Source organism: Triticum urartu, chromosome 2A (genome assembly GCF_056163025.1).
Source record: "Triticum urartu cultivar PI428250 chromosome 2A, HENAU_Tu73, whole genome shotgun sequence".
In the NCBI taxonomy this organism is placed as follows: domain Eukaryota; kingdom Viridiplantae; phylum Streptophyta; class Magnoliopsida; order Poales; family Poaceae; genus Triticum; species Triticum urartu.
The window spans coordinates 675,584,576-675,656,664 of record NC_141874.1 but is presented as its reverse complement, the minus strand read 5'-3'; the positions used below and the strand labels follow the sequence as shown (position 1 = coordinate 675,656,664).

Sequence of the window (72,089 nt, the reverse complement as noted above, 5' to 3'; positions counted from 1 at the left end):
CTGGGACCCAGCAGCTACATCTTCGCACGCTAGGCAGTGCATCCATATTACGGGCAAAAAAAATGATTCGCCCCCCTGACTGCTGGGACCCACCAGCTACATCTTCGCACGCAAGTAAGTGCCTGATAGTCGGGACCCACCCGGTCGAAGCGTACATAGCGTTGTCATTCTGGTCGCGAACGTGTACGTACATACTGGTCGATCGGTCTGTCTGCAGGCTGCAGCGATGAACCGTGGTCGTGTAAGGAAGGGCACGTGTGGTAGTAGAGGCGCGCACGTGTGGTAGTAGAGGCGCGCACGTAGCATGTATACGTACGTACATCGGCCAGGGTGCAAGAAAGTAAATACGGCCACGTACGTACATACGGGTGGGGTCTCGAACGCCTACTCGCGCATACATACGGCCGAGGCTCGTGTACATGGCTGTGGCTGGGTGGGAACGGAGAAACTGCGTCGTCGTCGTGTTCATGGGGAGGCAACGGAATGCGTCGTGTTCATGGGGAGGCAACGGAATGCGTCGTGTTCATCGGGAGCCAACGGAACGCGTGCTATTCATCGGGAGCCAACCGGCTTGGACGGAACAGGCGATGGAAATGAGGCCTGGCGTACCGCAGAATAGAGGAAACGACCTTGTGTTCGATCGTCCACAATGGAAACGGAATCCTGTTCATCTGGAGGGGTCTGGCGTACTGCAAAATGGAGGAAACGGACCTCCTACGGTCGAAACGGGGTCCTGTTGATCGGGAGGGGTGTGGCGTACCGCAAAATGGAGGAAACGAACTTCTGTTGGAGCGCTACGGTCGAAACGGGGGTCCTGTTCATTGGAGGGGTGTGGCGTACCGCAAAACGGGACTCCATGGGATACTGTTCATCTCCACCATTGACCTCCTCCAGCCTCCACGGGCTCCTGTTCATCCACCGTCGACCTCCTCCAGCCTCCACTTGCGACTGTTCATCTACGGCCTCCTGTTCATCCAGCCTCCACCGCACGCTCCTCCACCGGCTACTGTTCAACCAGCCCTCTCCACAGGGGTCCTGTTCAACCACCCCTCCACGGGCTACTATTCATCGAGCCCTCCACCGGCTACTGTTCAACCAGCCCTCCACAGGGTCCTGTTCATCCACCGGCTCGACCGATCGAGGTACTGTTCATTCAGCGGCAACGGCCTCTACTACCACGGGGTCCTGTTCATCCAACCCCCACCGGGAACTTTTCATCCAAACCCCCAACAACACTCACTGTTCATCTAGAGGCAACATCGATCGGCTTCAGTTAGCAGCAGTAGCGAAGGAATTGCTCGATCGGGTTCAGTTAACAGCAAGGGATCGATTGATCGCTCGGGTTCAGTAACGCGTAGTTTGTAGTGCAATCGCTCAGGTTCAGTTAGAGCCCAACGCCTCGCTCGGGTTCAGTTAGAGCGCAACGCCTCGCACACAAGCGCGTACGTACAAGAGAAATGCGCATCGCTCGGGCCCCGACCAACCACCGTGACCGGGAACTCCTCGATATTTTCTTCGCCATCGCTTCTAGCACGGTTTTTTTCGTCATGGACGGCCCAAAGAATGTCATGCAGCTGCGTCTCCGGCCCGCCCAGGACGAAAAGCCCATTTTTCTGTCATGATTTTTTGTCATAGAAGTAGGACCACACCACATCTATGATGATACCGGGTTTTGTCACAACTATCGTCATAGAAGTGTCATAAGTATGACAGAAATTTTTCTCGTTCGTCCCTAAATGCCATAGATGTGTCTTTTTTTGTAGTGCTACATGCTGACCGGTTCATCTATTGGACACTAAACTATTCAAAGATCTAGCATACATATTGGCATTCATTACTATGCAGATCAGATTTGCTTGCAAATAATCTTATCTTCCATCTCTAACGGATTTTCAACAACGGAGCTTTCTCCTGGTATATGCCTCAAGAAATAAAATTAAACAAATACTTTTCTGAACACAAACAAACTGAGATCAGAAAAAGAGAGGCATCATATAACAGTATCGATGTGCTTCAATATCGCTAAAAAATACATTTCATCGCTTGATTTGCCCAGCGGTGAAAGCCACTCAAGATACAAATATGTCTGAATCAACCAAATCGTAGCAATAATCCAGTTCAATGTAGGAATATACCTGCAGTTTTAGAAAAGAATGAAGCATCCAAATACAAATGACAATCTCAAACTATCCATATAAATGTTGTTGAAACACAGAATCCAGACATGGAAACCGCCTAGTCATAAAAAGAACTCAACACCTTACATGCGCAACCCTCCAAAAAAAGTACACAATAGCACAACATGGGAGTATAACTACTTCCATACTGGGATCATATTAGAACCATAGGAGGGAAAATATATACAATCCTTATTATGAAAAGAAAACTATTTCTAAAACCTCTCATAGCAATCTAACATTTTATTTTAAATATAATGAGTTATAATGTGTGGATCCACGCAACAATATCTCTCTCAGGTTACAACTATCAAATACTTGGGTTTCATATGAACGCTTGTTCAACATTTAGAAGGTAGTAGTAATAAAACAAAATACATCCTGGTTTGGGTCACATCATTGTGAAATAGGCTGGAAAACACAGAGGGAGCCCCTCATGGGTAGGTGATACTCTCTTACATGAGCTAGTGCTACTGGTTCTTGTCGCACCTTCCAATCTTGAGCATACGGAGGCAGCCTATGCCTCAAACTCACAACACAATGGTGTCAACACTCAACACCACCAGAGAGCCACAAACAAATAAAACTTTACTAATTTCACATTGCCCAAAGCACAAAAAAATTACTTGATGAATATAAGGCCAAACATAGACCTTTAATTTATTAAACAATAACTACACAAATTATTAAAAACACAATATAAATACCCTCTTCTATATGTAAATCGAAAAACAAATTGTGTGTTTATGTTGAAACTGAAATTGCATGCTCAATATTTATGAAACTGCATGCTCATTCACAACTCAATGAAACATACATATGTCTAGAGGTGATCTAGTAAAACAACACAAATCTTGATTAAGATGGGGGAGATTACTAACCTTGAGTGAAAATAATTGGCAGCCGCCCATGCAGTCAAATAACCAATCTGGATTAATGACCTACCTTAAAGAACAAAATGGAGGCAGTCAAAAAGGCCATCATAGCTATTTCAAAATAACCAAATATGAAGGAGAAGAAAAGAAAATCAACATATATGGCCTTCTGAATGAGGCAAGTACATCGATGAAGCCTCTGACCGAACATGTCACCTCCTAAAATTGTTCTATTCTTCTAGGCCAACAAGGTGCACAATCAGAACCATGATCATGTAGTATTTTTTTCTAAAATTAACAACAAAGAGAAACCAGTAGCTAGCAGGTGATTCACTAACATAGGATATGCACATGATAGATACATATATATCTACACGACAAATCATGAGACTAAGAGAACATGTTGGCTAGCTGGTATGCCTAACTTTTTTGAGTAAACATAGATCTACAGATCCTCTACCTTATTTTTGTCTGCTAAACCAACATAGAAGAGCAATAGGAGCTTACCCATGTTCTTCTTCCCAGCAGCTTCGGAGGACTGCATCTTTGCCCCTTGGGATCCAACCACCTTGCAAATGAACAGTCAGTATATCAAATCTCGAGCAGATGAACTGGTAAATACGCGCGAGAGAGGGGGGTGGGGGAAGCAAGGGCGCTCACCGCTGACTTCACACAGCGTATCAGAAACTGCTCACCTCAGATTGTCCTCTTCCCGGAGGTGCACGAACGCGAGGATGACGGTCTGGTGCTCCTCCAGCCGATGGCGCCACCTCCAGGCAGAGTCGCTCCTCCTCTCGGTGATGAAAATTCATGTGATGGAGAAGGGAGAGTGGAGCGGCTCCTGCCAGTGGGTGCTAGTGGAAGAGGCCAGAGTTGACCGGAGGCGGTGACCTCTCTCGTCAGGGCCGGCAGCAAGCCGCGCTCCTCCTGGTGAGCATCGGGAGGGCGGGGAGGAGGGGAAGCCGTGAGGGAGAGCGGGGGCGATGGTGTTGGAGAACGTAGTATTTCAAAAAAAATTGCCTATGATCACGCAAGATCTATCTAGGAGAAGCATAGCAACGAGCGGGGAGAGTGTGTCCACGTACCCTCTTAGACCGAAAGCGGAAGCGTTAAGTAGCGCGGTTGATGTAGTCGAACGTCTTCGCGATCCAACCGATCAAGTGCCGGATGCACGGCACCTCCGCGATCTGCACACGTTCAGCTCGATGACGTCCCTCGAACTCTAGATCCAGCTGAGGTTGAGGGAGAGTTCCGTCAGCACGATGGCGTGGTGACAGTGATGATGAAGTTACCGGTGCAGGGCTTCACCTAAGCACTACGACGATATGACCGAGGTGGAAAACTATGGAGGGGGCACCGCACACGGCTAAAGATAACCTTTGATGTGTTCTAGGGTGTTCCCTCCCCACGTATATAAAAGAGGGAGGGGAGGCCGGCCGGCCACAAGGGGTGCACCAAGGGGGAGGAATCCTACTCCTAGTAGGAGTAGGTTTCCCCTTTCCTAGTCCAACTAGGAGGAGAAGGAAGGAGAGGGAGAGGGAGAGGGAAAGAGGGGCCGCGCCCCCCTCCCCTAGTCCTATTCGGACTCCCCATGGGGGGGCACCTCCTGGTGCGGCCCTCTCTCTCCCCTAAAGGCCCACTAAGGCCCATGACTTCCCGGCGGGGTTCCGGTAACCCTCCCGCACTCCAGTTTTATCCGAAACTCTCCGGAACACTTCCGGTGTCCGAACAACATGGTCCAATATATCAATCTTTATGTCTCAACCATTTCGAGACTCCTCGTCATGTCCGTGATCTCATCCGGGACTTTGAACTACCTTCGGTACATCCAAACACATAAACTCATAATACCGATCGTCATCGAATGTTAAGCGTGCGGACCCTACGGGTTCTAGAACTATGTAGACATGATCAAGACTCATCTCTGGTCAATAACCAATAGCGGAACCTGGATGCTCATATTGGCTCCTACATATTCTACGAAGATATTTATCGGTCAAACCGCATAACAACATACGTTGTTCCCTTTGTCATCGATATGTTACTTGCCCGAGGTTCGATCGTCGGTATCCTTATACCTAGTTCAATATCGTTACCGGCAAGTCTCTTTACTCGTTCTGTAATGCATCATCCTGTAACTAACTCATTAGTTACATTGCTTGCAAGGCTTATAGTGATGTGCATTACCGAGAGGGCCCAGAGATACCTCTCTGACAATCGGAGTGACAAATCCTAATCTCGATCTATGCCAACTCAACAAACACCATCGGAGACACCTGTAGGGCATCTTTATAATCACCCAGTTACGTTGTGACGTTTGATAGAACACTAAGTGTTCCTCCAGTATTCGGGAGTTGCATAATCTCACAGTCATAGGAACATGTATAAGTCATGAAGAAAGCAATAGCAATAAACTAAACGATCATAGTGCTAAGCTAATGGATGGGTCATATCAATCACATCATTCTCTAATGATGTGATCCCATTCATCAAATGACAACTCATGTATATGTCTAGGAAACTTAACCATCTTTGATTAATGAGCTAGTCAAGTAGAGGCATACTAGTGGCACTCTGTTTGTCTATGTATTCACACATGTACTAAGTTTCCGGTTAATACAATTCAAGCATGAATAATAAACATTTATCATGAAATAAGGAAATATAAATAACAACTTTAGTATTGCCTCTAGGTCATATTTCCTTCAGATGGCGACGGAGAGGGAACGTAGTAATTTCAAAAAAATTCCTACGCACACGCAAGATCATGGTGATGCATAGCAACGAGAGGGAGAGTGTTGTCCATGTACCCTCGTAGACCGAAAGCGGAAGCGTTAGCACAACACGGTTGATGTAGTCGTACGTCTTCATGATCCGACCGATCAAGTACCGAACGCACGACACCTCCGAGTTCAACACACGTTCAGCCCGATGACATCCCTCGAACTCCGATCCAGCCGAGTGTTGAGGGAGAGTTTCATCAGCACGACGGCGTGGTGTCGATGTTGATGTTCTACCGACGTAGGGCTTCGCCTAAGCACTACTATAGTATTATCGAGGTGGACTATGGTGGAGGGGGGCACCGCACACGGCTAAAAGATCAAACAGATCAATTGTTGTATCTATGGGGTGCCCCATGCCCCGTATATAAAGGAGCAAGGGGGAGGCCGGCCGGCCCTCTATGGCGCGCCAGGAGGAGGAGTCCTCCTCCTAGTAGGAGTAGGACTCCCCTATTTCCTACTCCTACTAGGAGGGGGAAAGGAAGGGGGAGAGGGAGAAGGAAAGGGGGGCGCCGCCCCCCCTCACCTAGTCCAATTTGGACCAGAGGGGGAGGGGCGCGCGGCCTGCCCTAGGCCAGCCCTCTCTCTCCGCTAAGGCCCATAAGGCCCATTACTTCTCCCGGGGGGTTCCGGTAACCCTCCGGCACTCCGGTTTTCTCTGAAATCACCCGGAACACTTCCAGTGTCCGAATATAGTCATCCAATATATCAATCTTCATGTCTCGACCATTTCGAGACTCCTCGTCATGTCCGTGATCACATCAGGGACTCCGAACAGCCTTCGGTACATCAAAACATATAAACTCATAATATAACTGTCATCGTAAGTTAAGCGTGCGGACCCTACGGGTTCGAGAACTATGTAGACATGGCCGAGACACGTCTCCGGTCAATAACCAATAGCGGAACCTGGATTCTCATATTGGCTCCCACATATTCTACGAAGATCTTTATCGGTTAGACCGCATAACAACATACGTTGTTCCCTTTGTCATTGGTATGTTACTTGCCCGAGATTCGATCGTCGGTATCTCAATACCTAGTTCAATCTCATTACTGGCAAGTCTCTTTACTCATTCCGTAATACATCATCCCACAACTAACTCATTAGTTGCAATGCTTGCAAGGCTTAAGTGATGTGCATTACCGAGAGGGCCCAGAGATACCTCTTCGACAATCAGATTAACAAATCCTAATCTCGAAATACGCCAACCCAACAAGTACCTTCGGAGACACCTGTAGAGCACCTTTATAATCACCCATTTACGTCGTGATGTTTGGTAGCACACAAAGTGTTCCTCCAGTAAACGGGAGTTGCATAATCTCATAGTCATAGGAACATGTATAAGTCATGAAGAAAGCAATAGCAACATACTAAACGATCGTGTGCTAAGCTAACGGAATGGGTCGTGTCAATCACATCATTCTCCTAATGATGTGATCCCGTTAATCAAATGACAACTCATGTCTATGGTTAGGAAACATAACCATCTTCTATTAACGAGCTAGTCAAGTAGAGGCATACTAGTGATACTCTGTTTGTCTATGTATTCACACATGTATTATGTTTCCGGTTAATACAATTCTAGCATGTATAATAAACATTTATCATGATATAAGGAAATAAATAATAACTTTATTATTGCCTCTAGGGCATATTTCCTTCAGTCTCCCACTTGCACTAGAGTCAATAATCTAGATTACACTGTAATGATTCTAACACCCATGGAGCCTAGGTGCTGATCATGTTTTGCTCGTGGAAGAGGCTTAGTCAACGGGTCTGCAACATTCAGATCCGTATGTATCTTGCAAATTTCTATCTCTCCCACCTGGACTAAATCCCGGATGGAATTGAAGCGTCTCTTGATGTGCTTGGTTCTCTTGTGAAATCTAGATTCCTTCGCCAAGGCTATTGCTCCAGTATTGTCACAAAAGATTTTCATTGGACCCGATGCACTAGGTGTGACACCTAGATCGGATATGAACTCCTTAATCCAGACTCCTTCATTTGTTGCTTCCGAAGCAACTATGTACTCCGCTTCACATGTAGATCCCGCCACAACGCTTTGTTTAGAACTGCACCAACTGACAGCTCCACCGTTCAATGTAAAACACGTATCCGGTTTGCGATTTAGAATCGTCCGGATCAGTGTCAAAGCTTGCATCAACGTAACCGTTTATGATGAGCTCTTTGTCACCTCCATAAACGAGAAACATATCCTTAGTCCTTTTCAGGTACTTCAGGATGTTCTTGACCGATGTCCAGTGATCCACTCCTGGATTACTTTGGTACCTCCCTGCTAGACTTATAGCAAGGCACACATCAGGTCTGGTACACAGCATTGCATACATGATAGAGCCTATGGCTGAAGCATAGGGAACATCTTTCATTTTCTTTCTATCTTCTGCAGTGGTCGGGCATTGAGTCTTACTCAACTTCACACCTTGTAACACAGGCAAGAACCCTTTCTTTGCTTGATCCATTTTGAACTTCTTCAAAACTTTGTCAAGGTATGTGCTTTGTGAAAGTCCAATTAAGCGTTTTGATCTATCTCTATAGATCTTAATGCCTAATATGTAAGCAGCTTCACCGAGGTCTTTCATTGAAAAACTCTTATTCAAGTATCCCTTTATGCTATCCAGAAATTCTATATCATTTCCAATTAGTAATATGTCATCCACATATAATATCAGAAATGCTAAGAGCTCCCACTCACTTTCTTGTAAATACAGGCTTCTCCAAAAGTCTGTACAAAACCAAATGCTTTGATCACACTATCAAAGCGTTTATTCCAACTCCGAGAGGCTTGCACCAGTCCATAAATGGATCGCTGGAGCTTGCACACTTTGTTAGCTCCCTTTGGACCGACAAAACCTTTCGGTTGCATCATATACAAATCTTCTTCCAGAAATCCATTCAGGAATGCAGTTTTGACATCCATTTGACAAATTTCATAATCATAAAATGCGGCAATTGCTAACATGATTTGGACAGACTTAAGCATCGCTACGGGTGAGAAGGTCTCATCGTAGTCAATCCCTTGAACTTGTCGAAAACATTTCGCAACAAGTCGAGCTTTGTAGACAGTAATATTACCGTCAGCGTCAGTCTTCTTCTTGAAGATCCATTTATTCTCAATTGCTTGCCGATCATCAGGCAAGTCAACCAAAGTCCACACTTTGTTCTCATACATGGATCCCATCTCAGATTTCATGGCCTCAAGCCATTTTGGGGAATCTAGGCTCACCATCGCTTCTTCATAGTTCGTGGGTTCATCATGATCTAGTAGCATGACTTCCAGAACAGGATTACCGTACCACTCTGGTGCGGATCTTATTCTGGTTGATCTATGAGGTTCAGTAGCAACTTGATCTGAAGTTCCATGATCATCATCATTAACTTCCTGACTAATTGGTGTAGGTGTCACAGAAACCGGTTTCTGTGATGAACTACTCTCCAATAGAGGAGCAGGTACAGTTACCTCATCAAGTTCTACTTTCCTCCCACTCACTTCTTTCGAGAGAAACTCCTTCTCTAGAAAAACTCCAAATTTAGCAACAAAAGTCTTGCCTTCGGATCTGTGATAGGTGTACCCAACAGTCTCCTTTGGGTATCCTATGAAGACACATTTCTCCGATTTGGTTTGAGCTTATCAGGTTGAAGCTTTTTCACATAAGCATCGCAACCCCAAACTTTTAGAAATGACAACTTTGGTTTCTTGCCAAACCATAGTTCATAAGGCGTCGTCTCAACGGATTTCGATGGTGTCCTATTTAACGTAAATGCGGCCGTCTCTAGAGCATAACCCCAAAACGATAGCAGTAAATCAGTAAGAGACATCATAGATCGCACCATATCTAGTAAAGTACGATTACAACGTTTGGACACACCATTTTGCTGTGGTGTTCCGGGTTGCGTGAGTTGCGAAACTATTCCGCATTGTTTCAAATGTAGACCAAACTCGTAACTCAAATATTCTCCTCCACAATCCGATCGTAGAAACTTTATTTTCTTGTTACAATGATTTTCAACTTCACTCTGAAATTCTTTGAACTTTCCAAACGTTTCAGACTTATGCTTCATTAAGTCGATATACCCATATCTGCTTAAATCATCTCTGAAGGTGAGAAAATAACGATATCCGCCACGAGCCTCAACATTCATCGGACCACATACATCTGTATGTATGATTTCCAAAAAATCTGTTGCTCTCTCCATAGTACCGGAGAACGGTGTTTTGGTCATCTTGCCCATAAGGAACGGTTCGCAAGTACCAAGTGATTCATAATCAAGTGGTTCCAAAAGTCCATCAGTATGGAGTTTCTTCATGTGCTTTACACTGATATGACCTAAACGGCAATGCCACAAATAAGTTGCACTATCATTATCAACTCTGCATCTTTTGGCTTCAATATTATGAATATGTGTATCACTACTATCGAGATTCATCAAAAATAGACCACTCTTTGTCAATCACATCATTCTCCTAATGATGTGATCCCGTTAATCAAATGACAACTCATGTCTATGGTTAGGAAACATAACCATCTTCGATTAATGAGCTAGTCAAGTAGAGGCATACTAGTGACACTCTGTTTGCCTATGTATTCACACATGTATTATGTTTTCGGTTAATACAATTCTAGCATGAATAATAAACATTTATCATGATATAAGGAAATAAATAATAACTTTATTATTGCCTCTAGGGCATATTTCCTTCAGTGTGCAGGCGCGGGTTAGGTTTTGCAAAGGAGATTGAGAGAGGGAGAGGAAGAGGATGCGGGAGGAGCGACGTGTTGGGAATCATTTGCATGGAAAACAAAAAAAATTCTACGCACACGCAATGATCTATCCATGGAGATGCATAGCAACGAGGGGGAGAGTGTGTCCACGTACCCTCGTAGACCATAAGCGGAAGCGTTTCACAACGTGGTTGATTTATTCAAACTTTCTTCACGATCCAACCGATCTAGTACCGAACGTACGGCACCTCCGCGTTCTGCACACGTTTAGCTCGGTGATGTCCCTCGCCTTCTTGATCCAGCAAGACGTTGAGGTAGTAGATGAGTTCCATCAGCACGACGGCGTGGTGACGATGATGGTGAATTGATCTCTGCAGGGCTTCGCCTAAGCACTATGAAAATATGACCGGGGATGTAAACGGTGGAGGGGGATGCCGCACACGGCTAACAATTGATCTGGTGTGTGCTAGGGCGCCCCCCCCCCCCCCACATATATGTATAGGTGGGAGGGAGAGGGAAGGCTGCTAGGAGGCGCCCCAAGTAGGACGAATCCTACTTGGGGTCCTCCCCAAGTGCCCCCCCCCCATATTTAACCGAGGGAGAAGGAAAGAGGGGGAGAGGGAAGGAAGTGGGAATCCTAATCCACATTTTCCTTTCCCTTCTCCCCTTTGCTTCCCCTTCTTAGGCCAGCCCATATGGGGTGTGGCTGGGCGTTTCCCCTCTTGGCCCATAAGGCCCATATCTTTTCCCGGGGATGCCCGGAACCCCTTCTAGTGACCTGATAAGTACCCAGTACCCCAAATCACTTTCAGTGTCCGAATACCCTCGTCCTATATATCAATATTTACCTCTCGACCATTTCGAGACTCCTCGTCATGTCCATGATCTCATCCGGGACTCCAAACAACATTCGGTCACCAAATCACATAACTCATATAATACTATATCATCATCAAACATTAAGCGTGCAGACCCTACGGGTTCGAGAACTATGTAGACATGACCAAGACACCTATCTGGTCATAACCAATAGTGGAACCTGGATGCCCATATTGGCTCCTATATATTCTACGAAGATCTTTATCGGTCGAACCGTTATGACAACATAAGTAATTCCCTTTGTCCATTAGTTTGTTACTCGCCTGAGATTCGATCGTCGGTATCTTCATACCTAGTTCAATCTCGTTACCCGCAAGTCTCTTTACTCGTTCAGTAATACATCACCTCGTGACTAACTCCTTAGTTGTTTGCTTGCAAGCTTATGATGTGTATTACCGAGAGGGCCCAGAGATACCTCTCCGATACTCGAGGTGACAAATTCTAATCTCGGTCTATGCCAACTCAACAAACACCTTCAGAGATACCTGTAGAGCATCTTTATAATCACCCAGTTATGTTGTGACGTTTGATAGCACACGAGGCATTCCTCCGGTATCCGGGAGTTGCACAATCTCATTGTCGAAGGAATGTGTATTTGACATGAAGAAAGCAATAGCAATAAAACTGAACGATCATTATGTTAAGCTAACAGATGGGTCTTGTCCATCACATCATTCTCCTAATGATGTGATCCCATTATCAAATGACAACACATGTATATGGTTAGGAAACCTTAAACATCTTTGATCAACGAGCTAGTCTAGTAGAGGCTTACTAGGGACACAGTATTTGTTTATGTATTCACACCTGTATTTAAGTTTCCAATCAATACAATTCTAGCATGAATAATAAACCTTTATCATGAATAAGGAAATATAAAATAACAACTTTATTATTGCCTCTAGGGCATATTTCCTTCATGACGGTGGCTGGTTTTTTTCCGATCCAATCGCTCTCTCGCTTTTACACATGGAGCAGCCACCCAGAGATAGCCACGCAAGGGCAGTAACTTGAAATGTCGTGATTGCCCTTAGCGGCCACCCAGTTTTACCGGCGGTGGCACGACCCCCGTGCCCATATGAACCGGCACCGGCCGCGCAGGGCTCCGCTGTCACTGACAGTAACGGCCCACCCACCACGCGCCCCACCAGTCAGTGAGATAAGAAAAAACTAAAGTAAGAAAGAAGCATCACTATTCATTGGTGGTCACATCAACTCGATCCAACGGCCAAGATCATCCCATCAAAAAATCCGATGGGTAAAACTTCTTTGGACAGCTAATTGGACGGTCTGGAGAGCAAGAGCCCTGCACTAGTAGAAAACAGGGCTTTCGTCCAGGCCGGGTCAGCCCATTAGTCTCGGTTCAGTCCAGAACCGGGACCAATGGGGGCATTGGACCCGGTTCGTGAGCCTAGGGGGCCGGCCGGGCCACGTGGGCCGTTGGTCCCGGTTCATCTGGACCTTTTAGTCCCGGTTAGTGGGACGAACCGGGACCAATGGGCCTCGCTCCTGGCCCACCACCATTGGTCCCGGTTGGTGGCTTGAACCGGGACCAAAGGCTCCCCTTTAGTCCCGGTTCATGCCACCAACCGGGACCAATGAGGTGCTATATATACCCCCTCACGTAAGAGCAGAGCACACTGCTCTGTTTTTTTTCTGGCCGAGAGGGAGAGGGCTTGGTGGTGCTCTACCTCACCTCCTATGCACACAAGGTGTTCGATGGAATGCCCGAGCCACACTACTTAAGCTTTCACCTCTCCAAACTCGACCTCCCAGCTCCATTTTCCTCAATATTTGTCTAGATTTAGCGGTCCGTCACACCCCGTCCCCGTCTTCACCGCTGTCGATCACCCGCGCCGAGCTCATCGCCGGCACCACCGTGGTGAGCCTCTTGTTCTTATCTTCTTTCTGAAAGGAAAAATATTCTTACTTGTATGTTTACATAGATACTTGTATTATTTTCTTACTTTTATTATGGCATCTTATATAATGCGATGGTTTTGGTATCCGCCCCCATCGGCCCTCTTCCTGTCTATGATTCAGATGTGGTATATATATTATCTTTATAACTATTGGTTCATTTATTGTTTATGAAAATTATGCCGACCAACGTGACATAGATTTTATTTATGTAGGATGTATGTGAATCGGAAATGCCAACCGACAATACTGTCAAGAGGTTAAATTTAGTTGAAGAAGAGTACAATTTGTTGAAGGAAAAAATAAAAAAATTGAGGAGGAGAAGATGATATTGGAGTTGCATATCGCGGATGTCGTCGATGATCAGAAGATCAAGATGGATGCAATGCGCTTGAAGATTAGAAAGATTAGAAAATATGCCATTCATACCGAGGCTTGGTATCATTATGTCATTGGATCAATTGTTACCTTGGTTGCGATTATGATCGCATTTGTTTTCGCATTGAAATGTTTTACATAGTTTCAATGTATGGATTAATTAATTAGATGCTCTGGAGAGCTATATGTTGTTAGATGAGAACTATGTATGCACTTTGGTTTTAATGTGATGATGAACTTCTATTAATTTGGACACTTAATTATATATAATGCACGCAGATGAACCGGCAATGGATGTACGGTGACAGACACACCTCCGAGTACATTAAGGGCGTGCATGAGTTTCTCGATGCGGCTGAGGCAAACAAGCAGAATGGTTTTATATGTTGTCCATGCACTGAATGTGGGAATACGAGGTCTTACTCTAACCGGAAAATCCTTCACTCCCACCTGCTTTACAAGGGTTTCATGCCACACTATAATGTTTGGACGAGGCACGGAGAAATAGGGGTTATGATGGAAGACGGCGAAGAAGAAGAGTACGATGACAACTATGTGCCCCCTGAATACGGTGATGCTGCAACGGGGGGAGCTGGTGAAGATCAAGAGGAACCAGACGATGTGCCCAATGAAGCTGCAACGAGTGAAGCTGCTAAAGATCAAGTGGAACCAGACGATGTGCCCGATGATGATGATCACCGTCGGGTCATTGTCGATGCAAGGACGCAATGCAAAAGTCAAAAGGGGAAGCTTAAGTTCGATCGCATGTTAGAGGATCACAAAAAAGGGTTGTACCCCAATTGCGAATATGGCAACACAAAGCTCGGTACCGTACTGGAATTGCTGGAGTGGAAGGCAGAGAATGTTGTGGCTGACAAAGGATTTGAGAAGCTACTGAAAATATTGAAGAAGAAGCTTCCAAAGGATAACGAATTGCCCGACAGTACATACGCAACAAAGAAGGTCGTATGCCCTCTAGGATTGGAGGCGGAGAACATACATGCATGTCCTAATGACTGCATCCTCTACCGCGGTGCATACAAGGATCTGAACGCATGCCCGGTATGCGGTGCATTGCAGTATAAGATCAGACGAGATGACCCTGGTGATGTTGACAGCGAGCCCCCCAGGAAGAGGGTTCCTGCGAAGGTGATGTGGTATGCTCCTATAATACCACGGTTGAAACGTCTGTTCAGAAACGAAGAGCATGCCAAGTTCATGCGATGGCACAGTGAGAACCGGAAGAGAGATGGGAAGTTGAGAGCACCCGCTGACGGGTCGCAGTGGAGAAAAATCGAGAGAAAGTACTGGGATGAGTTTTCAAAGGACCCAAGGAATGTATGGTTTGCTTTAAGCGCGGATGGCATTAATCCTTTCGGGGAGCAGAGCAGCAATCACAGCACCTCACCCGTGACTCTATGTATGTATAACCTTCCTCCTTGGATGTGCATGAAGCGGAAGTTCTTTATGATGCCAGTTCGCATCCAACGCCCTAAGCAACCTGGCAACGACATTGATGTGTACCTAAGGCCATTAGTTGAAGAACTTTTACAGCTGTAGAATGGAAACGGTGTACGTACGTGGGATGAGCACAGACAGGAGGAATTTAACCTAAAGGCGTTGCTGTTCGTGACCATCAACGATTGGCCCGCTCTCAGTAACCTTTCAGGACAGACAAAAAAAGGATACCACGCATGCACGCACTGTTTAGATGACACTGAAAGTATATACCTGGACAAATGCAGGAAGAATGTGTACCTGGGCCATCGTCGATTTCTTCCGACCAACCATCAATGTCGAAAGAAAGGCAAGCATTTCAAAGGCGAGGAAGATCACCGGAAGAAGCCCGCCATGCGTATCGGTGATCATGTACTTGCTATGGTCAATGATTTACACGTAATCTTTGGAAAGGGTCCCGGCGGACTAGCTGTTCCGAATGACGCTGAGGGACACGCACCCATGTGGAATAAATCTATATCTTGGGACCTACCCTACTGGAAAGACCTAGAGGTCCGCTCTTCAATCGACGTGATGCACGTGACGAAGAACCTTTGCGTGAACCTGCTAGGCTTCTTGGGCGTGTATGGGAAAACAAAAGATACACCTGAGGCACGGGAGGACCTGCAACGTTTGCATGAAAAAGACGGCATGCCTCCGAAGCAGTATAAAGGTCCTGCCAGCTACGCTCTTACGAAAGAAGAGAAAGAAATCTTCTTTGAATGCCTGCTCAGTATGAAGGTCACGACTGGCTTCTCGTCGAATATAAAGGGAATAATAAATATGCCAGAGAAAAAGTTTCAGAACCTAAAGTCTCATGACTGCCACGTGATTATGACGCAACTGCTTCCGGTTGCATTGAGGGGGCTTCTACCGGAAATCATCCGATTAGCCATTGTGAAGCTATGTGCATTCCTCAATGCAATCTCTCAGAAGGTGATCGATCCAGAAATCGTACCAAGGCTAAGGAGTGATGTAGCGCAATGTCTTGTCAGTTTCGAGCTGGTGTTCCCACCATCCTTCTTCAATATCATGACGCACGTCCTAGTTCATCTAGTCGACGAGATTGTCATCCTGGGGCCCATATTTCTACACAATATGTTCCCCTTTGAGAGGTTCATGGGAGTCCTAAAGAAATATGTTCGTAACCGTGCTAGGCCAGAAGGAAGCATCTCCATGGGTCATCAAATAGAGGATGTTATCGGGTTTTGTGTTGACTTCATTCCTGGCCTTAAGAAGATAGGTCTCCCTAAATCACGGTATGAGGGGAGACTGGCTGGAAAAGGCACTCTTGGAAGTGACTCAATAATATGCAGGGACGGGTATTCTTGGTCTCAAGCACACTACACAGTTCTACAGAACTCTACCTTGGTGACCCCGTATGTCGATGAACACAAGAACAGTTTGCGCTCCAAACACCCGGAGCAGTGCGACGACTGGATTACATGTGAACACATCAGGACTTTCAGCAGTTGGTTGGAAACACATCTCAGAGGTGACAACACTGTTTGTGATGAGTTGTACTTGTTGTCCAGGGGACCATCTTTGACTGTATTGACTTACAAAGGATACGAGATAAATGGGAATACATTTTACACGATCGCCCAAGATCAAAAGAGCACCAACCAAAACAGCGGTGTCCACTTTGATGCAGCAACCGAGAGCGAAAAGAACACATATTATGGTTACATAGTGGACATATGGGAACTTGACTACATACATGATTTTAAGGTCCCTTTGTTTAAGTGCAAATGGGTCAATCTGTCAGGCGGCGGGGTACAGGTTGACCCACAGTACGGAATGACAACAGTGGATCTGAAAAATCTTGGGTACACTGACGAACCGTTCGTCCTAGCCAATGATGTGGCACAGGTTATCTATATGAAGGACATGTCTACCAAACCGAGAAAAAGAAAAGATAAGGAAGCGAATACATCATACGATGAGACAAAGCGCCACATAGTTCTTTCAGGAAAAAGGGACATCCTGGGAGTGGACGGCAAGACAGACATGTCTGAAGATTATGAAAAGTTTCATGAAATTCCTCCCTTCAATGTCAAGGCTGACCCAAGCATCCTGATAAACGATGAAGATTATCCATGGTTACGGTGCAATAAGCAAATGACACAAGCGAAGAAAAAGTGAATACTTTCTCCCGCAACTATTATGATGATACCATGCCAACTTTGTAACACACGAGTATGCTATGCCAACTTTTTCAGAGTTCATTTGAAAACTATGAATTTAGGTCGAATTTTCTCTATAGGTGCATCTATGTTCATTTTTTTAGTAAAGTTAATCACAAACTTGAGATTCACACAAATTTCAAAGAATTCAAATTTTAACTATTCAAATTTGAAAACTAATGGCACTAACAAAAAGTTTATAATTTTTCTAAAACTAATGGCACTAACAAAAAGTTTATAATTTTGCTGACCTAAAAGCAAAAAGAAATAAAAAAATAAAGCAAAAAACAAAATAAAATAAATAATGTAGAAAACAAAACAAAAAATCTGGAAAACAAAAAAATAGCAACAATAAGTATTTTTTGTAAATAGAAACAAAATAAAATAAATAAAGCAACAAAGAAAACAAAAAAACTAAAAAAGTGTTTTCAAATTTAAAAACTAATGGCACTAACAGAAAGTTTATAATTTTTCTAAAACTAAAAGCAAAAAGAATAAAAAATAAAGCAAAAAACAAAAGAAAATAAATAATGCAGAAAACAAAACAAAAAAACTAGAAAAAAATAGCAACAAGAAGTATTTTGTTGTAAGTAGAAACAAAATAAAATAAATAAAGCAACAAAGAAAACAAAAAAACTAAAAAGTGAAACTAATGGCACTAACAGAAAGTTCATAATTTTTCTAAAACTAAAAGCAAAAAAGAATTAAAATATAAAGCAAAAAACAAAAGAAAATAAATAATGCAGAAAACAAAACAAAAAACTGGAAAAAATAGCAACAATAAGTATTTTGTTGTAAGTAGAAACAAAATAAAATAAATAAAGCAACAAAGAAAAAAAGAGTGCCACCTACTGGGCCCCCACGGCCTGAATACGACTAGAAACCCTACCATGGGCCAGGATTCAGGCCCGCAGGAGGCCCAGTAGGCCCACAGGCACACAGCGCAGTTTTAGGCCCGAAAGCCTGCATTTGAGAGGAGCTCGAGAGGGAAGGCGCAGTAGCGCTTATAAACCACTCTCGAGCTCTCTCAGCTAGCGAGGTGGGACTAAAGTTTTGGCGCGGGGCAGCACAAGGCCTTTGGTCCCGGTTGGTGCCAGCAACCGGGACTAAAGGGGGCATTGGTCATGGTTCGTGGCACAAACCGTGACCAATGCCCCCCTTTAGTCCCGGTTGGTGCCACCAAACGGGACCAAAGGCCGCCGCTTCCCGCCCTTTGGCCTGCCGAAAAGAGGCCTTTGGTCACGGTTGGTGGCACCAACCGGGACTAAAGGGGGGCATTGGTCCCGGTTGGTGCCACCAACCGAGACCAATGCTCTTGGTATATAACCAGGACTTGTGAAAATTTCACTTCCCATCTCGCAGTTGCCGCCCCGACGACGCCGACGACATCGACGTCGCCAGGCTGCCCCGACGCCGCCCCCGCCGTCGCCCGCGCCCGTCGTTGCCATCGCCCGCACCCTCGCCGGCCGCCGCCCGCGCCCGTCGTCGCCGTCGCCCACGCCCGTCGTCGCCGTCGCCCGCGCCCTCGTCGCCCGCGCCCGTCGTCGCCGTCGCCCGCGCCCTCGCCGCCCCCGCCCTCGCCGCCCGCGCCCTCGCCGGCCGTCGCCCGCGCCCTGTGAGCACCGCGCGTCTACCGCCCCCGCCGTCGTGCATTTTTTTTAATTATACATGTTTTTTACATGTTTTTAGATTTTCATATATATATATATATGTATCTTTTAGATATATGTTTTTGTATGTATGTTCATATATGTTTTTTATGTATGTTCATATAGGTATATATGTATGTATTTTTTCAATTGTAATGATGTTTTAAAAATACATATATGCAAAAGTTAGATTTTTTTTTATTAGAAAATTTTTATCTATATATGTTCTCTGATTTAGTACATTTTAGGTTAGTTTCATCTTAAAAAAAGTTTTATATATTTAGGAAGAAGGAATAGAAGGAAGAAGAAGGAAGAAAATGTTTTATATATGAGGGTCGAGAGGGGGTCGAGAGGGGGTTGTCGAACATGAGAGGAAGAAAAGGATAAAAAAATGAGGAAGAAGAAGAAAAAAAAGGAGAAGAAAGAATAGAGGAGAAGAGGATAAAAAAAGAAGAGGAAAAAGAAAAAAAGAGGACAAGAAAGTATAGAGGAGTTCTTCTCCTCTATTCTTTCTTCTCCTCTTTTTTTTCTTCTTCTTCCTCTTTTTTTTATCGGGAACGAGGGTCGTCGAGGGTCGCCGAGGGGCCGAGGGTCGAGAGGGGGTCGACGGTCGTCGAGGGGTCGAGGGTCGAGAGGGGGTCTAGGGTCGCCGAGGGGTCGAGGGTCGTCGAACATGAGAGAAAGAACAGGATAAAAAAAGAAGAGGAAGAAGAAAAAAAGAGGAGAAGAAAGAATAGAGGAGATCTTCTCCTCTATTCTTTCTTCTCCTCTTTTTTTTCTTCTTCTTCCTGTTTTTTTATCGGGAACGAGGGTCGTCGAGGGTCGCCGAGGGGTCGAGGGTCGAGAGGGGGTCGACGGTCGCCGAGGGGTCGACGGTCGAGAGGGGGTCTAGGGTGGCCGAGGGGTCGAGGGTCGTCGAACATGAGAGGAAGAAGAGGATAAAAAAAGAAGAGGAAGAAGAAAAAAAAGAGGAGAAGAAAGAATAGAGGAGATCTATTCTTTCTTCTCCTCTTTTTTTTTCTTTTTCTTCCTCTTTTTTTATCGGGAACGAGGGTTGTCGAGGGTCGCCGAGCAGTAGAGGAAACCCTAAATAGCAAGTATCGTCGGTGTGAGATACATGTGGCCGTCGGTGTCGGACAGTACATCCACGTCCCACAAGTGACGCGGGCTTCGACACCCACGTCACTTGTGGGACGTGGATGTAGTGTCCGACACTGACGGCCACATGTATCTCACACCCACGATACTTGCTATTTATGGTTTCCTCTACCGTTCGGTGACCCTCGACGACCCTCGTTTCCGATAAAAAAAAGAGGAAGAAGAAGAAAAAAAAGAGGAGAAGAAAGATTTCTTCTTCTCTCTTTTTTCTTCTTCTTCCTCTTTATTTTATCGGGAACGAGGGTCGTCGAGGGTTAGGGTCGCCGAGCGGTAGAGGAAACCCTAAATAGCAAGTATCGTCGATGTGAGATACATGTGGCCGTCGGTGTCGGACACTACATCCACGTCCCACAAGTGACGCGGGCTTCGAAGCCCGCGTCACTTGTGGGACGTGGATGTAGTGTCCGACACCGACGGCCACATGTATCTCACATCGACGATACTTGCTATTTAGGGTTTCCTCTACCGCTCGGCGACCCTCGACGACCCTCATTCCCGATAAAAAAAAGAGGAAGAAGAAGAAAAAAAGAGGAGAAGAAAGAATAGAGGAGTTACTCCTCTATTCTTTCTTCTCCTCTTTTTTTTCTTCTTCTTCCTCTTTTTTTATCCTTGAAGCGTTGTCGAGGCCACCCCAAACCCTAGAGAAGCAGCGTCGAGGCCACCCCAAACCCTAGAGAAGCAGCATCGAGGCAACTAATTAATATTAGTTCTACGTTTGCCACTAATATATCCATCTGTCATGTTTGAATAATAATTGCCATGTTGTAAATATTTGTAGAAACTATGGACACCACCCGAGACGAAGTACAAGAAGAGTTGTTGGGGGACATAATCGCACGAGGAAGTGATGCCGTCTGCTCGTTGTTTCTCAACGACACCGATGGTCTGGAAGCAGCTGGCTATGATTATGATGGCTCCGGTGACCTAATGCCGGTGCAAGAAGGAGACCGTGAGGATGGCTCCGGTGACCCAATGCCGGTGCAAGAAGGAGACCGTGATGATGTCTCCGGTGACCGAACCGAGTCCGGCCAGGTATATATATTAGTTAAGCTTCTGCTGACTAGCTAATTGATGCATTCATTGTTTTGGTATGTACACATATTAATTAAGTCTTTGTTCTTTTTTCTAGCCCTCTGGATCGAGCACAACTTCGGTAAAGAGACAAGGCCCGAAGAAAAAGTTGAGCTCGGATGAAAAGTTTGAGATCATAGCAATCGCGCCCGACGGCCAACCGATTGAACCCCTCTGGACAAAGAGCGCATTTGTTGCTCAGTGCGGGGTTTTGGTTAGGGACAAGATCCCGATCAGCATCCAGCAATGGTTAAAGCCGGCTACAGAAGACCCTGAGGTGTCTTATGTCAATGATATGCAGAAAAATGATCTTTGGACTGAGCTGAAGTCAAATTTCACCCTACCGCCAGAGGATGATCCGGAGAAGCCAGTTAAAGAGCAATTAATCAAGTCTTTTGCTCTTAAGAGGATGGCAGAACTATTCAGGAGGTGGAAGAAAGAGCTGAATAAGTTTGTCGAAAATAAAGAGACACCAGAATTCAAGGGCAGATATGAGAAGATCAGAGATCACTGGCCCGCATTTGTGGCCCACAAGACATCGGAAAAGAGTAAGAAGATGTCGGCGACAAACAAGCAAAATGCTGCGAAGAAGAAGCATCACACGGGGTCAGGTGGCTACCTCGTAGCCCGGCCTAAGTGGGCCAAGACTGAGAATGATCTGGTTGATAAAGGGATCGAACCAGAGACAATTAACTGGCCAGACCGTTGCCAGACTTGGTTCTTCGGGGCTAGCGGAACCTTGGACCCTGTATCAGGGAAGTGCATTTGGACGAACGATCAAATGGACATACCAGTCAAGTAGCTTCAGCAGTATATTGAAGCAGCGCAGCAAGGGACGTTCTTTCCAGACAGAGAGAACGACGAGCTCACAATGGCCCTCAGGAATCCTGAGCACCCTGGACGGACACAAGGCACGCCAGCTCCATTTCGTGGAAGGTTGGGTTTCCGGACGCAGGCGGTTACAAATGCCAGGAGAGGAGGAAAAAAGTGCATCAGACCCAAATGCAGGCGCTGCAAGCAAGGGTACAAGCGATAGAGGAATGAGAAGCAAATCACAGCAAACGAACTGCCGAAGCTTCCCCCGAAGCTACCCCGCCATCTCAGCGGAGAAGCAGCGTGGCTTCCACCGAGCTGCTTCAGCCGGAGCATGTCTTGACGGCTCCTGCCAGCTATCCCATGGATGCTATCACGGAGCCTCAAAATTGCCACCTTATGACGCAATGGATGAATTGAAGGTCAAGGCGGCGGTTGGATCTGTTTATCCTACTGAACCCGGCGCAACTTTTCACTGCCGACCGATTCCAGAAGGATATGCTAGGGTGATGGTGGATGAAATAACGGAGGGATTTGAGGACCTCCAGCTTGACCACCCTACCGGTGAAGGGGAGACTAGGCTGGGTTCTGCTCTGAAGACTCCATGCCTATGGCGGAAGGAGCTCATCAACCTTTCGAACTGGACGCCTCCGCCTCCTCCTCCTCCTCCGGCAAGTCAGGGCACTCCGCCTCCTCCACCGCCTCCTCCTCCGGCGAGTCAGGGCACTCCGCCTCCTCCACCGCCTCCTCCTTCGGCGAGTGACGATCAGGGCACTCAGCCGGCTCCTTCTCCGGCGCGTGGCGGCACTCCGCCTCCTTCTTCAGCAAGGGCGGAAGAGACCTGCCGCCGCTCCGGCTGCTCCGGCACGTCGTACTCCTTCTCCTCTGCCTCGTAAGCAAGTAAAGAAGACAACGGCTCCGTCTGCTCTGCCGACGTCTAGCAGTATAGCCAGAGGCAGGAGGACATACAGATTCGGTCCTTCTCTGAAGACTCCAGAGAAGTTACCATACGAGAGGACCCCGAAGGAAAATGCCGAGATTGCGCGAGAAGAAGTGAGGAACTTCTTTGAAGGGGTGAAAGCAAAGAAACATCCACCTCCGGAGGAGAAGGTAGATCTGGTGAAAGCGAAGCGCACTCTGGCTGCCCTGACAAAACCACCCAAGTCTCCGCCGAAAGGAAGCTATGAGCGCATTATTGGAAAGGAATTTGTCAAAGCGGAGCAGTCGGGAAGTACTGTCAGTGATCAAAGGCTGAAAGAACGACGAGCTGGGAAACAAATTGCACAGCTCGGCGAACAAGCGAAGCAATCGTGCCCCCCGCTCAAGGTGCCTAGCGACATCGTCGCTAATGATCCGAGGATGGTGCCCGGTTATAGCAATCTAGAGATTACCTGCCCGATGATGTACATTATGATTTCATGGAGGTGCAGATACAAAGATACGAGTACGGGAAGACTCTCGTCAAAGATGAAAGATCTCTATCAACGATGATGCAAAGATTGCATGATTGGTACTTGAAAATCTGCAGAGAGTCTGGGGGGAGGAGTACTTTGTATGTGAGAGTTAAAAAGGAGCATGACCTCGTTGGAATTGATCTGTTGCCTATTCCATTTGAGGAGTTCTTTCAGTTTTTCAATCAATTGGCCCTCGATAAAGCAACGGTCACCTGCTACTGTCTGTAAGTAGTACTACTTCTGTCATTAAGTCTCTCTATATAGCTCAACTCTTTCATTGCATGTATTTATAATTATCCTCACTATATTATGCAGATTGAAGATCGCCGAATTGAAGAAAAGACAAGTCGGTGATATTGGGTTCATTAACACATATCTCATAGATGAAACTGAGGTTAAATTTCATCCCATAGATACCGAGGCCAACTTGCTACGATCGTTGGTAATAAATGAAAACAAAGATATAATACTCTTTCCTTACAACTTCAAGTGAGTGTTACTGTCTTGTGCGTATTCGGTTTCCCTTATATATTAGTCAAGGTTATAGTAATGTAATTGATGAGTTATGCATGCGTGTGTAGTTTCCACTATATTCTCCTAGAGATTAAGCTTGAGCAGGGACTAGTAACTGTCTTAGACTCAAGACGAAAAGATCTCCAGGACTATGCGGACATGACTCAAATGCTCGAGAAGTAAGTTAAATCGATCATTATCCACCACATCAGCAACTTTGTTCATTTCCTGATATATCAAGTAATTGTTTTCTTTGTCTGGCAGGGTTTGGAAAAAATTCACCAAAAAAGCTCCAGGACTCCCGAAGAAGCTGCAATTTAGACACCCGAAAGTAAGTACTATAGTAGCATGTTCCATGCATCTCCTATTGATTCAAGGCTAGTTTCATCAATACCATTTGGCATTCTTGCTTATCAATTTGATTGACCTCTATTTCTTGTAAAGTGGTTGTGGCAGGAACAAGGGAATAATTTCTGTGGATACTACATTTGCGAGTCCATCCGCCACACGACCTGTGAGCGGGGCTACATTGACGAACAATATGAAGTGCGTAAATAACAACATTCACAATTTTATTTTATTACCATCATTTGTGTTGAGTTTCATTCATTCATATATATATATGTATTGACCCCCTTCTTCAAATTAGATGTTTCGGAAGCGGGATGAACTCCTAGCACAAGCTCGCATGCGAGCAATTCAAGAGGAATTGGCGGCATTCTTTCTTGACCACGTGATCGCTGAAGACGGAGAATACTATGTGGATCATGAGTCCGTATGTTAGGAGATTATATTTGTAAGAGATAATTATTGTATATATGTAGCTGGTAGTGTCGGATAGATATACGAGAACTTTTTGTTCGACCAATCTCTCGGAGAAGGAGAGGTGGTCGATATCACTTCTCTCTGTATGCATATATGTTCATGACGATCTTCTGTTTCCTTCGTTTGCTTACTAGCTAGCTAGCGTGTCTAGTCCTCTCTATACGTATGTATAGTACGTAGCGTCGACCAAGCACGGACATAAGAGAGGACACTTCTCTCTATTAATTATAGCTAGCTAACACAATATATGAAACACCTAAATTAACCCCCCAAAACCCCCCAAACCCCCCCCCCCTTCAAAAAAAACAAAAACCCCAGCCACAGAAATGCTGACGCGTGGATGCCTATTGGTCCCGGTTGGTGCCACCAACCGGGACCAAAGGCCCTCCTGCCTGGGCTCCGCGCACAGGCCACGTGGAGGCCCATCTGTCCCAGTTCTGGATTGAACCGGGACTAAAGGGACAGGGCATTAGTACCGACCCTTTAGTCCCGGTTCAGGAACCGGGACAAAAGGCCCTTAGGAACCGGGACAACAGGCCCTTTTTCTACTAGTGCTGAGAAGGCTCCATACATGCTCACAATGCAATAATGGGATGGGATTCCCAACAAGAACGAACCACAGTAACATTCGTCGGGCCTATGTCAAGTTGAGCAGGGCCCTTTGAGTACGTGTCTAAAACCACTAATCATATCGCTGATACGGTAGTGAGGGTTTCTAGTGCCGCCGTCGCCACCGCCGTCTGAGAAATTTAGGTCCCCTCGCCTCCAGCTACCATCTTGGCGCTGAGAGGTGCGGGGGGACCTCTGATCTTTAAGACCTCTATGTTCTTCATCAACATCTACTAATTTTCATAGATTTGTGAGAATAAATTTACTCTCGTTCTTTTGGCAGGGCCATGAGGTTAGAGAGTCTTTTGTCCTCACGGATCCGATGAGTTTATGTTGTTATGTCAAGTTTTTTTGTTGGTTTGATTTTTTGTGGAGGTGAAATCTTTCATCGACACCATAGTGAAGATATAGTGATTCGACGGCCTGCACTTGTAGGGGACCATCCCCGGCCCAATTACGCTCATCCATCAAGGCTTCCTATCTTTTTAGATGGGCGAGTCAAGACATTTTCAAAAACCCTTATTGGTAAAATTTGTGCGAGTGAAACAGTGACAACATGCTCCAGTTTTGCAGCCTTTTTTACCGAAGTCTTTGGAGTATTTCTTCAAGCAGAGATTGATACCACGAAGAAGGTGTTTACAAGAGATTTCATTGTAACTCTTAACCATAGGAGTCATTTTGTATTTTCTTCGATCTTAGGTCCAAATCAGTGTACTACCGATCATTGTTATGAGTATGAATAAGTTATACATGTGTTTTCATTTAAAAAAAGTTATACATGTGTTTTAATTTTTATTTTATTTTAGCCTTGCCATTGTCACGTGACAGTCAAATCAGGTTTTGACTGAGCTAAAAAGCCCGAGAAACCGAATAAGTGACCCAATTTTGATAGTTGTGGCCCTAGAAAGGTACACGAATAAAAATAGTGAAATGTTTGCCTACGACACGCCGGCTGAGCGTTCGGCCGGTCACGTGCGCTTCATCGGATCTTAGAAAATCCTACGGCCGTGTTTACGCGTCAGCCCGCGTAGAGAGCACGGGCTGGTGGCCCCAACACTACACCCCCTCCCTTATCTGCTTGGGTTGTTTGTCTTCCACACATTTCTTCTCCAGCCTTTTATCTCCTTCCATCGAATGCCATTGTATTTCTTCCCCAACGAGCCACGGTACGGACCACACGCCATGAACAGGAGCTCGACCCCCTCCATTGCGCGTCGCTGCAACACGTCCTTCTGGTCGTTTGCTGCAACGAGCACCCATGGGTGAGAGCAAGAACTGTGATTGGAGGAGCTGCAACACGTGTCAGGGGAGCTGCGACATGGACGGCCACTAGTAGAAAAAGGGTCAAATGTGAGACACATTAGTCCCGGTTTGTAACAGAATCGGCACTAATGTGTCCATTAGTGCCGGTTCCAACGGCTAGGCGGGAGGAGCTCTTTAGTACCGGTTCATGGCGAACCTTTAGCACCGGTTCATGCCACGAACCGGTACTAAAGAAAGTGGTGGTAGGATGTTGTCAGAGTGGGGCCCCTCCAGCACCTTTAGTATCGGTTCATGGCACGAACTGGTACCAAAAGGTCGTCCTATATAAACCCTTCGTCCACCCGCACTCTGTTCTTCCCCCTTTCCCCTCTCCCTCTCCTCTGTTCTTCCCTTCTTCCTCTCGAGTTCATCACAAATTTTTCCCAAAATTTGTCAAGATTTGCAGGCCCCCATCCATTCAAATGATCACAAAGGTTAGCAACTTTGTCCTTTCATCTCTCATTGCTAGATTAGCTCTTGCATTGGTTTATATAGTGATTAATTGTGGGTTTTAGTAATTTGGGAGGAATTATATGTGGTAGTATTTGATTTATATGCAAATTGAGGTCAAAATAACACTTAGTTTGCATATGTAGGTGTGGTTTACTTAGTGCCTTCTAAATCTCCGTCGTAACCACCGTCGATCGCCCGCACCGTCCCGTCGCCGGCACCACCTTGTGGTGAGCCTCTTGTTCATGAAATTTTATATAAAAAATTGATGTTTGTGTGATTTGGATATATAGTTACTCGTATAATTATCTTACCCGTACGTTGTTTGTTATACATAGTGCCATGGTTTTGATATCTGTCCCCGTCGGCCCTCGTCCTTGTTATGATTCGGATGTGGTATATTCTCTTTTAAAACTATTTGTTGCATTTCGTGTTTATGACAAATTATGCCCATCAAGTTGACATAGATATTTTTATCTAGGAGGTATGTGAACCATAAATTCCAACCGACCCTATTGTCGAGAGGTTAAATTTAGTTGAAAGAGAAAACGAGTATTTGAAAGAAAAATTGAAAAGAATTGAGGGGGAGAAGATGGAATTGGAGTTGCATGTTGCCGATGTCATCGATGATCACAAGATCAAGATGGAGAAAATGCACTTGAAGATTAGAAAGATTAGAAAATATGCCATTGATAGTGAGGCTTGGTATCATTATGTTGTTGGATCAATTGTTACCTTAGTTGCGATCTTGATCGCATTTGTTGTTGCATTTAAATGCTTTAGCTAGAGAGTTATTTGTTTGTTGCACTTAAGTGTTGTATGAACTTTATGTATTGTATTAATTTGGTGTTTTCGGTGTTGTGTATTGAAGATGAGCCGACAATGGATGTACGATGACCGATGCTCTCCCGAGTTCATTAATGGCGTGCATACTTTTCTGCTTGCGGCTGAGGCAAACAAGCGGGCGGATGGTTTTATGCCTTGTCCATGTGCTGGCTGTAAGAATGGTCACAATTACTCTACGTCAAGAACCATTCACGTCCACCTGTTTGAGTCCGGTTTCATGCCCCACTATAATGTTTGGACCAAGCATGGAGAAAGAGGGGTTATGATGGAAGACAATGATGAAGAAGAGGACGACGACAGCTATCCTGGCCATGGGTTCCATGAATACGATGATACAACAATGGGGGAAGAAGTTGAGCCGGCAATGCAGGAAGAAGCTGAAGAAGAGGCATCAGATGAGCCCGTTGATGATCTAGGTCGGGCCATTGCCGATGCAAAGAGAAACTGTGCAAGTGATTTGGAGAAGAAGAAGTTGCGGCGCATGTTAGAGGATCACAAAAAATTGGTGTACTCGAATTGCGCAGGTGACAAGAAAAAGCTGGGCACCACACTGGAATTGCTGCAATGGAAGGCAGAGAATGATGTATCTGACAAGGGATTTGGAAAGTTGTTGGTAATGATAAAGAATATGCTTCCAAAGGACAATGAATTGCCCGAGAGTACGTACGAAGCAAAGAAGGTTGTCTGCCCTCTAGGGTTAGAGGTGCAGAAGATACATGCATGCCCTAATGATTGCATCCTCTACCGCGGTGAGTACGAGGATTTGAACGCTTGCCCGGTATGCGGTGCATTGCGCTATAAGATCAGCCGCGATGACCCTGGTGATGTCGAGGGCGAGCGCCCCAGGAAGAAGATTCCTGCCAAGGTGATGTGGTATGCTCCTATAATACCATGGTTGAATGGTTTGTTCCAAAACAAAGAGTATGCCAAGGCGATGCGATGGCACAGAGAAGACCGTAAGAAAGACGGAAAGTTGAGAGTACCCGCTGACGGGTCGCAGTGGAGAAAAATCGAAAGAAAGTACGGGAAGGAGTTTGTAGATGACACAAGGAATGTATGGTTTGGTCTAAGCGCAGATGGCATTAATCCTTTTGGGGAGTAGAGCAGCAACCATAACACCTGGCCTGTGACTCTATGTTTGTATAACCTTCCTCCTTGGTTGTGCATGAAACGGAAGTTCATTATGATGCCAGTGCTCATCCAAGGCCCTAAGCAACCCGACAACGACATTGATGTGTACCTAAGGCCATTAGTTGAAGAACTCTTACAACTGTGGAATGGAACAGGTGTACGTGCGTGGGATGAGCACATGGGGGAAGAATTTGACCTAAAGGCGTTGTTGTTCGTGACCATCAATGATTGGCCTGCTCTCAGTAACCTTTCAAGACAGACAAACAAGGGATACTGCACATGCACGCACTGTTTGGACGATACCGACAGTATATATTTGGCTAATTGTAAGAAGAATGTGTACCTGGGACATCGTTGATTTCTTCCGAGCAGGCATCCCATAAGAAAGAAAGGCAAGCATTTCAAAGGTGAGGTGGATCACCAAACGAAGCCTCACCACCGTACTGGTGCTGATGTACATGATATGGTCAAGGATTTGAAGGTGGTCTTTGGAAAGGGTCCTGGTGGACAACCTGTTCCGAATGACGCTGACGGACGCGCACCCATGTGAAAGAAGAAATCTATATTTTGGGACCTGCCCTATTGGAAAGACCTAGAGGTCCGCTCCGCAATCGACGTGATGCACGTGACGAAGAATCTTTGTGTGACCCTGCTTGGCTTCTTGGGTGTGTATGGGAAGACAAAAGATACACCCGAGGCACGGGAGGACCAGCAACGTATGCATGGAAAACACGACATACATCAGGGTCATGCAAGCTACGCTCTTACCAAAGAAGAGAAGAAAATCTTCTTTGAATGCATGCTCAGTATTAAGGTACCGTCTGGCTTCTCGTCGAATATAAAGGGAATAATAAACATGCCAGAGAAAAAGTTCCAGAACCTAAAGTCTCATGACTGCCACGTGATTATGACGCAACTGCTTCCGGTTGCATTGAGGGGGCTTCTATCGAAAAACGTTCGATTAGCCATTGTGAAGCTATGTGCATTCCTCAATGCAATCTCTCAGAAGGTAATTAATCCAGAAATCATACCAAGGTTAGAGAATGATTTGGTGCAATGTCTTGTCAGTTTTGAGTTGGTGTTCCCACCATCCTTCTTCAACATCATGACGCACGTCCTAGTTCACCTATGCGAAGAGATTAACGTTTTGGGTCCTGTATTTCTACACAATATGTTCCCCTTTGAGAGGTTCATGGAGTCTTAAAGAAATATGTTCATAACCGTGCTAGGCCAGAAGGAAGCATCTCCAAGGGCCATGAAAATGAGGAGGTCATTGAGTTTTGTATTGACTTTATTCCTGACCTTAAGCTGATTGGTGTTCCTGAATCGCGGCATAAGGGCAGACTGGATGGAAAAGGCACGCTAGGAGGGGATCAAATAATATGTATGGACGGACATTCTCTCACTGAAGCACACTACACAGTTCTACAGAATTCCGCCTTGGTGGCTCCGTATATGGACGAACACAAGAATTTGCTACGCTCCAAACACCCGGAATGGTCTGATGACTAGATTACATGTGAACAAACCAGGAGTTTCGCCAGCTGGTTGTAGACACGTACCATGCATGACGCCTCTGTTGAAGATGACATGTACTTGCTATCCCAGTTACCATCTTCGAATATAATGACTTTCAAAGGGTACGAGATAAATGGTAATACATTTTACACGATCGCCCAAGATAAGAAGAGCACCAACCAAAACAGTGGTGTCCGCTTTGATGCAGAAACCAAGACGGGAAAGGAAACATTTTATGGTTATATACAGGACATATGGGGACTTGACTATAGACGTGGTTTGAAGGTCCCTTTGTTTCGGTGCAAATGGGTCAATATGACATGAGGCGGGGTAACGGAAGACCCGCAGTACGGAATGACAACAGTTGATGTCAACAATCTTGCATATGCAGACGAACCATTCATCCTAGCCAATGATGTGGCACAGGTTTTCTATGTGAAGGACATGTCTACCAAGCCGAGAAAAAGAAAAGATAAGGAAGCGAATGCATCATACGATGAGCCAAAGCGGCACATAGTTCTTTCTGGGAAGATAAACATCATGGGAGTGGATGACAAGACAGACATGTTAGGAGATTATGAAAAGTTTGATGAAATTGCTCCATTCACAGTGAATATTGACCCGAGCATCCCGTTAAATGATGAAGATTTTCCATGGTTACGGCGCAAAGGGACACACGCGAAGAAAAAGTTTCACATCCAAAGATCTGGGATGTGATCGGCTTCACTATCATCACTTTCTTCTGTGTTTCACACCCAGGAGGGAATCTCTGTAATAGTTAGGGTAGCTAGTTATGTGTTTTGGCATTTGAAACGCAAAAAAAATTTATGTGCAAACAAATTCTTTCATGCATTTACTGATTTTTTCAGCTAAATTGAAAAACACTTCAAATGAACTCCGAACGGCATGGTATCATAATTTCACCCACATAGCATGTGCAAAAAAGTAGAGAGGGTTACGGCAAAAACTGGATGCACTTCGTGTACAAAATGGACAATCTCTTTCGAACTATCAGGGTTTCGGGCGAAAACTCATCTGTTATAAAGGCATTTCATTTTTTAAATAACCTAAGCATTACCAAATTGAATATAATGATAAAACACACTAATATTAAACATAATAAAAAAGAATCACTGAAAAATGTATTTTTAAAGTTAAGTTATTCACAAACTAGTGATTCACACAAATTTCAAATAATTCAAAATTTAAACTATTCAAATTTGAAAACTACCGGCACTAACAGAAAGTTAGTATTTTTTGTACGTAAAGCAATAATATTCACAAAGAAACTCTAAATAAAGCAAAAAACAACTAAAAATAAATAAAACAAAATTAATAATGCAGAAAAGAAAAAAAGAAAAAAAGCCAGCCTACTGGGCCACAGCGGCCTGCATACGACTAGAAACCCAACCTATTGTTGGGCCAGGATGCAGACCCGCAAGCCCAGTAGGCCCCACATGGCAGAGTAGCAGAGGTAGGCCCAGAAGGCCTGCATTTGAGAGGAGCTCAGTGCAGTGCCCGCGCTGGGGCTTATAAACTGGTCCTGACGCTCCTCGACTAGCGACGTGGGACTAAACATCTGCGCCCCTCGCCTGGCAGCGCACCCCCCAATAGTACCTGGTCGTGGCACCAACCGGTACTAAAGGGGGGGTCTTTAGTACCGGTTGGAGCCACGACCCGGTACTATTGGGGTGCGCTTCCTGCCACTTCGCCTGGCCAAAAGAGACCTTTAGTACCGGTTGGTGGCTCCAACCGGTACTAAAGGGGTGTTCTATATAAGAAAACACTTCGAAAAATTTCGTCAGTTTCCTTCTCCACTTCCCTCTGCTTCATCGCCGCCGCCCAATCCCACGCCGTCGCCGCCCCTGTCGCGCCGTCGCCGTCGACTCCGCACCGCCCCCGTCACGCCGTCTGCGTCGCCGGCCCGTCCCCGTCCCCGCACCGGTCCGCGTCGCCGTCGCCTGGAACTTGCCGTCCCCGTCACCTTGACCTCTCGCCCGCGTTGTGAGCCCCTGTCCCCCTTATCCTCCCTCCAATCGAAGCTGCCGCGCCGCCGACGCCGTCGCCTTGGCTTGCCGTCGCCTCTGCACACACATACACACACAAACACACACACACACACACAATGTTTTTAGTTTTTAGTTTTTCTGTTTTTAGTTTTTAGTTTTTCTGTTTTTAGTTTTTAGTTTTTAGTTTATTCTGTTTTTTCTGTATTAATGTTATAGAAATGTTAGTTATATATAGAAATGTGTTAGAAATGTTAGTTATATAGAAATGTTAGTTTTTTCTGTATTAATGTTATAGAAATGTTAGTTTTTCTGTATTAATGTTATAGAAATTTTAGTTATATAGAAATGTTAAAGAAAAATTAGTTATACAATTTTAGTTATAGAAATGTTAGAATTGATAGTTTTAGAAAAATTAGTTATACAATTTTAGTTATAGAAATGTTAGAAATCACAATCCAATCATTTAAAAATGTTACTTTTGCGGCATATAGTATTTGTTGTCGACGATGCCCGGCCCGCATCCTCGTCGTCGACCCGTTCGCGATGACATCCTGCTTCAGAGGACCCATGTCCAGGACTGGGCTCCGTCGGGCTGGCACTGGGAGGTGCTACCTTCAGGGGCGCAACGCTTGGTGAGGAACCCGGCCCCGGGTCCCGTCGTCGATCCTGATCTCCTTTGGTGGCGTTCGCGTGGGCCACTTTCGGTGCGGAGGGAGCCGGCCCCGCCAGAGGTGGTACGTCGCCGTGTCAGGGAGGAGGACGAGCACGTCCATCGCTACATGGCTGCTATGGATGTCAGGTTCTCCAATACCTGGCAGGTTCTTTGGGGAGATCACCCGAGCTATGATCCAGTGATGGTTCATTCACATTGGTTGTCCACCGCCCGCGCCTCAGGAACCGCGAGTGGCCTAGATTACTCTTTAGTATTCGATCTTTATTAGCTAGCTAGCTAGTGATGTATTCGATATATAATATTCGAGGTGATTTATTCGAGATTATATATATTATTCGAGACGATGTATTCGAGATTATATCTATTATTCGAGACGATGTATTTGAGATTATATTCGATGATGCTTATTATGTACTATGATTGATTCAGTTTTTCCTTATTAATTGATTGCATCCATGCATTGTAATTTGAATACTAAATTGTTTTATATTTCTTTTGGATTAGTTAAATAAAAGCTATGGCGGACAATACCAGCAGAGAGGGAGAAGAGGCCCTGTTCGATATCATACGCCATCCTCGCGGGCCAGATGATGATCAGAATGAAGAAGATTATGACGGCTCCGAATATTTAAACAACACCGGGGAGGGTGATATGATATTCGATCGCGACGACTGAATTGATGAAGTCATGAACTATGATTATGATGATGACGAAGAAAATGTTGATCTTGAAACAACAAAGACCGGTGAGGTATATTTATATAAGCAGGCATCTGCTGATCATCACATGTTTTAAATGACTTGAAGATATATTAACGAATCGATCTTTCTTCTTTCAGCCATCCAGATCGAGCAAATCTTCAGGCAGCAGGACACGAGGCCCGAACAAAAAGTTGAAGGAGGGCGTAAAGTACAATATCGAGGCCATCAAACCTAATGGCGAACCATTAGCGCCTAAGAAGATTGCGGACAAGTTCATTCGTCAGTGCGGAGTTCTTGTGAAGGACCAACTCCCGATCTCCCTTCAAGAATGGAGAGAGCCAGCAAAGCCACGTCCAGATCTTACTTTTGTCGACGACAGACAAAAAGTTCTGCTTTGGGAAACTCTCATGGAACATTTCACCCTACCAGATCATTTCACAGATGTAGATGTGGATAAAGTCAAGGACGCTGCTCTTAGGAAGATGGCGGTTGCATTCAACAACCAAAAGAATCGTGTATGGGACAAGTATGTCAAGGGAGGAAGGAAGACTCCAGTATTCGAGGGAACACTAGAGAAGCAAAGTGCTCATTGGGACGATTTCGTGAAATTCAAGGATTTGGAATTATCTAAGGAACGGTCGAGAATAAACAAGGCCAATGCCGAAAAAAAGGATAAGTTCCATAAGCTGGGGCCAGGTGGCTACGCAGTGGCAATGCCTAAGTGGAATAAGTCTGAGAAAGAGATGGAGGATGCAGGTGTCACTCCAGAAACATTGAGCTGGCCTCCCAGGTGCAGGACTTGGTTCTATGCGCATGGGGGGGAGTTGGACCCGAAGACAGGCAAAGTTTCGAAGAAGGCATGTCTGAACGGAGCCGAAGATAAGCTACTTGTTGCAATAGAAGAGGCTCGATCGGGGGTGTTCCAACCCAATAGAGAGAACGACGAGCTTACGCGTGCCCTGGGAAATCCTGAACACCCGGGAAGAACACGAGGCAAGGGCGTTATTCCGTGGTATGAGGGGTTTTTAGACTGAAACGCCGACTACAGAACCCGTGCGAGAAGGAAGATTGCGGAGGAGAAGAAGAGGAGGAGTAGAGGAAGCTGGACTATGAACGCCTTCAAGGCCTGGAATCAGCGCACGCGGACTTGGCAGTCAAATTCCAGCAGCAGCAGGAGCAGATCGACTCACTTAGCCAGCAAAGGGGGTCTCAGCACCTGCAGCAGCTAGCGGATGATCCAGCATTGGATAGCACCGTCCCATCCATGCCAAAAAGCAGCATGGGTTCCGCCCCGGGCGATGCAATGCTGGATAGATACCCCGTGGATGACATCATGGAGAACACTAACTGCAAGCTACACTTCAAAATGAAGAACATATCCATGAAGGTGGCGGACGCCGTTGCTTTTACAAATCCCCCCGAGGCAACCTTCCATTGCAACCCGATTCCAGCGGTCTATGCTCGTGTCTTGGTTGATGAGGTGGTGGACCAATATTCGGGGCTAGAGCTTGACATTCCTGGAGGTGACGAGGAGCACACACTGAGAGAGGCCAAATATTGTATCATCCTATGGAGAAAGGATTGCATCATCTTTTGAAGGCCACCGACACCGCGTCAGCCAACTCCTCGTCGAAGTCCGCCACCGAGTCAGCAGACTCCCGCTCCTCCAAGTCCACCAACGCATCAGGCCACTCCTCCTCCTCCAAGTCCGGCAAAGCGTTAGGCCACTCCTCCTCCAAGTTTGACACAGTGTCAGACCACTCCTCCTCCAAGTCCGGCACAACTTCAGGCCACTCCTCCTCCAAGTCCGGCACAGCTTCAGGCCACTCCTCCTCCTTCAACTCAGCCACGTCAGCCGTCTCCGCCGCCTCAGCAATCACGGAAGAGAGCCGCCGCAGCTATGGTGCGTAGCGGTACAAGTCAAGGTAGTACGTGAGGTACAGGCGGAGGCAAGCGATTTCAATATGGTTCAAGCCTCGCGCCTCTTCCGCAGAGGCCTTACGACAAGTCCGAGGAGGAAAACACAGCCATAGAAAAGGCCCAGGTGGAAGCTCATTTTGCACCGAAACCGCCACCGCCGCCAAGGGAGAAAGTGCCTGAGGAAAAGATTAACCACTTCATTCGTATGGCTAGACCACCAGCTCCCAAGCCTGTTGACACAGACTATGAGCGCCACCTCAGGAAGTTAAATCGAGCACGTCTACAGAAAGAGGCGAGCTCGAGCTCGAGCAAATCAGCTGGCACAAAATGCGGTAAAACCGTTCCCCAGCTGGGACAATAGGCGACGCAATCAATCCCCCCGCTTGTTGTGCCAACAACACATGAGAGTAGGCGCGCCCAATATTATTATGGGCAAACCGTTAACGTTCCCCAGCTGGGCGATGTGGTAATAACCGAGGAGCATATAACGCAGGCTCAAATCCTCAAGATCACTGTTGGACAACTCCTCGAGATCGAGCCCATGTCTCCGCTTAGAGAGGAGGAAATAAAACGGAAATATGTCCGGGGCCAACCTTTGGTCGAGCCAGACGAGGTCAAGAAGCTCCCAACGAGAATGTATGAATTGCATCAATAGTACATGAACATTACCAAGATTTCCAATCGAGAGTCCCTCATGGTGAATGTCAAGAAGGATCATTACTTCCATGAGAAAGTTGTGTCCGTTGAGTATTCAGAACTATTTCAGTTATACAATCAAGACGCACTCGACAAATCTATCGTCAGTTGCTATTGTTTGTAAGTGATTTCTTTCTGTAATTTAAGTCTCAAGCTAGCTGTAGTGATCATTTTGATCAATCATTACCTGTAATTATCCTCACTATATTCTTTTCTGTGGTATTATGCAGGATGAAGGTGTATGAAATGAAAAAAGGTGGACGCTATGGCATTGGGTTCATTGACCCAAATACCATTAATGAATACACATGAAACATAGATGCATATTATGAAAAAAGTGTAGAGGAAAGCATGCTAGAGTTCTTCAAGCACCTCAAATACAATGAAGTTATACTACTTCCTTACAACTTCCTGTGAGTCACACTATCTTGTACTATAAATTCTGTTTTTTCTTACTAGCTAGCTACATGTTTTTGCTTACATATGCCCGCTTAATTAAGACATGCAAACGTGTGTGCATGCAGTTTTCACTGGATCTTGTTAATCATTAAAGTTGATGAAAGAACAGTTGAAGTACTGGACTCACTACTTAAGAAAGAAAGTGACTACGCCATCGTGAAGGGGATAGTCAACAGGTAATTTCAATCATTATTAACTATATCTCGGCCTATTTAATTAGTTCGTCATTTCCTGATAACAACTATTTAATAACCCCTTTATTCATTTTCTTTGTCGGCGGGCAGGGTTTGGGCAAAGTTCATCAACGTCACTCCAGGCCCATGGAAACAAAAGCTGAAACGGTATCGACCCAAGGTAAGTAATTAAGTAGTACTAGCTAGCTAGCTGCCATCTCTTTAATATAATGCTTGATTAATTATTATCTGATCAAATTCCATTCTCGTAAAGGCCCTGAAGCAGGCGTCAGGGAATGATCTGTGTGCATACTATGTTTGCGAGAACATTCGCATGATGGCGTCCGAAAGAAGCAGATCTCAAAGACAGGACTGAGTACGTTTGTCAGAACACTATTCACAATTTTTACACCATTATCGATATCTAGTCACACAACTAATACACATGCATATTGATCTCCTTCTTAACAGTTCAGAGATGTGCGGGAGAAGCTCCTACCAACGGAGCGCATACAAGCAATTCAAGAGGAAATAGCGGGATTTTTGCTCGACCAGGTCATAGATCCCAAAAAAGAATACTATTACCCACTACCGCCCCCATGAACCACTCCCAATTGTCATCGTGCTCCGAAGGCACCAATTAGGCTAATGCCACTGGCTCCGAAGGCACCAATTAGGAGTAATTGTATATATAGCTAGCTAATTGTATATATATATATACATGTGTGTATGTATGAATTAATGGTGGTTGTGAGACATTCAATGGTATATATATGATCGGTTCTACTAGAAATTCTATTTATATATATGCATAACGTGTACAATATGTAGTATCATAAAATACCAGCAAACGAAAAAGAATTAAATGGAAAACACAAAATTAATTGAAAAAGATATTATAAATCCAAAACCCCCCAACCTTTTAATACCGGTTGGTGTCACCAACCGGTACTAAAGGGCTCCCTACCCACGGAGCTGGCTCGTGCCACGTGGTGGTACTTTAGCACCGGTTCGTGCCGAACCGGTACTAAGGGGGGGAGGGCTTTAGTGCCCACCCTTTAGAGCCGGTTATGAAACCGACACTAAAGGCCTTTACGAACCGATGCTATTGCCCGGTTCTGCACTAGTGGGCGGGCGTGGTGACCACGGGACGGCGAGGACGAGGCGGCTGTGCTCCGAGCAACAACAATGTCATGCTTTTTGCTACATGCTTCAGCCGGCATCGCATCGTGCTACCACCTGTGTCGCATTTTGTTACATCGCACAACCAGCGTCGCGATTTTTTCTACAACCGGGTTTCAATTTGCTACAACCGGCAACATGGCGAGCTTCAACCAGCAGCACGGCGAGGTGCGGTGGCTCGGGGACGAGGAAAAACTACAACCATTAACACAGAATGCTACACCCGTAGATGAGGAAAGCTTGAACCAAACAATAGAGAAAGCTTTTTAACTGCTCAAAAACAAAAAAGCTACAACCATTTAACAGAAAAGCTTCAATCATAGATGGGAAAAGCTCCAACCGGCGAGATAGAAAGCTCATACTAGAACACCCCGCAACCAGAAAGTTACAACCAGAGAGTTGATTTGTTAGGACCGGCAAGATGAAAAGCTACAACCAGAAGAGTTGATTTGCTGGTACCAACGTCAGAAGCCGGTGGAGAGTTTCAACAGCGGCGGTGGCGGAGCTGCGACTGTCACCTCGACGAGTTTTTGCGGTGGTCGTGATGCAACCGTGGTCACGGGAGGTTGCCAGGGAACTACAGTCGTTGTTTTTCTGCTGCATCCATGGCTTCCATGCACTCGTTTTTTTGCTGGAAGCATGGCTTGACCCGGGAGCGAGGATGCATTTCTACGAGGGGCGGCTAGCCGGCGAGCGGCGGCGGTCCGGCCAGCTTCGAGACTTCGTCCATGGCGGGGTTCAGCAGCGCCCGTTGGTCATTCTTCGTCCGTGTGTCATGGCGTGATTTTGGGGGAAAGCAAAACAGGGGTGCGTGGGGGACGAAGAAGTGACTGATCTGACGGCTAGGAGCTGTCTCATCGGACGTGCGGGATGCGACCGGCCCAAATTTGGGCCGGCGCGCCGGCGCTTATCATCCCCCATAAAAATAAGGAACTACTAAATCTTCGAGAATAAAAATGGCAGGGTAACTATTCCTCAAAAGAAAAATGGCAGGCCCCCTCAAAAAAAATGGCAGCCTAGCACTAGTATATGCTGGCAGCAGGCGTCGTTCCCCCAAATCGAATCCAATCCCTAGCGAATTCCGACACGATGGAGCGGATCGACGCCGTCAAGCCCGCCGGCGGCAAGCTCGCCGACTATCCCTTCGTGAGGCGGCTCCGGAACCGGCGGCTCATCGTCTACCTCCATCTCCAGGGCTTCCAGTCCGCCTACGATCGGTACATACGCACCCCCGCCCACCCGCCGGCCGTTTCTTTACTTGCTCCGTCTCCATGCTGCGTGCTAATGCGTCCCGGCCGTGCAATGCAGGCTAGTGCACGAGACGGATTTGTACATGAGCCGCCGGCATCTGAAGCAGCTGGTGGCCCGAAAACATGTTTTAGAGCCTATGCACCCGGGTACTCTTTATCCAACCACTTATTCCTGCATCACGATTCGTGTAAATAATTTTTTCTTTTTTGTTTCTCTCATATAGAACATATATTTATACTTCAACTTTGCAGCACAACAAAGCTTTCTATGTAGAATGTGGGATAAAACTTACAGATTTTTTGGTCCAACATAAATATACAAAATGAGATTTGTTTGATTAAAAAAATCTTATTTTTCATATTTATGTCGGACAAAAAAATCTGAAAGTTTTATCTCACATTCTAGTTACAAAGTTATATTGTACTGCAAAGTTTGAAGTTTAAGATATGTTTTATATGAGAGGAACAAAAAAGAGAAAATTCCATGTAATAAGGTAGTTGTGTAGCATAAATTTCAAAGCAACATTGAAGTGCTAGGATAGTAAGGCCCGGGTGCATAAGCTCACAAAATCTGCATTCGCTGGTGGCCTGTGGCCAGTGGACCAAAGCCCTCGGCTACATCCGCCGCTTCGTACCGCCGGCCATCGGGGGCGTCGAGGCCCGTACCCTCTATATCTTCCTCGATACGTTCTGGGCCGTGGAGAACGCTGCCGCCGCCTGCTCAACGGGCGCCCCCGTCACGCCCGCGGTGTACAAGCACGACGTCGGCATACTGACGACCATGTGCGCTGGCAACACCAAGCTCTCTTCCATCCTCCACAAGATAAACCACAAGCCGCAGTTCAGGTAAGCACCGCCATCGGTTCGTCCCTGTACTTGGTGGTAGACATTCTTCTACTTGTTGTTGTTGAGCCTCAAACGGATCCTGTCTACTGTAGGGCGTCCCTGGACTGGAAACTGGTGACATAGAAGGCATCGTTGATTGCTGGTGACTTGGCGAATCACTCCCCGGAGCTGAGACGCAGGTTGCTACTGCCGAATGGCCCACGGAGTCCGCATGACTTGCTTCCCATTGGGTATTCATACATTCATCCAACCTTGCTCCTTAATTCTTTCTCACCAGCTTCGTCAGTTATCCTGTCAATGATCTGATCATGCATTGTCATGTTTAATTGGTTAGTCCCCGTTATCCAAGGCGTCAACGGAGGGAAACAACCCGGCAGCCAACAACATCTACTATTGTCAAGTGCTATCTGAACAGGAAGAGAAGGTATGTATGTATGTGCAGCATCATTCATTTTCGAACTGGTCCTCAGTTCTGCAGTGCTGTGTCTCCACATGACACTCACATATATGTGTTGCCTTTTGCAGCCTGCCTTCTTCTAGCCCAGTTTTCGGTATGAACAGCTTGGCTTGAAAGCAACCTTATATCATAACCTCTGCATATGTGTGCTAGTTAATGTTCTCTATGGCAGGTCTGAACTCTGAGGGGCGGAATCGGGTGGTGGATCTTATCGGTAATTGAAATTAGCCCCTGACCATCAAATTCCAGTTTGTGAAGAACATATTTGATAGTGATATACATTTTTCTGTTGTTCCTTCGTTTCTGAAACTAACTTTGATTATGTGCTGATAAACTCACGTGAACATGATAACATTTAGAGGATTGTATTAAATTAAAGCTGGTAGACTTCCGGAGCTCCATCAAGGGCACCTACTTCAGTCAAGTGCAATGGAAGGTAATTAAATCATAGTTGTGAGCAGCTTTCCATTTCTCCGTCCATCTGAACTTCAGTCGCACTTTTCACATGGGTTATTTGGGATGCCTTGTCTCACTTTAATTGCCTTGTATATCTCTTGTTAATTTACTAGTAGTTCATTGCACTTCCTCTTTGTTGCAGACCATACACCATGCAGTACTTTCCATGGTACATTATGTTGCCCCTCCCTCGGGGTTTGGTCCAAAGCACATTGTTTGCCCCTCTGCTCTCTATCTTAACAAGTTACATTTGAAATATAGATTGGAAACACTTACATGTTATGTGCACATGGTAATTCATAACACACTACAGCACAGCAGCCATCGAGCTGGGCTTTGTTCTTTGCACATAAATTCCTGGCTACCTGCTGCCATTTTTTACTGCCCAAGTTTGCTAGTAAGGGGCTATATCATTGATGTTCATACGATAGCCGGAAAAGTAAGTTCTCCCGCCGGCTATTCAAAAAAGAGCTAGAAACATCTTCCGTTTAAGTTTTTTGTCGTCATTTTTGCTTCATGTTGCCCGTCGTATTTTTTGCTTGGGTACCTGATACAACTTCTAAGTTCTAATTAACCATGCTATGCCATATAAAAGATCTATGCTAGAAACATCTTCCCTTTCAGTTTTCCGTTGTCATTTCTCCCACTTGTAAGTTCTAACTACCGAACTGGTTGCAGGTGCTTTTAGTACTCCATTCTCACAGACCATGCTTAGTACGACAGGTCCTGCTACAAGCATTGAAACATCATCAGTGACAAATGCAGGTAAATTAATTGAATACTGACTTCTTGGCTTTGGCTACCTGCCACTAGTTCTAACTGCAAAACTCGTTTCAGGTGCTCCAACTTTTACAGATCTGCCTAATTATCTTTGGCACCCATCACTTGCAAATTCAGGTTAAGTATTTTAAATTCATTGAACATCTGAATTCCTTTTTAAACCGAGATAAATTTTTATGTTTCCTGATTGATCCCTAGAATGGTTCATTGTTAGAGAACACTAGATGAACTAATCCATGGGCTATAAGCATCATTTCTAACTCCTGTCTCACAGCCTATTAAAATCTCTTGGAACACATCTGCCACAAATATGGGTAAATTAACTGAACACCCTCAACCGTTTTCATGCCACGTAGAAACTCCATCTGCACATATTGATGCGCAAAAATCTTAGTTGTCACTTGTTAGAGAAACTCCATACTGATGATATTATTCTGCCATGCTTCATAACTCGCCATGTTGATATATCTGCTTTCCTTTTTTTTAGCAACCATATCTGCTTTCCTTGTGCATCTTGGTTCCTAAACTATTTTTTGGAACCTTCTAATTTTACGACTACTGCATTTGTCAGCTGTTTTCTTTCTTTTACTTGTTTTATACCAATAATAGCTGTAGGATTACACTTGCATATGGGTGGGAGTTGATAAGCGTATGCACCGCAAATTGCATTACACCTTGTCGGTTACATGTACATGCTCATTTCTGTGGTACAGATTTAGCATTACAACGACAAAGCCATCAGGCTGGGTGTTGTTCTTTGCCCATTATCAATGCCTGGCTACCTGCTGTGGTTTCTAATTGCTCAACTCAAGTAATACTTATTTATAAATGCCCAAATGTGCTAGCAAGGGGCTATATACACCATTGATAGTAGTATTTCATTGATTGATGACATTCTATGCCATAAAAGATCTAGGCTATAAACATCTTAAGTTTTCTGTTTTCATTTTTTGCTTCATGTTGCCGTATTTTTTGCCAGAGTACCTAATGCCCCTTTTAAGTTCTCATTACCAAACTGGCTGCAGGTGCTTTTATTACTCCATTCTCACAGACCATGCATGGTACTACAGCCCCTGCTAAAAACATTGAGACTTCATCACTGACAAATGCAGGTAAATTAGTTGACACTTGCTTGGCTTTGGCTGCCTGCCTTCAGTTCTAACTGCAAAACTCGTTTTAGGCAATCCAACTTGCACAGGTCTGCCTAATTATCTTTCTTGGTACCCACCAGTTGCAAATTCAGGTCAAGTATTTTAAATTTGTCGCACACCTGCATTCATTTTCAAACCTAGATGAATCTCCATCTTTTATGAAGTATGCTTTATGTTAGAGAACACAGATGAACTAATCCAGGGGCTACTGTGAAACTCTTCACAGGTATTCCAGTGTCACAGCCTGCTGAAACCTCTGGGTTCACATCTGCCACAAATGCAGGTAAATTAACTGAGCACTCTCAACCGCTTATCATGTAGAAGTTCCAACTACACATATTGATAACTGAAGCTGTTAGTCGTCAGAGAAACTCCATTATCGATAATATTAAGTACTTTTTTGTTATAACTGGCCTTATTGATTTCTGCTGTCCTCGTACCACTTTACTTCAGCAGCTATTTTAATATCGTGGAGGATATCCTTGTCCGACTCTTGCATTTTTCAGCTGCTTTCTTTCCTCTATCTTTCTATGTCATTAGTCATTTACTTAACTTTTTCCGTCTACCAAAGGGAGTAGGCAAAAGAATCGACTTCTTTCGAGCTCGGGTGCTTTGGCAAGAGAAAGAGGGGGTTAGGAAGTTTCATTTAGTTAACTGGCTTGATGTCTGTCAACCTAGAGACCAAGGGGGGTTGGGTGTTACTAATCTGGATATCAAGAATATTAGTCTTTTGTGTAAATGGCTCTGGAGACTTGAGAATGAAGATGGGGATTGGCAGGAGATGATTAGAGCAAAGTATTTGAAGAGGAAAACTTTGTCTCAATGTGAGTCATCTCCTACCAACTCTCATTTCTGGAATGGTATCATGAGTGTTAAAAATATCTTTTACAACTGTTGTCAGAGAATTGTTGGAGATGGGTGTAAAACTAGATTTTGGGAAGATGCTTGGATCCACAACAAGCCTCTCTGTCAACTTTTTCCTCGCTTGTACAAACTTACTTTCCATCAAAACATTACGGTTGCTAAAGCATTTGAACAAGATTTTAACTGCATTAGATTTAGGAGATGTTTATATGGGGAGACATTGGATATGTGGAATAAACTTCTAGATATGTGCAGTCAGGTTGTTCTGAGTGAGGAACCTAACAAAGTCAAATGGCTTTTGACCAGCTCTGGCCAGTTCTCTGTTAAATCTCTTTATCAATATATTATTGCTAGGAGAGTAGTGTTCCCTTTTAAGTTTCTGTGGAAACTGAAGGTACCTTTAAAAATTAAGGCTTTTATTTGGTTAGTTATCAAAGAGAGGATCTTGACCAAGGACAATTTGTGTAAAAAAGGCTGGAAAGGCACCAACAAATGTGAATTTTGTGATGCCAATGAATGTATTGACCATCTGTTTTTCACTTGCTCTTTTGCTCGGTTTCTTTGGAATGTAGTTGGGAGTGCTTTGGGAAATCCCCAAACACCCCTGTCATTCTTTGACTTTTGCCAGAATTGGCTTCCTAAGTATACTGGAAAAGATAGAGTGGTTATAGCTATTGGTACGGCTGCTTTATTATGGTCGATCTGGAAAACAAGAAATAAATCTTGCTTTCAAAGTTCTTTACCTAATGATCCTACTGATATTATCTTCTCCTTATGTTCCGTGTTGGATTCGTGGGGTGTGCTACAGAAAAGAGGAGTGCAAAAAACTCTTAAGGAAGTGACCAAGAGGTTGGCCCAGATAGCGAGGGACGTCTTCAAGCGTGCTTACGGCTGGGGGCCTGCTGTACGGAGGCTCTGTTGATCAAGTGGTGATAGATGTAGCATTTGCGATGATCTCTCTTGTTCTTTTGCTATAGCACCCTGTAGGTGCAGAGTTTGGTATCTCAGGTTGTAGTGAGTTATTTCACCTGATGCAAAAATGAAGTTTTTTGTTGATGAGCTTCAAGATGTTGATGAGCTTCAAGATGTTGTAGCATCCTGTAGGTGCAGATGAAGTGCCTCAAGATGTAGGAGTAGTTTTTTTTCATGATGCATATGTTAGGCATCGAAAGAAGTTGAATCTGTATGAAACTTGATTCGTATGCTGTGACTCCATTTTCGTAATGAAAATGGGGGCCGTGTGGCCCCTCTGATCGAAAAAAAAAAATGATAATTGCAGGATTGCATTTGCATCTCATTGGTGATGGTGTATTAACCACAATCATATGATGCACATGTTCATTTTTATGGTATAGGTCTTGCTAAAATAAGAGCAGGATATCATAAAAAAAGTCTTAGTCTGAGTTTAGACTCTTTGATTTCTAATCTGCACAAGCCTTCCATCACATTTTCAAACATTGGCTGTTAAGACAACGTTATAGGTAAAAATTGAATCAAGGAATATTATCCTAAAGTGTATTAAATACTTGGTCTGAGTTTAGACTCTTGATTGCCAATCTGCATAAGCCCTTCTGTCACATTTTTCTTTTGTGAAGGTAAGACTGAAGAAAATAAAGAGTAGACATAAAAACATACACAACACCACCTTCTTGAGAAATTCTATACTTAAGCGAGACCCAATGTTTGATGTTGAGTGATTACTTTTCACTGTTGCAAGTTTTTTTAGTCTTTTGAGCCGCACCACTTTTATTGTATCTGCTTAGTCACATTACATATGTTACTAAGTAGAGTATTAACTGGTTGAGTACTTTTTGGAATGCAGGAGTTGTGGACCTGAAGCTGGATCTTGCGGCGAGAACTTGATGTGGCCTAATTGAGTGGGCCTTCGATGTGCTTCTTCAAGTTGATTAGTTGCAATGGTGTTGGGAGTGCACTATTTAGTTGGGTCTGTTTCCATTCGAGCTATGTTTTATCAACTTGAGACTTGAAGTCTTCTAGATAGATCTACTCTTGGTAGTGTTATGTCAGCATCAATAATGCGACATTGGACTCTTAAGTGCTTGGTGTCATGTGTTATGTAAGCTGTATTGTGAATCAGACCTAAAACTCTTATCATGGTAAGTTGCAACATCTGAGTTTGCGCCAGTAAGTTTCCCTGACTGTCAATATATACTAGATGAGTGCAGATTGACCCATACGGCATGCCCCCTTGGGATACATCAAAACAGTGCAGAACCATAGCATAACTGACGCCACAGCATTTGAGTTACACATGTTTACTTTTACATACATTGTTTGGTTCATGTGGCGAGTGCCGGTTTGGGCCTCGGTGCAGGCAGTTTCGATTTTACGAAGCACTGTATTGGAAAGTTAAGCTACGGAAAACATTGTATGCGAAACACACTGATAGAATGATTGTGTCATTACTCGCTTCGGTGCACGCGGACTCGATTTTATATACATTGCTAACTACTGTTCCGTAAATCACTGGAATCGGTACCCATGATTGTGTTGTTACTTTATTCCCAAACATAATCACAGGTTGCTTGCCTAGCCTTGAGAGTATAATCCTCTTAAATCCAAGGAAATTGTGAATAACCACAGGCTACTCATGAACACTAATGCCCCATCTGGAATGGATGTAAAATTTATGTTCTCACTAGTTATTTAACTCAAACTTGAACTAAATACCGGTGGCCACACAAATTTTACCACCTTCTCCAAACAGCCCCTAAGTAGTAATTTGACTAGTCGGCTAACAAAGTACTAGTGAAATGGTATAGACAGAACCAGCTCAAAATTGACTTCAAATCTTAAGACTGTTCTTCTAAAAGTATGCAATGCACAGTCGGAGATGCACTACCTTTCATCTTAGAATGTGGTAAGATATGCCTGCATACCGCAGCTAGAATCTAGAGATTATAAAGATCCACAGAAATTGAACAGTGATGCTGATTAGTGTAAGACCAGGTTGCACAAAAGGTCGGTGTTCTTTTTTTCAGGCCGTCGCCTAAGACTGATTATGTTGCTGTGGAGGCACTACAGCAGGCGCTACATGTTGCTGTGGAGGCACAGGAGGCTGCGCCGGAGCAGGCACACCAAGTTGTTGCGGCACGGGCGGTTGCTGTGGCAGAGGAACCTGGCGGTGCAGACCAAGACCTCCCGGTAGATGTTCTTGCAGTAAGCCAGGCTCATTTGTTTCCAGCAGTAATTCATAATCTTCTGTATTCAGCAGGAAATCTTCTATATCAAAGCTTGGAAAACCGGGGTCTAGAGGACCAGGAGCACCTGCAAGTAGCTCCGGGTTAGTACACATGTTTGAAAATAACTTCAACTTCAAGACGTAATTGAAGAAATAAAAGTGAAGGTTGTCATTCATTTTGGTGATACTACTCACCTTGGTTGTTAACTAGTGGCTGTTGGTGTTGCTGCTCCTGAAGGAGTGGTGGCTGTTGGGTAGCTGTAATTTAAAATTTCAATTATAACTTAAAAAATGAACAGCTAACAATAACTTATGGCTTTTTTGCAATCTTAAACACAGTATCATGAACAATACAATAATCATCTCAGAAGTACAAAAGACGAACAGAGAATGTTAAAGAAAAACGTGGATAACAAATGTACCATGCCATTACTCCAATTTTCCTATCAAAAAATGAGGTCCAGGAGGGAACATGTATGGGAAAAGACGTTAGGAACAGCTGAGCACAGTGCTTTCATGCAACCTTCCGTGCAATCCTGGGCTTTCATGCAGTGGCCACTCTGATGCCTCCGGCGCGCATTGACCTCTCTGATGCACTCACAGAGATAATGCAAGCGAACTATGCTAGCTTATTATTCAGTTGAGCATTTAATGTGCTAAATATTTAACCCTGCCTTAATGTTTTCCTCAAACATCTTTCCTTTATTCCAGTGCAGCTTAAAGACATAAAGGAAACACAAATAAATGATGCCATTGCTGGTTTTGGTGGATACTAACTAACCTTGACTGTTAAGTTGGTGTTGTAGCTGTAGATGTTGGTGTTGGTTTTGGTGCTGCTGCAGGACTTGTTGGTTTTTGTGCTGCTGCAGGACTTGTTGGTATTGTTGCTGTTGCAAGACTTGTTGGTATTGCTGCTGTTGCAGGACCCATTGCTGCTGCTGCTGTAGCAACTGCTGTTGTTGCTGCTGCATGAGCACATGCGGCTGTTGGGCAGCTGCAAAAAGTTACAGTTAGTTCACAGGTTTAAAACCAAACACCTAAATAGCTTATGGTTGTTATTCACATTTTGGAAATAGCCTCAAAAGGTACTAACTCACTTTCATAGTTACGCAGTTGCTGCTGCAGCAAAGGACGAAGACTTGGAACTCCAGTAGGTAGAGAGCCATGGAAACCTGCAATGGCTTATCAGTTCAAGAATTTGACAATAACTTCAAACAACACTACTCTGGTTCCCCTGCTTCTCACCATAGTAATTAGATGTCCCCTGCTGCAAGACCTGCGCACCAGGCTGGAAATATGCACCTCCAAGAAGAGAGGATTGGCCTGCTGCAGGTAACTTATGAGTTATGATTATTTCACTAATTTGAAAACAACTATAAAACCTACTAACTCACCTCGCTCAGAAGATGAGGCCTTGGCTCTAATACTTGCAAGTATCTTTTGTAGTTCCAAATGAGCTTTGCCAAACTGATTAGGGTTCCGCTCTAGTTGGTGATACACAGCAGCAAGATCTGACAGAAGTTTGGTTGCAATATCAATTAGGCCACCTATGTCCTTGTTCTGATGTCCACTGGAGTCTCCAAGAGAATATGATTGTCCATCATTGACAGTTCTCCTTCTCTTACCCGATGGCCCCTTGTCAAAGCTTGTCCCTGTTTTCAGAAGCATAAGTCGCTCCAACCTTTTGGTGACATTCTTTGTCACATTTCCGCACACATGAATGTGAGGCTTGAAGAAGTTTGTGGACCTGGTCTCAAACTCTTTTTGGCACATCAAGCATCTGAATTGGTTAGTACCCCCTGGTAATGAGAGTACGAAATCATGATACGTGCTCAGATGGTGTGGTTGTTTTGGATCATGCCTAAGGACAAATCAACATTTATTAGGTGAACAACAAACATGATGCTTGTCATATACAAGTGCATGATCACGTTTTCGAAATGCTCATGAACAACGAAAATTGCAGTTCATATTTACCATAACATAGAGCCGCAATGGCCATCAACTTACCCAATGATTTCTGGGAAGTATAGCCACAAATAATCTGTTATTGCATCCATTACAAAACCTGCATCAACCACCAATTTCCTATGAAAAAAATATCATGTTAGTATGAGATCATGAAATCAGCAAGACATGTAGAGATAACCTTTAAAAAGAAAAACTTCAAAAGAGGATGAACTCATTCATTGTTTTCTACACTCTCAGCCATGCCATGTATTATCTGATTCAGATTCTCAATGTTCGTAAACTCACTAGCTGATTCAGTAAGTGGTTTGACAAACTTTCCAGATAACTAACAGCTTGCTGATGCCCTTCATGTTGAATTAGTGAAAGTTGACCTCTGCGACAATGTAAGAAAAGCGACGCATGCCGCAAAATAAGACCCTCATCAGCTTCGTTATCCAGGGCAGGTTTGTTGTCAATGACAAGTTTCAGGTACTCCTCTAATTCAGACCACTTGCTTTGCGACACGAACTCCTGGAGTGTTGTGATATAAAACTCCCTGCAATTTTGTCAAGTACAGTAAATTAGAAACATGAACAGAACCTAACAGTGTGCATTTCATTGATATGTAGCATGGAAGTACAACTTGAATATTAATTTGAACCAATAGCAAGCTAAAAAATACCCAGACAATGTGATTAAGATAGAGATCATGAATGATTGTGCAGATAACCAAACCAATCAGAATCTGAATCTCTCCTATTCGTCGGTGTCTTCCCCCCTTGCTCATCTCTCACCAAATTCCTTTTCCTAAGATTTGCGATCCTGTTCTGGTGTGCGAGGGACACCACTGAGTAGGAGTTGGCATCGGGAAGTAGACCTAGCAACTAGCAATGGGCACACAACGGTGAAGGTGTGTGGCCCGGCGAGCCCGCACGAGAGCTATGGCGGTTGCAATGGTTGGACGATACAAGAAGAGGTAACGACAGGGTGGTGTATTCTCTGTTTAATCTGAACAACTAATGTGCTAAAGCTGTGTTTGCCTTGATGTCACATTCAGCTCATAGTACTTAATTGATGGAATCTCAGCTATTCATTTTTCTAAAGCTAATGAAGTTCTTGAGGTCAACATATGGAGTCTTAATTGTGTATATATAAGATATGGTACCCTGGCAACAGATTATACTCGTTTAGCCATTCTGCTGAGAAAAGAATACTACAAAGAAACAGTGGTTTCGTACTTTGGTGTCCTCATCTTAGTATGTCAAAATTTCTATCAGACTTCGCTTTCATGTTATTGGACGACGTACATGGTTCTGCTTATATACTCAGCTAGACAGAAAATCTTTTTCACATTGAAATCTTCACCTACATTAATTTAACATCTCATACTTTGCCAATTCCACATCTTAGCTATTGATGTAATCAGTTTGTGGACAAACAGACCAAGTAGGAATCTACTGTTTCTGTCATCATTACATGTACAGTAAATTAGAAGCATGAGCAGAACTACACAGCGTGCATTTCATAAATATGTAGCATGTAAGTACAGTAAATTAGAAGCTCCCTGCAAAAGTACAGTAAATTAGAAGCATGAGCAGAACTACACAACATGCATTTCATTGATACGTAGCATGGAAGTACAACTTGAATATTAATTTGAAACAATAGCAAGCTAAAAAAATTCAGACAGTATAATTAAGATAGCGATCATGAATGATTGTGCATGATAACCAAACCAATCAGAGACTGAACCCGTCCTATTCGTCAGTCTCCTCCCCCTTCCTCCTCTCTCCCCCAAATTCCTTTTTCCTGAGATTTGTGATCCTGTACTGGTGTGCGAGGGACATCACAGAGTCGGAGCGGCGCTTGTCCACCTTGCCGTGCCCGTGCGGGCGTGGGCACAAACATGACCCAGGTGCGACCTGTTGTCGCGCACGCAGACGCGCTCCAGGCCGCGTTCAGCGAGCTCCACGACCACACCTCCGAGGCGGTGGCCGGCGTCCGACGCGGCACGATGAGCAGCAGACGGAGAATCGAGGACTTGGGGCGTCCGGAGGATTTTGTTTGGGCTAGCCGCTAGGGGGTTCGGGGGCTTTTAGGCCCGCTTGGTTTTTTGGGATTCGCCTGTTTTAGGCAAGCGCCCGCGGGCTAAACGACGTACGACTGCGATCCCCGTCGATGCCGGCCAGCACGGCCTCCGCCGACCGCCGGCGAGGCAACGCCGGTTCACACGCCTCTCCCGACGCCCAGCATTGCCTCCACCGGCGACGGCGGCGAGGCAACGCCTCTGCGTGCACGTCTCTCACCACCCGAGCGCAAGCTGCGCCGCTCCGCAGGACACCTCCTCCCCCGCCGACCTAACGCCACGCCTGCCTCCTGTACAAACCCCGCTGGCCGCTGCCGAGAAAAGTAACCTAGGGTTTACAAGTGAGGTACCTCGGTGGCCCGCCTCCTCCCTCTGCAGCTGCTCCCAATGCTTCGTCGGCTGCTGCAGCCGCGTCTCCGGAAGCTTCGGGCATGGCGGCTCCGCTCTGCTTTTGTCGGTGGTGTTGAGAAACCAGACAGAGTGGTCACGGAGGGAGAGTGGGAGACAACGGAGTTGGGCGAAAAAGTAATTTTACCTGAGGCGGGATGTATCGGTGTTGGATCCATCCTTTGTCCATTTCATCAAGATCTGTGCTGCCTTTGTCTGTATAAACTAGTAACTGCAGCCCCAACTCTATACATTGGTAATACAAGTGTGGGCCCCTTTGCATGCAGCAGCTTTTGTCAGGGGATAGGACTTCTGCATGCATGGTACATATGTTATCCTCCTCTCTCTCCCGCCGCAAGACGTCTATTTAATTTCTTTGAAAAAATTTGGATGATAAATATGCTTTGAATCTAAACTCTGTTTTTGGAAAAAAAATATTTGAATTCAGAGCGACAAGACCTTTGAAACAAGACCGATCTTGGATATATTTTGAACAATTTGAATTTTATAGCTTTCATATTTCAGTTCTAGTTGTATTTCACAAACATCAGTTTCGCACATTGAATAAACAACTTGACAAGCACATTGAAATATGTTTCATGTATTTCATAAATACCAATTTCATATATTTTAAATAATCATTTGAATGTATTTGAAATAACCCATTTAACATATTTCCCCACACCAAAAAAATTGATTTCACTCATTTAAAAAAATATCAGTTAAGAAAACAAATTGAGAAACCACGCGACACACGTAAGCAGCTTCAACCCCATCGCCCTTTTGCATGCAAAGGGAGCTAGAGTATGGGCGCATAGCCTGGCTGCCCACCATCCCTGGCGCAGCGGCAGGGTTGCAGCCTTGCGGGTTGGCCTGGGCACAGCAACACGGGCAGTGCGACTACGGTCTACGGTCTACGGCGAGCACGAACGCACAACACCCAAAAAACACGGACTGCCCAGGTAGCTTGACGTTCACGCGTCCGCGCCCAACGCACCAGCGCGCTTGCCTCCAAAACGGGAAAGAGAACATTTTGCTAATGGGCCGGGCTCCTACCTCGCTGAGAGCATCTCTTAGTGGGCTGTGCCGACCGTAACTGGAAAACATGGCCCAGCTCCAGTCTCGTTCAGCCCGGCCAGCCTGCCCTCGCACCGCACCAAACCCCCGTTCCGTTCCGTCTTTCCCGCTCGACGTCCAGATCATCATCATCATCGCCGCGAAAAAACCAACCAGGAGCCGCTTCCCAGATCCCACATTGCCACACGAGAACTTCGAGATACGCGTCGCGGAATGGGACCTTGCCGGCGGGGGTTTGCGGCCGCAGCTGGTGGCTGCCATCACGGGGTGGAGGCGGCGGTGGCGGCGGCGGCCACGAGGTTCCGATCGACCAACGGCGCCCAGGCGTCATGTGTTTCTCGAAATGACGCAGGTAGGTACTTTTGCCCGTTGTGACATTTGTGATGTCGTGGTACAAATGCCGTACGTTTGTTGTTTTGATCATGTATATGTTTTTGTCCACTGATCTATCACCGCGTTATTATCACTTCTGTAGTTGTATCTGTACATCCATGTTCTTGTCTTCCGGTTACGGCCTCTTGGTTTAACCATGATTAACACCCCGTTAAATTCATTTATTTAAACAGAAAAGGGCCCGACGGAGATTTGTTCTGGGCGCAACAAACTAACCTTCAGATTCCTTCAGAGGAGGAACTGGGAAGATTAGTCCATCAGAAAGTGTGAGTTTTCTCAAATTTACTTTCTGTCACTTGTGCGAACAAACTGCTTCCTGGTGACAGTTGATAAAGCCTCATCTCTAAAAGAAATGTGTATGGATGTATGCTGGTCAGTCATGACATTTATGCTATATGAGGATCACCGGGTTAATCGATAATAATCAGACGGTGTTTACTGAATTACTTTTTAAAAATTTAGTAAATTGCATTAGAGGCCTCGACTTGTCTTTGTTTTAAAATTCTCCGCAAAGCTGGAGGCCGACTTGTGGCCGCGGATTCACTATGGCTTGCGCCATCGAAAGGTCTTCATTAGGATTTCTCTCTTCAGACCCGGTGGTTGACTTCAGCAGAGAGATGCAAACTATGAACGGCGGCTTGACGCATATGAATAGTTGAGCAACAACACCGGTCCACATCGCATGAAGCTGCTAGGATCATGGTAAAATGATGGCGACAACACATAAGTGACATTGGTGGCGGTGCTATTCCAGCACCCGGTCTCAAGTTCCGGGTTGAAACCTAGGTCTGACACGCGTTGATTATACCTGGCAATGGCTATATTTTTATGCAGGTACCTTGTTGAAGGCATTGCTTGGACATGCTCGCACTGGTTTTTCAGGTGAGAACCTACATTCTGGCCTAGGTTAGTTGGACTTGGCGATTGCGGCGCTTTAGCATCGTCGCTCCTTTCCTGAAGGCACTGCTGTTGAAAGCATCACCGTCCGTGTGGTGTCATGAGATGGTTAGTGTGGATATGGTCACCATTGTAGTTTGTCGATCGCGGATCTAATCACTTTAGATTTTTCTTTTTTCTTGCCTACACATAGTTTTAGTCTTATGTAACTTTACTATTTATGGGGTGTTTTGTGTGTGCATATGTTATATCGCGTGTGTGCTTATTGTGTCTGTATCCTCTTGAAGTTTCATTTTCAACCAATATAATCTACTCTTTTTAAAAAAGAAAAGAAAAAGGTGGACTTTGGCACAGTTTGATTTTTCTTTTCTTTTTGAGGGAAGGCACAGTTCGGCTGTCTAGAGGCTCTCCAACGGCAGCGACCCACAGAACCTATGGGCCGAACGGCTGTGCATCTGTTCATTCGCCACTCGCTGCCAAGTGCTGTCAAGCAATCACACAACATACACACACACAGGATGCTAACGACCGAGCAGCTAAATTGGCCCGCCCAATTACGTACTACGTCCACAAACCTCGATTTGGATTTCTTTTTGGTATTTCTTTACTGTTTTGCCTATTTGGGTTATTTTATAAATTATTTATTTTATTTTTATTACTATTTTTTACGTTTTGGTTTTATTTCCAAAATATTCTCACAATTTTAAAAATACTTTTTGAATTAGAAAATGGTCAAAATTTCAACAATTCTTGTTCTTTAAAGTCCCCCTTTTAATAAAATATTCAGAGTTTTAAAAATATTCCATAAAAGTTTTTAAAAAGGTTCATTTTTAAAGAAATCTTCTCAATATAAAAAATGTTCGCATTTTTAAAATAAATAATTTTCTCATGTGTTTGTTTTTTGGAAAATCCGATTGAAAATCAAAAACCCGCTAGAAATCAGAAGAGGAAAAACTGCTCACTAAAGTGTCGTACGAAATGGAAAAGCTGAAGAAAAATAATGCAAAACAAGCAAAGGTTAATGGGTTGGCCTGGTCGCTTGCATGTGCAATTGAGCAGAAATTTGATGCAAAGAGTGGCAAATATGGGCTCCGGTTCATTCGTCCAACCTCTCGCTACTTAATACTATGACAAGCTTCATTTAATTATCTGGTTAAAATATTATATTAGTCCATGTTGCTGTTTATTTATGTTGCATGTTTCAATAATGACCAATGGCTAGTTGGATGGGTGTATAATCTTGGATCGAAAAATCACCCTCCGTTCCAAATTAGTTGTCGCTCAACCGCATGTATTTACATCATTTGATCTGTAAATTGATCATTTGATCTGTAAATTGGATCCGTCGGAGTATTTACATCATCCGGTCAAAATTAGTTGTCACTCAAACTTGTTGGAGATGTTGTAACCCAAGCCAATCACTTGCCATGTTCCAAAACCACATGAAGTAGAAACACTTGAATAGGCGGTGCGCCATAGTCTCAAGCTTGCTCTGCCAAACTTGGCAAAGTGTGTAGTTACGCCAACCTCTACTATATACTAGATAGGAAGTGCGGCTTACCGCACCCAGCAGCACCGCTGCCGGGTACAAGTCATATCCAGTCCAATAAACAACGTATCTATTGTTGCAAATGGATCAGTTAAATGCATCAAATTTACATCAAAAGTATGGCATTGCCTTTATAACATAATTGTGACCAATACATAACATAAGTTCAAGTAATGCCAATGGGCAGTGCAATCAATCATACCAAAAACAAAGCAGCATTTTTGGCAAAAGTAAACCAACACGATGAGTCATTATATAGTCCAAAAGTAAGCCAAGACAATGGATCACAACTAAACAGATACAATAGTTGGGTCATGACATAGCTCAAGTGAGCTTGCGAGGCGTTGCGAGATAAAGAACCTGGTTAGTTATGCTAAACTATAATACTTGATAGTTTGACTGGGTCATCTCGTTGCTTGACTCCTTACACGCCATGATCCTTGTGCTCTTGTGCTTGTTTGAAGAAAGCCACCGGTTGCAAAGACCTCATTTATGTTATAGCTCAATAGTCATGGGCAAAGTTAGCTCACCTGATAAAAATTTTCATTTGCACATTCAGTTCTATTATAAATCCATCTTCCATTGTATGAGAAAAACTCATCTTCAAGATAGTAATCAATACGCTGATGTTTGATTAGGACAAGCAAAAGCCTGCACTCTATTCTGATGGAGCCTCCAAAAGCAAAGCAACTAAAGCAAAGCAACTAAAACAAGTGATATAGTTTCAGTGCAGTATAACACACCAAAGCATTACATATGACCCAATAAAAATTGGAATTGAAGCTTGCTGCACACCTACTGCCCCCAGCTACATCCAACCTGGCAAGACGTGCTTCATATCTGATAGGTTAGGAGAACAAAATTATCCATACATTACATGCCAATGATGCAATTTTTTATACTAAACACATCAGGGTTTAGTACGTTTTACAAAAAAAAAGCTACAAAGATTGTTCACTATAACCAACACACTGCTTTAACAAAGCATATGAGTACACTATATAGTTAACTATTTTTTATAGATAGATTTGTCCATTGAACCTAGAACCCGCCACCAATCACTTGAATCCAGGTTTGTGGGTAGAGCTCTGTACCCATATAATTTCTGAGCAGCACAAAAGTCAGGTGAGAATTCGAATCAGAAGAAACTAATAAGCTATTGAATATAAGTAGAAGTCTAAATGTTGTTGTTAGGTTTTTTTCACCACAAAGACACAAAATATTCATATAATGGATAAAAACCAATTGGCCAAAGGCAAAACAAAAAGCATAGGCACATAGGAACCTAATCCAACATAATCCGTAGGGATCAACACATATTCTAAAGATTTTCAGAAAGGAACGTGACTGAGTATTGAGAAGATCAGAAGGTAGTAAATCAGCATAGTCAGAATAGCAGCAACCAAATAACAAGATGAAGATGAGAGGGCAGCAAGCAACCTGCAGTAAATAGAGGCGCAAGAATCTTCTACATGCAGAAATAGTCGAAATGAAACAGGTTTTGCTATCTCAGGCACAACATATACTATAGTTGCCCAACATAATCTAATAAGCAAGAATATCGGGAAAAAATTAAAACACTGGCTGAAAAGTCACAACCATAGTGAGATATAAATTGATTATGTGTTCTCTTTGCTTACGTATAAATGCAGTCTGGAATAACGAGCAGGAAAGCCTTAGGATGGGTACGCAGTAAGAATGTAGTAAATCTTTAGAATCTCATGGTAAAATGAAGCTATAATAACATATAGGCATGAACAGAGCTAGACAACGAAATGATTTTAGCAAGAAAATTACGCACGTTGTTAGAATAGTGAGAAACAAGTGACCAAGGGGCACGCTGAATATCTCAGAATGAATTAGAGCCACTAAACTATACATCTTACAGGGCTTCTGCAAATCTTTACCTAATAATAAAGCGGCTATCGCTTCTGGTCGTCCGTCATTAAAATTACCCTCTAAGTTGGTAAATATTACCCACCAATGCCACCGTGAGTGAGAAAACGATTCAATTTTTCGGACCAAAAGTCGCCGCCTCCTTTGTTATTTTACAGAGCCGCGATGAGTAGAAGTCACGAAACGATAAGCAGCAGACTGGTTGGTGGATCTCTCCTCTAGCGACTAGAGCACGGTTCGATCCCCAGCCTCCACAATTTACATCTTTCTTTTCTCACGCATGTATGCGTTCATGGGCCAGCCCATGTGCGGGGCTTCACTGTCCTGTTTGTTTTATTTTATTTTTTTGTATTTTCTTTTCTCATTCTGTTTTCTTTCTTCTTTCAATTAATTTGGGATTTTAATATTCTAAAAGTTGCGATTTTTCAAAAAACAATTTTGAGAAATCATAAAATATATGTGAATTCAAAAAAAATTGAAAATCATAAAAAATTTGCAGATTCCAAAAATGTTGGTGATTTTGTAAAACTGTTCGCAAAATTATAAATAAATCACAATTTGGAAAAAATGGTCGGGAAATAAATCATGTTCATATTCGGGAATCTGAAAAAAATGTTCATGACAATTTAGAAAATGTTCACAAATTCCCGAAAAAAAATGTTCACAAAAATAAAAATAAACATTTGTTTTTCAAATTTGTTCCCAATTTTGAAAAAAAATCATCGATTCATAAAATATTCGTTGGTTCAAAAACTGTTAATGAATTCGAAACCGGTTTGTACATATTTTTTTGTAAAAACACTAATGTTCATGATTTTGAGAAAATCAAAAATTTCAAAAAAAATGTTTGTCGATTCAAAAAACTGTTCACTGATTCAAAAGTATTTTATGTCTAGGATTTGATTAGTTTTTCGGAAGTCTTTATATGTCTTGGCGTTGGGAGTAGTTTGTGGTCAATGAGATTTGTTTTTAAAGTTCTAAACGTTTCCTTGCGCAACATAATGACAAGTGTGGTATGCACTGGCAAACTCATAGCCTTGGGATTTACTGCATCGAATGCATTGTGATCACGTAGACATCGCGACCATCATCGGCTAGGATGAGAATGGCAACATGGTGAGCCACTCTGTTAAAATAGAGTACGCTCATATATTAGAATATTGAGTCATACTTAGTTGGTTAGCCATAATTTTTTGTCTCCCGTTGCAACGCACGGGCATATTTGCTAGTGTAGTACCTATAGTTATACGACAGCACATAAAGTATATTCTAAAGCAGGCTGGGATCATCCAAACATGTTTACTTTCCCAAGAATTAAAAACAGAGTTGCATCTGGATCTAGAATAGAAGAATATACCTCTAGGACAGCTCTGCTCAACAAAAAATTCCGAGGGTATTCTAAAGCAGGCTGGGAGCATCCAAACATGTTTACTTTCCCAAGAATTAAAAACAGAGTTACATCTGGATCTAGAATAGAAGAATATACCTCTAGGACATCTCTGCTCAACAAAAAATTCCGAGGGCGTGATGAATTACTTACCATGTTTAATTACTTATTGTTGAGATATACTCTCCGTCCTTTGCTTCAGGCCTTTTTGTCTTGTAAATAACATCTTTACTCTTTTTAATTTCCCTTTGACGGGAAAGGCAAGTGCCTCACCAGTCACCAGAACCAAGGAAGGGGCAGTCACCAGCGTCATGGTTGTAGTCAAACTGCTCTATCTTCCAGATCTTTTTTTCCTTAGCTATAATCTCCTGTAATATTCAAAGAACAGAGTCAGGTCTCTCTCTGATGAACATGCAACACCCATGATCATTCATCTGAGAAATACACAGGTCACCTACAGTACACATGCCATGGTAAGCTGCATAGCAGAAAGCTGTAATGCTGCACAAGGTCCAATCATAGCACAAATATATGAAGCAAGACAAGACACCGTCTCTAGCTAGCTACTTTAAAACAGAGCAAGTTTACATACAATCTGCAGGTCAGCTGCAAGTAAACCTCACCTACAAACCTAATAATGAATCATGGAGTTGTCATAGATAGAATGGAATGGAAAACAAATTAAAGCAATTTGTCATGGCCAGAAAAGACACAAATAATCTAGTGAGGAAGTGCAGATCAAGATAAACACAACATGTATGTGTGCTCCTACTGCTCCACTTGTCAAAACTTGAAACTATTAACACATACATATTATTGGCCATTGACAAGTAACTAAGCAAGCTGAGGTTTCCTCTTCCTGAGAAGGATGAAATCTGCTTCCAAAGTAACATGCAGAGTGATTTACTTGATAATTACACAAGTCAGTTTTCACACAAGCACTGGATAGGAAGGGGAAGGAAGGAGAGGAGGGCATACCTCGGCTGGGACCTCGTTTAAGACCTGCAGCTTGTCAGGAAGGGGTTGGAGATGCTGCTGTGAGATAGGGGGCAGAGTCAGACTTGAGTTCTCTGCCTTTGGATTCTTTAGAGGGGAGAAAGAATAAAAATGTCCATGAATCAATAAAGGACAGCTAATCCTCAGTTTATAACCCAGAAAACATTGGAGAGCTCTTTTATAACTCAATTGCAATAATGTCATATGGGCAAAAGCAAAGCAATTAACTTTTATTTACTTAGCACTAAAACCCATGTAGGAGAGGGGGTTCCAGCTTATATACTTGGCACTAAAACCCTGTATTTTAATTCGAGAAGCACAAACAAATGTGAAGGTAAACCCCTAGACGGTCAGCGCAAAATTGAGATCTTTTATCGAGCCGTGGACACGCAGAGCATGAGGGAGAGCGAGAGAGAGCAGTGGCTTAGCACCTATGCCTTTGCTTGCCGGGGAGGAAGACGAGACGAATCGTGGCCAGTCAGGGTGGTCTCCATGTTACTATTCAGCAAGCAGGTCACTTTTTTCACCTCAAAAACAAGAAACAAAATTCACTTCACCTCCTGAGAATTTGGTGACTGTAATACCTTGAACTACAAAACCGCGTCGCAAATAAACTACAAAACCATTCAAGGAGGTTTTGCCGCGTGCTGGATGTTCCTGTTTCGGAAAAGAGAGAAAGAGGAACACACATACAGATGTGTGTGGGCATTCAGTTTTGTGGCTGATGGCTGCTTCAGGTACCATTTATGTTTCAACACTTCACAGTTTTCAGTTTATCTTAATAGCTTCAGCAATGGAGGATCAACTTGATACATGGAATAGGGAGTATCTGACTTCCCAGAGTGGATTTGGTAGGTTAGACCAGTTGAAATTTTTTCTGGGATATCGGCTATGAAGACGTCAGTCAGAACTGAGAAATTTGTGTAAGACATTGCTGGAAATACTTGATACCATCAGGTTGTATCCAAATTCTACTGAAACAAAGTCAATTCCCTTTTTGCTTTATATCAAGATGCTCTGAGGTCAAACTGCATGACAAGAAGGGTAAACATCAAATGACATGCTACTAAGAACCTATTTGGTTTCATAATCTACATCTCAGTAACCATGCAAATTCAGTTAAGATTGGTGGGGGGTTCAAGCATCGCAGACCCCGCAACTTTTGCGGCAAGACCCAAGTTTTAGGATAAGAGTTACGTAAATAGTGGTGGACAGTATTGCACTTTGCAAGTAAAATGGAAAACCCTTCCATTTGACATGCAAGAGGACGAATGCTACCTGCCAGGCCATGTCTCGCGCACTCCGACCACGTTTCATCCTTATGTTGTAAATCTCTTCCCTGAAACAATGCATCGGATGGATATAACTTTTTCTGTCACAGGTAAGGCTAAGTAAATCTCAGAAGCAACGGCATACCTCAGCAACTGGGAACACAGTCTCTCCACCCTTCTTCACATCTGTCAGGTACATAAGAACAGTGGCAACTCGATGACCACCACGCTTCACGTTCTTTTTGTCACTAAAATAATTGAAGTGGGCATCATACTTCTGACCAACTTCATAATGCAGAACCTGCATCGACTCGGCATTTTCTGATACACAAACAGGCTAGTCAGATACAGAATGCCTTCTATCTCTGAAACGGCCAACAGAAAAATAAGGTTGCATGTATTACCTTCAGGGAGAAACGTCCAAGCAGCTACACACTTTTCAATTCCAGAGATAATTTCATCCTTGAATAGGTCAAAGGAAATGAAACAAATTAGTGATCGTGAAATATTTCTAGTTGTTTGTTGCATATGCTACGAGGAACAACAGAAACATGTTCTACAAGGGTCATTTCATCGACTGCGCTAGGCAAATATGAATGTGCAATTGCCAAAATGATTAACTCATCAAGATTGATTTTCACAAATGGCAAGAACCATTAGCTACTTTATTTGCTCACATATTTTCAACAGGAGGGCTTGTACCCATTCACAGGTTGTGTTGCCTTCCAGTATAGCTAATATTCACTGCCATTTCATCTCATGAAAGAAGGTGCAAATAACAACTATCCATAGATAGAGTTATTATCTCCTTCGGCTGTACCATAAGCCTGCCTGATCTAGCGAAAATTTCTACATGTGGCAACAAATCCGCAACCCAGGTAGACTTATAACAACACAATTTATCTGACACGAACTAATATGAACCCCAAGGCATGTAAACAATTGAAACTGAAGGAGAGAACAAGGGCGCTTCTTCCGATCACATACCTCGCGCTTGGACAAGAAGGTGCCGGAGCTTGTGCGCACCTGGCTCATGACACTCTTCCCGGACTCATTGTCGGCCACCATCGACTTCTCCAGCCTCCCCTTGGCCTGAACCCCACAACAGTGCAACAAAAGCACAAAAATCACTACTTTATAACACAAGGACCTCCTCATTGCCATGGGCAGCAACTCACCAGCTTGATGAGGTGGTCGCACTCGGCGTGCGAGAGGAAGCCGCTGTACAGGAACGCCCTGCGCGCACAAACAAACGAGCAAACAAACCTGGAACTGTCAAGAAGCAAATCGACAAACAGGTGGCGCGCGCGGCGCGGAGCACGCAGATGGAGGGAAGGAGGTAGGGGGCTGAGCTGACCTGGGGCGCCATGAGATCTGGGTGACCCGCGCCGGGTCGTAGAACCTGGCGCCCCCTCCGGCGGCGGCGTGGGGGAGGGCCGGGGCGAGGGCGAGGGCGAGCGCGAGGGCGGCGAGGAGGAGCAGGAGGAGCGGCGGCATGACGGGGGCGACGGTGGTGGGGTCATGGCTCCTCCATTGTCGAGGTGTTGGAGGAGAGGCCCGTGCTGCAGCTCCTGCCATGGCCGCGGGCTAGGGTTCCGTGCGTGCGGAGGGAGAGAGGGACGGCAGCTCGGTCGCCGTGGGAGCGGCTCGGTGGAGGTCGGACGGGGAGGGAGACGGGTCGAATCCGCTAGCTATGTGTTGGGGCGGAAGGAGGAGCGGCGGTGGGAGAGGGCAATGGCCGCGGTGGGTGCGCGTCTCGACGGCGGTGGGAGAGGGGAAGGGGCGCGGCGGCGTACTGGAGTTGCGGGAGAGGAGAGGTCGTCGGCGGCGGCGGCGGGGCTGGAGTTGCGGGAGAGGAGAAGGCTTGTCTCGCCGGATGAGGAGCGAGCGAGTGAGAGGGAGGCGGCTGCAGGAGCGAGCGAGGGAGTTGGCGGCTAGGTCTCCGTCAAAAGGAGCGGGCCCCTTTTATACCCCCACTACGCGAAATGACCGAAATGCCCTGGTGGGGGCATGGTATTTACATTCTGTTGCCATTGGAATTTTATCCGACGGCTCACCGCGATCTGGTAAATATCCGACGCCTCACGTGAGCTGAGCCCGAGATCCGACGGCCGGAATCGCATCAGGAAAATGATCGAACGGTCCAGAATCCAAACAAACGGGAGAGCTCCATTTTGCTTCAGACTCTAACAAGGGGATTAGCTGATGCTGTCCCTCTCTATTTTGGATGGTGAGCCAAAATAATAACTTAATCTGTAGTGGAACCGAGCTAATCATCCCATAAAAATGCATCTTCTATGCGATTGTCACTTTTACACTCCCAAAATGCCCCAAGTCTTGGTGTCTGGAAATCCTTTGTATTGAACCCAACCTTAACCATTTCATGATTCTTGGTCCATAGTTGCTCCGTAAGCATGTAGACCCAAGAAAACTAATAAAAACTACAAACTGTGCAATGAAAAGAGTAAAAAAAACAAAAAAACATGCATAGTGGCCGCCAACAATGAATGTAATTCCATCTTATCTCGTTTTTAGACCCGCGCTAAAATGACGTCATGCATTTTGGTCCAAAGACTGAAGTGGGCGAAGTATTTTGACACAAATTGTGGTAGAACCGAGCTAATCATCACATCAAATTTCATGTCGTATGTGGTGGCGGTGGAGTAAGGGCCATTGGTAGTGTTTTTTTTAATCTTATTTCATCTTGGGAACCGTGCACTAAATGATGTCATGTAGCTTGGTCCAAAGATTGAGAATTCTTGGATGTCGCGACGGCAACACCTTATTGGATGCGGATGCGCCTAAGCAATCTCTGTGATGACGAAAATATGGATCTCTTCTATGTTGCTACTATCATCACCAGCTGGGAGGGGGGCGACTAGCTTTTGGCACTCCTCCTAGCTACAAGGGTGCAAGCACTGGATTGGGCTCCCAGCCACTGCGTCGACCATCACACTCCCTTCATGGACCGGCGGTTATTGGATAGACATGTAATCCCTACCTCCAACAAGAAAAAGCTAAACTACACCTTCTCTTTTGGTCGCTTGGTCCATCTCGAATGAGTGTAATAACAATGTGTTCGAGAATGAGCAAATGTCACTTCAATGCCCGATGAACTACATCAAGGGTGAAGCCTACAACTGGTTCAAGGCCAGTGCGAAGTGCATGGGGTCCTAGTTTATACAAAGATCTTTTATGGTGATGATCCAATTCCCCAAGAGTTGAAGTTATGAATTTTAAGATCACTAAATATAGTCCCTTTAATCATTTGAGTTCTCTCACTAGAAAATTGGAGATCGACAAAGAGGACTTCTTGAGAAAAATTTGTGAAGAATTAGTTTAAGAAAAGTTGGACAAGGATGATAATACGTGATACTATGCATTATGCATAGATAGGCTATTAAACAATAGCGCTTGTTAGAAGACAACTCAATAGCAATTGGGTCTGCATCTCTTATGCGCCTCTCATGTCACGCCAATCTTAGTTGACATTCATGCTTGGCCTCGCGCCGCATCCATCCGTTCCCCCACCATTCCTCTGCTCCGCAGCCAGCAAGCAGCCGGACGCCGCGGCCCAAAGCATCACACGGACGACGTCGCGCCGCCGAGCTTCTCTGCCTAACATGCCTCCGCCGGCCCGCCGTGCTTCACTCTTGAGCATAACATTCCGCCCCGAGCAGTCCCCGCCGCCGCCCCAAGCAGTCTCTCCTCCCGCCCTCATGCCATGAGACATGAGTGCACGCTCGCCGCCGCTCGGAGCGCACGGACGACAGCCCATCTCCTCCCTCTCTTCTGCTCGCGTGCGCGCGTGCTGCTGCTCATTCTGTGTGCGTGCGTTCCCGGGGCCTGATCTTTCGTGCTCGCGTGCGTGTGGGTGCTCTGCGTCCTGTTTGCATGCGTGTTTTGTGTGTGTGTGTGTGTGTGTGATGCACTGCTGCTGCTGCTGCGTGTATGCGTTCGTGCTAGGCGTGTGTGCGCTCGGCGTGCTTGTGCTGCTGTGTGCTGCTTCGCTACTCCAGGTGCTTGTGTGGTGTTGGATTTGAAGAGAGTCAAGTGAGCAAAAGGAACAAGAGGTTTAAGTTTTGTTTGCATTGGCATATCCAAGAAAAATATGCCGCCATCTGTTCATGCGGCTGTACAGAGGTGGGTAAGAAACTGGTCTTTATATGTGTGAGATATGCCATTTCTCTTTAGCAGTTGTCTCTTTGATACCGCCGTTGTATCATCTTTATCAAATTGCGATTTTGATTTGTTATAGGCTAACACATGGAAAGCCACAAGCGAATTAATTTATATAACTCTTTTCTCTTTGTAGAGAGGAAGCAACCAAGCGGCTGTAATTAATATAAGAAGATAACAAACGAATACTGTGATGTTTTTCTACTCTGAGGGCAATTTTCATAACGGACGAGCAGAAAACGATCATTTTTTAATACTCCTTCTGATGCATAATTCTTGTCATGATTTTAGTTTAAATTTAAACTAAAACAATAATTATGGGCTGGAGGGCGTATTAGTTAAAAGATAACGGAGGAGCATGAGCTACTTGTGAGGTCAACACAATCTTGGCTGACAAAATTGCAGGGAGTATTGTTGGGGTGTAATAGTGTTATGTTGCCGGGAAATAGGACAAAGTTCCAACTATTCTTGGACTGTCAACTGTTAACTGACTAAGATTTAGGTTCCCTATTATTAATACAATGGAAAAACATATAACTATATGCTTTGTCCTCCATTATGATACTGCAAATTTTTAGAGTTCTTCAGAATGTAACATTATTAGTTGACTTAACTGCATATTGTCGGTGTAGCAAAATCTTAACTTATCAGGGACATGGGAGTTTCTGCGCTTGGGTGCATCTGCACCGGGATGAACAGTAAAATCAAAATAAAATAGGAAACAAATTCAAAAAATCTGTTTTTTTTCCTGAAAACGTTGTTGAATGTTTTACCAACTTGCAAACTTTTGTGGTGAAAAAACATTCATGAAGTCTGGGAAAAAATACAGAAATAATATTCCAAAAAGGGCAATTTTGTAAAGAATTTTGGAACATCTATTTTGTTTTCTTGGCCATACCTTCATGAATGTTTTTTCAACATGAAACTTTGCATGTCAGCAAAACATTCAATAAAGTTTGTCACACAAAAATTCAGAAGTTTTTAAAAGAAAATCCTATTTAAAAAATTGTTATACATCTGGGAGCATAACAACACTTTCGACTTTAAAAAATTGTTATACATCTAGGAGCATAACAACACTTTCGACTTTTCAGCCCTATTGTACTCACTAGAGTAAATCTCAGTGTGACTTGATGGGCTGTCAAAGTGCAATTCCTCGCAAGCTATATCTTACTGCTTTCCCCCCTGCAAATTATCTTATTGTTTCATTATTTGGCTTGCAAATTCTTATCAAATGTGGCAAAGAAATGACAATAGAGGTATTTTCTCATAGAACACCGAACGCATCAGCCACTCCCATTATCTCAACAACAAAAGAGTTCACTCACATGGTATACGTGGTAAGCTATACTTGAAGAAAATACAAATAACTTATTAAGAAAATTGTGCCAAAGACCTCCCAAAAAGTACTATCAGAGTATTTCAACCACTCACCGCAAAAAAAACAATTCTGCCAAAAATGAAGGCCGTGTAGCCTTGAGAAAAAACATGGCTGCTCAGGTGGGGGCAGCAAAGCGCGCCAACCGCTTGTAGTAACTATCATGCTTAGACCGCCTGTTGTGTGCTTCTCAATTGCGTTACAGTGCCACAGTTTACCTATTTATTTATACACATATATAATTGTTGCTCATTGGTTTAATAACTATCAAAAATACAATACACATGGTACGATTTTGGTCTAAATATCATCATAATTCCAATAAATAGTCCCAAAATAGCATTATAAAATTAGTGTTAACTATACCTTTTTTGTGCATATTTTGGACTTCTCCATTTCCAACGTCGAATTCAGAAACTTGAGCATGAACTAGCTAGGTTTATTTTGAATTCAATAGCCTATGATGTAAGGGCACATCCGCGAGTCGGTGGTATGGTAAAGGTTGGGACGGTTTTCTCTCGCTCGCTGGAACTGCTCCAGAAAGAAAGGGCGATTGTTTAGGCGACGGTTCCCCTTGGTGAACTCCGGCGAGGAAATGACTTCCACCCCCTTTGTCCGCTGCTCCAGCGGCTGGAGGAGGGGGTGGGCTACCATTTATTTTTCTTGTTTCTTCATAGAGGTAGCAGAAGGTCTTTGAGTGGTGGCGCAAGTATGGTGAGGGTTGCGTTGCGTCGAATAAAGTGTCATCGATCTCTCCTTCACCACAACGATGCTCTCCATGGCGACGTCCAGGACACAATGGACTTGTGTGCTTGCCATCTGTTCGGGCCGGTAAGCTTTGTGTCTCTATTCGTGTTTGGTTGTTTTCTTCTATGGTGGCGCCAACAACATGGAGAAAAATGATGATCCTAGAGCAAGATTGAATGTCCAATGGTGGCGGATATGCCGTTCTCCCTCGGTATTGATAGTGGGAAGCGACATATTCGGATCATGTTCTACACAGGGACATTCCCCGGCTGACAAGCCACATCAACAAGCGCCTCGCTACTCGTAGTAGGACTGTTCATCGGCTCTCAAAGCCTTAAAGGTGATGGTGCTGGTCTGGATCAGGGGATCGTGGAGATTTGGCCCATCCTCCGACCGACGTTGGAGGTTCGAGTGTTGGGGAACGTAGTAATTTCAAAAAAAATCCTACGCACACGCAAGATCATGGTGATGCATAGCAACGAGAGGGGAGAGTGTTGTCTATGTACCCTCGTAGACCGAAAGCGAAAGCGTTAGCACAACGCAGTTGATGTAGTCGTACGTCTTCACGATCCGACCGATCAAGTACCGAACGTACGACACCTCCGAGTTCAGCACACGTTCAGCCCGATGACGTCCCTCGAACTCCGATCCAGCCGAGTGTTGAGGGAGAGTTTCGTCAGCACGACGGCGTGGTGACGATGTTGATGTTCTACCGACGCATGGCTTCGCCTAAGCACCACTACAGTTTTATCAAGGTGGACTATGGTGGAGGGGGGCACCGCACACGGCTAAAAGATCAAACGATCAATTGTTGTGTCTTTGGGGTGCCCCCTTGCCCCCGTATATAAAGGAGCAAGGTGGGTGCGGCCGTCCTAGAGAGGGGCACGCCAGGAGGAGTCCTACTCCTACCGGGAGTAGGACTCCCCCCTTTTCCTTGTTGGACTAGGAGAGAGAGGGGAAAGAGGTGGAGGAGAAGAAGGAAGGGGGCGCCACCCCCCTCTCCTTGTCCTATTCGGACTAGGGGGGACGGGCGCGCGGCCCTTGCCCTGGACGCCTCTCCTCTCTTCCACCAAGGCCCACTAAGGGCCATTAAGTCCCCGGGGGCTTTCCAGTAACCTCCCGGTACTCCGGTAAAATCCGGTTTCACCCGAAATACTTCCGATATCCAAACATAGGCTTCCAATATATCAATCTTCATGTCTCAACCATTTCGAGACTCCTCGTCATGTCCGTGATCACATTCGGGACTCCGAACAACCTTCAGTACATCAAAACATATAAACTCATAATATAATTGTCATCGAAACGTTAAGCGTGCGGACCCTACGGGTTCGAGAACTATGTAGACATGACCGATACACGTCTCGGGTCAATAACCAATAGCGGAACCTGGATGCTCATATTGGCTCCCACATATTCTGCGAAGATCTTTATCGGTCAGACCGCATAACAACATACGTTGTTCCCTTTGTCATCGGTATGTTACTTGCCCGAGATTCGATCGTCGGTATCTCAATACCTAGTTCAATATCGTTACCGGCAAGTCTCTTTACTCGTTCCATAATACATCATCCCGCAACTAACTCATTAGTTGCAATGCTTGCAAGGCTTAAGTGATGTGCATTACCGAGAGGGCCCAGAGATACCTCTCCGACAATCAGAGTGACAAATCCTAATCTCGAAATACGCCAACCCAACAAGTACCTTCGGAGACACCTGTAGAGCAGCTTTATAATCACCCAGTTACGTTGTGACGTTTGGTAGCACACAAAGTGTTCCTCCGATAAACGGGAGTTGCATAATCTCATAGTCATAGGAACATGTATAGTCATGAAGAAAGCAATAGCAACATACTAAACGATCGTGTGCTAAGCTAACGGAATGGGTCATGTCAATCACATAATTCTCCTAATGATGTGATCCCGTTAATCAAATGACAACTCATGTCTATGGCTAGGAAACATAACCATCTTTGATCAATGGGCTAGTCAAGTAGAGGCATACTAGTGACACTCTGTTTGTCTATGTATTCACACATGTATTATGTTTCCGGTTAATACAATTCTAGCATGAATAATAAACATTTATCATGATATAAGGAAATAAATAATAACTTTATTATTTCCTCTAGGGCATATTTCCTTTAGTCTCCCACTTGCACTAGAGTCAATAATCTAGTTCACATCACCATGTGATTTAACACCAATAGTTCACATCACCATGTGATTAACACCCATAGTTCACATCGTCATGTGACCAACACCCAAAGGGTTTACTAGAGTCAATAATCTAGTTCACATCGCTATGTGATTAACACCCAAAGAGTACTAAGGTGTGATCATGTTTTGTTTGTGAGAGAAGTTTAGTCAACGGGTCTGCCACATTTAGATCCGTATGTATTTTGCAAATTTCTATGTCAACAATGCTCTGCACGGAGCTACTCTAGCTAATTTCTCCCACTTTCAATATGTATCCAGATTGAGACTTAGAGTCATCCGGATCAGTGTCAAAACTTGCATCGACGTAACCCTTTACGACGAACCTTTTTGTCACCACCATAATCGAGAAACATATCCTTATTCCACTAAGGATGATTTTAACCGTTGTCCAGTGATCTACTCCTAGATCACTATTGTACTCCCTTGCCAAAATTAGTGTAGGGTATACAATAGATCTGGTACATAGCATGACATACTTTATAGAACTTATGGCTGAGGCATAGGGAATGACTTTCATTCTCTTTCTATCTTCTGCTGTGGTCGGGCTTTGAGTCTTACTCAATTTCACACCTTGTAACACAAGCAAGAACTCTTTCTTTGACTGTTCCATTTTGAACTACTTCAAAATCTTGTCAAGGTATGTACTCATTGAAAAAACTTATCAAGCGTTTTGATCTATCTCTATAGATCTTGATGCTCAATATGTAAGCAGCTTCACCGAGGTCTTTCTTTGAAAAACTCCTTTCAAACACTTCTTTATGCTTTGTAGAATAATTCTACATTATTTCCGATCAACAATATGTCATTCACATATACTTATCAGAAATGTTGTAGTGCTCCCACTCACTTTCTTGTAAATACAGGCTTCACCGCAAGTCTGTATAAAACTATATGCTTTGATCAACTCATGAAAGCGTATATTCCAACTCTGAGATGCTTGCACCAGTCCATAGATAGATCGCTGGAGCTTGCACATTTTTTCAACACCTTTAGGATCGACAAAACCTTCTGGTTGCATCATATACAACTCTTCTTTAATAAATCCATTAAGGAATGTAGTTTTGTTTATCCATTTGCCAGATTTCATAAAATGCGGCAATTGCTAACATGATTCGGACAGACTTAAGCATAGATACGAGTGAGAAGCTCTCATCGTAGTCAACACCTTGAACTTGTCGAAAACCTTTTGTGACAATTCTAGCTTTGTAGATAGTAACACTACTATCAGCGTCCGTCTTCCTCTTGAAGATCCATTTAATCTCAATGGCTCGCCGATCATTGGGCAAGTCAATCAAATCCATACTTTGTTCTCATACATGGATCCCATCTCAGATTTCATGGCCTCAAACCATTTCGCGGAATCTGGGCTCATCATCGCTTCCTCATAGTTCGTAGGTTCGTCATGGTCAAGTAACATGACCTCCATAATAGGATTGCCGTACCACTCTGGTGTGGATCTCACTCTGGTTGACCTACGAGGTTCGGTAGTAACTTGATTTGAAGTTACATGATTATCAAGCTTCCTCACTAATTGGTGTAGGAGTCACAGGAACAGATTTCTGTGATGAACTACTTTCCAATAAGGGAGCAGGTACAGTTACCTCATCAAGTTCTACTTTCCTCCCACTCACTTCTTTCGAGAGAAACTCCTTCTCTAGAAAGGATCCATTCTTAGCAACGAATGTCTTGCCTTCGGATCTGTGATAGAAGGTGTACCCAACAGTCTCCTTTGGGTATCCTATGAAGACACATTTTTCCGATTTGGGTTTGAGCTTATCAGGATGAAACTTTTTCACATAAGCATCACAACCCCAAACTTTAAGAAACGACAACTTTGGTTTCTTGCCAAACCACAGTTCATAAGGCATCATCTCAACGGATTTAGATGGTGCCCTGTTTAACGTGAATGCAGCTGTCTCTAATGCATAACCCCAAACCGATAGTGGTAAATCGGTAAGATACATCATAGATCGCACTATATCCAATAAAGTGCGGTTACGACGTTCGGACACACCATTATGCTGTGGTGTTCCAGGTGGTGTGAGTTGCGAAACTATTCCGCATTGTTTCAATTGAAGAC

At 44.4% G+C, this 72,089-nt stretch overlaps 2 protein-coding genes, 1 long non-coding RNA gene and 1 pseudogene across 13 annotated transcripts; 2 read left to right on the top strand and 2 right to left on the bottom strand.

Moving 5' to 3' along the window:
- The first annotated feature begins 27,329 nt into the window (after positions 1–27,329).
- On the top strand, positions 27,330–28,019 carry LOC147986646 (uncharacterized). Its single transcript, XR_015615226.1, has 3 exons — positions 27,330–27,512; positions 27,621–27,678; positions 27,764–28,019. It is a non-coding gene; the product is annotated as an uncharacterized LOC147986646 (long non-coding RNA).
- Positions 28,020–39,599: 11,580 nt separating this feature from the next.
- Positions 39,600–46,515, top strand: LOC125531683 (uncharacterized; annotated as a pseudogene). The gene is made up of 14 exons (XR_015615225.1): positions 39,600–39,808; positions 39,900–39,947; positions 40,421–40,687; positions 40,780–40,917; positions 41,022–41,111; positions 41,213–41,238; positions 41,317–41,358; positions 41,504–41,580; positions 42,279–42,365; positions 42,438–42,497; positions 43,406–43,492; positions 43,579–43,623; positions 43,758–43,814; positions 46,218–46,515. The product of XR_015615225.1 is annotated as an uncharacterized LOC125531683 (transcript).
- Positions 46,516–47,129: 614 nt separating this feature from the next.
- Positions 47,130–52,119, bottom strand: LOC125528373 (uncharacterized). Its single transcript, XM_087540112.1, has 9 exons — positions 51,984–52,119; positions 49,854–50,103; positions 49,608–49,685; positions 48,992–49,458; positions 48,843–48,920; positions 48,695–48,769; positions 48,379–48,591; positions 47,793–47,855; positions 47,130–47,683 (listed from the first exon to the last, which is right to left on the bottom strand). Exons 3-9 carry the CDS (start codon positions 49,655–49,657, stop codon positions 47,406–47,408), a joined length of 1,224 nt encoding a protein of 407 aa, XP_087396238.1. The 5' UTR covers positions 49,658–49,685; positions 49,854–50,103; positions 51,984–52,119; the 3' UTR covers positions 47,130–47,405.
- Positions 52,120–56,041: 3,922 nt separating this feature from the next.
- Positions 56,042–63,418, bottom strand: LOC125528374 (putative prolyl 4-hydroxylase 7). Of its 10 annotated transcripts, none has more exons than XR_007292379.2 (10): positions 62,844–63,418; positions 62,665–62,722; positions 62,474–62,578; positions 61,891–61,948; positions 61,632–61,807; positions 61,494–61,554; positions 60,647–60,732; positions 60,198–60,254; positions 59,373–59,587; positions 56,042–57,041 (listed from the first exon to the last, which is right to left on the bottom strand). XR_007292379.2 is itself a non-coding variant. In XM_048692854.2 (8 exons), exons 1-7 carry the CDS (start codon positions 63,062–63,064, stop codon positions 60,232–60,234), a joined length of 750 nt encoding a protein of 249 aa, XP_048548811.1. In that variant the 5' UTR covers positions 63,065–63,418; the 3' UTR covers positions 56,168–59,587; positions 60,198–60,231. The 10 variants fall into 10 exon arrangements, 4 of the variants coding, with proteins under 4 accessions (XP_048548811.1, XP_048548812.1, XP_048548813.1 ...); XR_007292380.2 differs by having other exon boundaries at positions 56,042–56,776; XR_007292381.2 differs by having other exon boundaries at positions 56,042–56,466.
- Between the last annotated feature and the right edge of the window lie 8,671 nt (positions 63,419–72,089).

Coding starts and splice junctions, on each gene's coding strand:
- LOC125528373 (XM_087540112.1), bottom strand. CDS start 49,657: ATGGATGCAATAACAGATTATTTGTGGCTATACTTCCCAGAAATCATT. Junction 48,770..48,842: donor GGGGACATCTAATTACTATG/GTGAGAAGCAGG, acceptor AAGCCATTGCAG/GTTTCCATGGCTCTCTACCT. Junction 47,856..48,378: donor ACACCAACTTAACAGTCAAG/GTTAGTTAGTAT, acceptor TTTAAATTACAG/CTACCCAACAGCCACCACTC.
- LOC125528374 (XM_048692854.2), bottom strand. CDS start 63,064: ATGGCAGGAGCTGCAGCACGGGCCTCTCCTCCAACACCTCGACAATGG. Junction 62,579..62,664: donor GCGACCACCTCATCAAGCTG/GTGAGTTGCTGC, acceptor TGTGGGGTTCAG/GCCAAGGGGAGGCTGGAGAA. Junction 61,949..62,473: donor CCTTCTTGTCCAAGCGCGAG/GTATGTGATCGG, acceptor GACCTATTCAAG/GATGAAATTATCTCTGGAAT.